Source organism: Phascolarctos cinereus, unplaced genomic scaffold (assembly GCF_003287225.1).
Source record: "Phascolarctos cinereus isolate Bilbo 61053 unplaced genomic scaffold, phaCin_HiC Scaffold_726;HRSCAF=1367, whole genome shotgun sequence".
Lineage (NCBI taxonomy): Eukaryota > Metazoa > Chordata > Mammalia > Diprotodontia > Phascolarctidae > Phascolarctos > Phascolarctos cinereus.
The window spans coordinates 384,316,993-384,383,787 of NW_027556098.1; the positions used below are offsets into that span (position 1 = coordinate 384,316,993).

At 45.0% G+C, this 66,795-nt stretch overlaps 1 protein-coding gene across 1 annotated transcript; it reads left to right on the forward strand.

The window, feature by feature from the left end:
• The first annotated feature begins 358 nt into the window (after positions 1–358).
• Positions 359–59,968, forward strand: LOC110198429 (protein-arginine deiminase type-2). Its single transcript, XM_020972704.2, has 16 exons — positions 359–582; positions 15,222–15,405; positions 15,664–15,736; positions 24,408–24,469; positions 29,487–29,604; positions 29,892–30,017; positions 35,697–35,875; positions 37,709–37,812; positions 38,716–38,827; positions 42,688–42,795; positions 47,729–47,880; positions 50,329–50,476; positions 51,786–51,879; positions 53,729–53,814; positions 55,283–55,411; positions 59,561–59,968. Exons 1-16 carry the CDS (start codon positions 491–493, stop codon positions 59,792–59,794), a joined length of 2,001 nt encoding a protein of 666 aa, XP_020828363.1. The 5' UTR covers positions 359–490; the 3' UTR covers positions 59,795–59,968.
• The last annotated feature ends 6,827 nt before the right edge of the window (positions 59,969–66,795 follow it).

The following is a 66,795-nucleotide window of genomic DNA, read 5'->3' on the forward strand; positions in this document are numbered from 1 at the left end:
ATAATGGGGAAAGGGAAGGAAGGTTTCGGGTGCGGATATGAAAATGAATTAGTGATGTGTAGGTGTGTGTGTTGGTGTCAGAGAGTGGAGGAACAAAGGGGAGAGCTCGGGAGATGAAAATAGTGGAGCTATGTGGAGAATGTGTGTGAGCAAATGCATAGCCCCACTCCAACGCGAACTCCCCCAAGAGAAGCTGCCCTGCTCCCCAAGCCGAACATGGCCTAATGGAAGGTAGCCAGAGCAATTGAGCCGCTGCAACTAGTGGGACTCTTCGAGTTCTCCCCCAGCACACACCCCCGCCCCCGCCCCGGGGCAGGGCCGGGTCTGATGACCAATGAGGCAGGAGCTGTGGTGGGCGTCCCGCCCCACGCCTGCCTAAGAATAAGATTGCGCGCGGTGGCCCTGTGGACAGCTGCTGGCTCTTGTTCACCTGAAGCAGGTGGACGACGCAGCACCCAGCACCCTATACTCGGGAGCGAGAGCGAGGAGGATGCCGCAGGAACGGACTGTGCGCCTGCAGTACGGGAACCGCATCGAGGCGGTGTGTGTGCTGGGCACTCGGCTCTGGGTCGATGTCTACAGGTGAGAGGGGTCTGCCCAGACTCCTGTGCCCGCATCGAGAGGGCCCCGGGCATGGGGACAGCCCGCATCCCGCCTCCCTGCTGCTGCTTAGTCACGGCCTCTCCCCGGCACTTCCCCTGCCCCGGGCTCCCTCTTCCCTCCCCAAGGAGACCTTCTCCGGTACTACTCACCTTTGGAAGCCCCCTCGTGTACAGCCTCTGCAGGGTCCGTGAGCCCCCTGAACCTACCCCTGCCCTATTCTATGGTCCCAGCTCCTTTTTTCTCTCGTTCCTATCTCCACTGCCTCAAATCCTCAAGCACCTCTTCTCTCTCTCCATCCCAGTTTCTCACATCCCTTCTTCTGCTGGTCCCAAGTCGGTCAATCAGGGACTCTCTTTTGCCTTTCTTTTATCCCCAGCGTTTAGCACAGTGCCTGGCACATAGAAGGTGCATAATAAATGTTTATTAACTGCCACCTCTTCTCTCTACTGCCGTCCCTGGGTCCCCAACACTGTCTCCCTCCTCTCTGTCTTCATCCCAATCTCCTCCAGTTTCCTCTGTCCCAATCCCAGCTTTTCCCCTACCCCAGCCCCCTGCTTTGTTCCCACACCCTTCCTGCTCCTATCCCAGTTCTTCCCAACTCTCCTCTGCTCCTCTCTGCCCCTGCACGGTTCTTTCTCTGCCCCCATACAGACTTCAGTCTGTGCTCCCAAACCCCATCTTCCTCTTTCTGCTCTGGTCCATTTCCTTTTCACCCCTTACTTCTCCATACCACTGAGCTTCTTGTCCTATATATAGTTCTTATCTCTGTACCACCCCCCTCCTACTTTTCCCTCCTTCCTCTGCCTTTCTCATTCTCCTTAGAGCACCCTAGTTTCTTCTCTGCTTTTTTCCTCCCTTCTTGTTCATCTCCTATTCCCACACTATTCCTTTCTTCCTTTCCCCACTTTTCCCATCTCTTTCCTCCTATTTCCTGCCCCTTGCCTGCCAACAACGTCCCTCACAGCTGCCTCAACTTCATCTCTTTCCCTTAAGCCATTCACCCCAACTTTCCAACTCACCGGCTCTCTTTCAGCCACCTCCTCTTTGCGTCCTCCTTGGCCCCAGCTTGGCCTTCCCCGACTTCCTCTGCTCCCAATCCTTCTCTCCCTATCCCCACTCTAGTTTCTCTTTCTCCTTGTATCTCAGCTGAGCTCTCTTGAAAGGGTTAGCTCAGACCCAGACCTTACCCCTTAGAGAGGACAGGAGAGAGATGTGATCCTGGGAATCTTGGCCCCCTGGGGCTGCTCTGCAGCTAATGTTTCAAAGCCCCACAGGGATGACCTTAATGATCTTTCCTGACTCTGCCCAAGTGCCTCTATCCCAGAATCCTTCCCCAGACTTCACCCCTCTGAGCCCTGGAAGAGTCTGTGGCACACCCAACGGGTTGTTTCCCACTGAGCTGAACCCCAGGTTGAAAGATTGTCGTTTGTTGTTGTTCAGTCCCGTCCGTCTCTTCATGACCCTATTTGGGATGTTCTTGGCAGAGATACTGGGGTGGTTTGCCATTTCCTTCTCCAGTCCATTTTACAGATGAGGAAACTGAGGCAAACAAGGTTAAGTGATTTGTCCAGGGTCACACAGCTAGGAAGTGTCTGAGGCCAGATTTGAACTCAGGAAGATTCATCCGACTTCAGGCCCAGTGCTCTGTGCACTATGGTGTCACCTTGCTGTTGTTTAGATACTCCCTATTGATCCATTTCCCCTTTTTTCTTTGGGTGTGAAGGTATATGAAAGGCAGAAAAGGGACCCCAGCCACCAGGGGCAGGGCTAGAGACGGCAGTAACTAGAATAAGACTCGTAGAGATAGAGGGAGGTATCTCCTGCTCTGCCTCACCCTTCTCCTTGTCTCCTGCTGACTATAAGATGGAAGAAGGGTTTTCCAATTCCCCTGGCAGTATTGCCCATGACATATGTATAAACACACACCAGCCAGAGGAGAACTTCACCAGGCACCTTCTCAGGGGTAAATGATGAAGGCCCCAGAAACACACTGTTGAACTGTATCTTAGCACAGTATCTGGCACAAAGTCCTTCGTAATTCCTTGTTGCCTGACTAACTGGCCAGACCAATATGTCAGAAGCCCAGATTTGAAAGGGAGCCCAGACAGTATCTAATCCAACCTGCTTCTGAATAGGAATCCGCTCTAGAACGAATAGTGTCCCGGTGAGGCCAGGCTATAAGGAAGAGCATCTGGGTGTTCCAGGCTCTATTGCTCCTTCTCACACACAGAAGACAGCCCCAGGGCAAGGTTCCTCTAACTGGGGTCTTTGGGTATTAGAAAGAGCCCTTTCACTGTCATCAGTTCCATTCAACCAATACTTATTAAGCCCATCTTAAGTGTGAAAGGCACAATACTAGGCACTAGAGATATAAAGACAAAAGAAAACAATACCTGCCCTCAAGAAGCTTACATTCTGTTGGAGATCATAATATTGACACAGACAAATAAATGCAAAGTATACGTAAAGTCATTTCCAGAGAAAGAGAAGGCTAATAACTAGGGGAATAAGGAAGAGTCTTGTGAAGAAAGTGGTACCTGAGCTATGCTTGAAAGGAAGGTACGGACTCTCTGAAGAGGAAATGAGCAGAGCCCGCTTCAGTTGTGAAGGACAACCTGGTTGAAGGCGCTGACATTGGAAGAGGAAATGCTGTCTGTGGGAAACACTTTGCAGACCAGTCTGACAGGGACAGAGAGTGAATGTCAAAGAATATGAAATGAGACTAGAAAGATGGGTGGAAGCCAGAGCGTGGAAAGCATTAAATGCCAACATGAGTCTGAATTTTAGTCTGGAAGCAACAAGGAGCTTTTGAAAAGAATTTCTTTTTGAGCAGGAGAGTGACCTGATCAGATATATCCGAGGAATATCCATCTGTTAGGTGGGTGGAAGATGGGTTGGAGATGGTAATGACTAGAGGCAGGGAGGCCAGTGAGGAGGCTCCCGCCAGGACTTAGACAAGAAGTAATGGGTCCCTGAAAAAGGGCGCTTTGGTGGGAGAGGAAGAAAGGGGAAGAGACAGAAGAGATGATGGGAAGGTAGAGTTGAGAAGATTTGGCAACTAATCAGATATGGGTGTGCTGGAGCCAGCTGCTCATTGTTCAATTTTCAGTGTGAGCATTTACACCTCATAAATTTCAATTGCTGCAATTTGGGACTTGATTTATTGCTTTATTGGTTGTCTAAATTTAAGAAAGTGTTATTAACACATGTTAAACTTATAAATGTATGTGTACTCCCCCCCCCTTCTGGAGAGCCTGGTTGTTAAACATTTACCAGCACACTCCTATATTGCTCAAGCTCAACAAAAGTTCAAAAGAAGGCTCAGCGAATCAAATCATCCCGGATTAGGTGATTGTAGGCTAAAAACAACAACAATAATAACGGGCATTTATTTGGCACTTTGAGATTTGCAAAGTGCTTTCTATCCACTATCTCACTTGAACCTCACAATGGTGAGGGACAGCAAGAATGGGGCTCACAGCGCTGGGCTGATTTGCTCCGTACCCCTGGGTTGAGGGAAAGGAACCGATCCAGGCTAACTCTGAGGCTGCAACCATGGATGACTGGAAGGACGGTGGTGCCCTCAATAGAAAAGGGGAAGTTTAGGGTGGGCTAGGAGGGAGATATGATGAGTTCTGGTTTTAGATATGTTGAGTCTGAAGTACTTTTGGGACATCCAGGTGAAGCTTGTGGTTAAAGACATGCCACTGGAATTTAGAGACACTAAGGAGTCATTAGCACAGAGATAATAATTGAACTCAATAGGAGCTGATGAGAGAGAGTAGTGAAGTGGAGAGAGACAGAGAGAAAGAGAGTGAGACAGAGTGAGAAGCAAAGAAGGGAAGGACAGAGCCCTTGGGAACACTGAATATTTAAGGGATGGGAGAAATATGATAATCTATGGAAGGATATTGAGGAGGAACAGTCAGAGGAGTAGGAAAAGAACCAAGAGAGAAGAGTTATGGAAGCCAAAGGAGCTTCCACAGTCAAGGGAGAAAGAGTAGTTGACAATGTCATAGAATGTCAGATGTGAACTGGAACTGACTTCTAGACCATCTAAACAAACTCCCTTATCATATAGGGGGAAAAGCCCTGGGAGATAAAACTCCTTCCCCATGGTCAGGTAGCCAGCAAGTAATAGAGCTGAGATATGAACCTGCATCCTCAGACTTGAGAGCTTACCACTGGACCACACTTCCTGCTTGTCAGCAAGCTTCTCTTAATTGTCAGCCTCTATTACCCAAATGCAGAGGCTGCATTTGGGGTGAGCTGTCTGTCACCAGGCCTCCTAATCCCCTAAGCCAGGGTTGTCACTATACATGCCTGTTTATTTACAGTTGGGCATTCTTGGTAATGCCATGCCAAGTTCCCAGCTGGAGGCAAGGAGGGTGAAGAGGGGCCGTGAAAAGAACCAGGGAGGAGGAAGGGATGAGAAAGAAAAGATCCAATGGGTGCTCTCATTGCCCCCTCTCTGGTCATATGGATGAGACAAGACAGTGAAGGGAGGGAGGTGTAGAGGTGATACGATAAAGCGAGAAGAGGAAGAAGAAAGTTGAGTTTTAGTGGTTGGGAAAACTCTAGTAATTTAATAGTGACCCAGGGCTTAAGCCCTCCCCCCACTCCACCCTTCTCTTCCCTCTCCATGTCCCCGTGCCAACAAGGCAAAGGTCCTCCAAGATCATCATCCCTTCACTCCCTCAAGGTAAGAAGCCCTGCTGTTCTCTAGGTGTTAGAGAAAACACAGTCATAGAACCCTATTAGAGCTGGAATGGGACCCTATGATAGAAAATGTTACAACCAAGATGCTTAAACTAAAGGAATTGGGGGCAGCTAGGTGGCCTTGAAGTCAGGAGGACCTGAGTTCAAATCTGGCATCAGACCAAACACTTGACACTTAACTAGCTGTGTGACCCTGGGCAAGTCACTTAACCCCAATTGCCAAAAACAAAAAAAGAACTAAAGGAGCCATAGAACAGGGACCCTCAAAACTGGAAAGGCCTTAGAATAGAAAATATTGAAACATAGAGGGAGGGGCTTTAGAACAGAAAATGTTAGAAGATCCTTAGAAATGGGAGGGACCTTAGAACCTTAGAATGTTAGAACATAGAACGTCAGAGCAAGAAGAAGTTTCAGAATACCCTTGGAGCTGGAAGGGATTTGAGAATAGATTGGTGGAAAAGACCCTTAGATCCAGGAGAACAGAGGACCTCCAAACTAAAAAAAGCCTTACAACAGAGAACATTAGAACACAGGATGTCAGAGCGAGGTTGGGCTATTAAATATAGATCCATACAGCTGGTAAGGATCTTTCAGAGTCATTAGAAGAGAGTATTGTTACGTCTCTCAAAACTCCAGACCATGTGACTCCTCCTGGGGACAGAGAATGACCTACTGTAGGACCTCAGATTGCTGAGTGTTCTAGAGTCACCTGGGCTTACTTAACCCAGCTTTTGTGGTACTTCACAGTGGGAAGGGTGAGCCAGGTTAGGGAGCCAGGTTGAGGAGTCAATGGCCCAGCTTCCTGTCAATGGACCTTAGATACAAATGAATGACTCTTCTGCAGTGTGGATAGGCTCTTCATAGCAGCCTAGGGAGTGGCATCCCAGCCAGAGCCATACAACAGAGCTCTCCTGCATGGGACAGGGGCCAACAGCCTGGCCTTGCCCTTCTCTACAGCAGACCTTCAGCCTTGCAGCCTCTACAGGGCAATCTTTAGCTCCAGAATCCTCTGGGAGATCAATGGGTCCCACCTCTTATCTCCATTACAGATGGTACAAAACTGTCCAGTACAATGGCCTTTTAACTTTTGTCTATACATTTTCCCAACAGTTGACCCTAAATTCTTAACCGGATTCCCCCCTTCCCTCCTTTAGTAGCTAGAGCTTAGAGATCACTAAAGTTCAATCATTTAATTCTATAGATGATGAAACTGAGTCCCAAGAGGTCATAGAATTTAGAGCTGGGAGGGACCTTAGAGGTTTAATACATTTAATACAATCCCATCTCCAGGCCTTTTCCCTGACTGTCCCACATGCCTGGAATGCCCTGTCTCCTTTTTGGAACCCCTCAATTCCTTCAAAAGTCAGCTCAAATTCGACCTCCTAACACTTCAGTCAGTCAAAAGCCATTCATTAAGTGCCTGCTGGGCTAATCGGTGGAGATACAAAGAAAGGCAGAAGACAGTCCCTGCCCTCAAGGAGCTCACAGTCTCTTCTGGGAGACTGCTATTGTACAGACAAGCTATAGACAGGATGAATGAGGGCCAATCAACAGAGGGAGAGCACTAGAATTAAGAGACTGGAAAAGGTTTCTCGTCCTGGAAGGGGGGATCAGAGCTGGGACTTGAAGGAAGCCAGGGAAGACGGAAGCCAGGGGCACAGATGAAGCCTTGCCCTTGCCAACTGTTAGGAATTCCCATCCAAAATTACCTGGAATTTATTTTGCATATAATTGGCATATACTAAATGTGCACATGTTGTCTGCCTGCATGGATTGTAAACTTCTAGAAGGTAGGGGTTATTTTGTTTTTTGTCTTTGGGTCCCCAGTGCCTACTACAGTACCCACCATATAGAATATGCACTTGCTAACTGAAAATGCACAAAACACTTTCCATTTCACATTTGATCTTCGCAAACACCCTGTAAGGTAGGGAGTGTTAGTATTGTAATCCCTATTTTACATATGTGAAGACTGAGGTGTAGAGAAGCTTAATCACTTGCCCAAGGTTATGCAGCTAAGTTGCTGAGCTAGGATTCAAACCCAGGTCTTCAGGTCTTCATGTTCAATGTTATTCCCACCATACAGTATCCCTAACTGCCCGTCCCAGGTGCTATTTTAGGATTACTCATCAGTTTGGGATTATCTGTGCTGTCTTTGCCCTGCAGTATGTGGTTGGTGTCATGAGCTGAGAAATAGCTGTATTTGGAGTTGTCCGTCCTCCTCAGCCCCCATCCTCATTCCCCCCACCCCACCAAGCTGGGCACACACACAGCCTGGCCACTGCAGGGGCTCAGAGAGGATTGTTCTGACCTGGAGCCAAGCCCAGCCACCCCACCCTTCCCGGAGCCTGTCAGAGCTCATGGAGAGCTTGGTCCCAAGGCGTGATCAAATGGCCTCCATAAATCAGGGTAACACCCCTTGCATGTCTAGCCCTAAAAAGGCTGGCTTCTGCCAGGAATGGCTGCAGGGACAGGTGTCCAGCTGCAGTGCCAAGGCCCTAAGGGAAGAGGCTACCTTTGAGAGACAGGAGATCAGGCTGGACCGCAGTCCGTGCTCCATACCCTTTGGGAGCCTTTTTTTCCCCTGGTGGCTAAGGTTGAGGGGGGGAAGGGACAAGCCAGCTAAAGAAGAGGCAACTTTGTTTAGGAGAGAGACGCCTGGCCTGAGGACCTGAGGCCCAGAGACAGGAAGGGCCCAGGTCACACAGAGAATTAAGGGACAAAGTTGGGAGCAGAACCCAAGCTAGAACACTGGGCTAGGGCTCTGGCTGCTCACCCTTTATCTTATTTCTGAGAATAAGGGAGGGGTAAGAATGACAAGTTCTCTACAGTACACAGAGATAAGAGAAGGGGTTAGTCAAGCTAGAAGGGACCTCAGATGCCAGTGATTTGCCCAAGGTCAGATAAGTACTGCTAAGCCAAAGAGTCAGGATTTGAACCCAGGTCCTCCGACTCCAAACCCAGTGTTCTTCCTATTAAACCATGCTGTCTCCCCGATGAAAACTCATTAGAGGTTGTTGTAACATCCTGGAAAGAGCCTTTCTCCTGGCCTGAAGGAAGGGATGGGATCAAATCTGAGCAGTGACCTTGGACAAGTCATTCCCTCTCTCTGATGCTTTAGTTCCCTCACCTCTAAAATGAATATAATAATGCTTGCATGCCTCACCAGAGTTGTTGCATGCATCATATCCCCAGACCCCAGAGGTGGTTAGATGACACAGTAGACGGAGCACTGAGCCTGGAGTCAGGAGGACCTGAGTTCAAATCCAGCCTCATACACTTAACTAGCTGTCTGACCTTGGGCAAGTTACTTCACTTCTGTCTGCCTCAGTTTCCTTATCTGTAAAATGGGGATAATAACAATGCCTACCTCACAGAATTGTTGTGAGGATCAAATGAAATCGTATTTGTAAAGCCCTTAGCACAGTGCCTGGAACACAGTAGGCACTTAATAAATGCTTGTTTTCTCCCTCCTTCCTCCCAGGGATTCCCCTCTTACTCTATCATGTGGGTGCTCCCTTGAACTTGAATAGTGAGAGTCAAATGAGACAGTGTAAGCAAAGTGCTTTGTAAGCCAAAAAATCTATCATTTCTGTCATTTTTGTCCCGTGGGGTGGAGAAGTAGACAGAAGGTGAGCCTTGGAGGCAAAAAGCCCTGCCTTGGACATATGGTAGTTGTGACTATGGGAAAGTCATTTAATCTCTCCGTGTGGATGGTAAGTTGATCCCATACCAGGAGTTCCCTATCTTCATGAAATCACAGATTCAGAACTTATATTACATATTTGTGTGTGTGTGTGTGTGTGTGTGTGTGTGTGTGTGTGTGTATACACATGTATAGTTCCACTGGGCTGTAAACAGAGCAGGAGAATTTGGCAGAACATCATAGTAGACAATCCTGGATTTGGAGCCCAAGGGCCAGAGTTCAAATCCTGCCTCAGACACATACTAGCCATGTAAGTCATCTAACCTGTATGTGCCTCGATTTCTTCATCTCTAAAATGAGGCAGTTGGATTCATCCTCTAAGATTCCTACGATCTCTAAGTCTCTGACCCACTGATCCAGGTTCTCCCATTTAGTACCTTGGGCAAATATTTTGGTAAAGACACTGATAAACTGGGGATGACCTTAGACAAGTTAGTTTCCTTCTCTGGGCCTCAACTAAAGTGCTTTATAAAATAAATTAATGGTTACAGAGGAATCATGATGATCAGACCAACTTCCAAGGAAGCAGGATTACTGAGAGGTGATGGACTTGGAGTTCAGAATAAGGCACATAGGTGTGGATGTGGCCAGTGCAGGAATCTGTTTTACTTGACTCCTCTTATTCGTTACAAAAGGTCTGTCTTTTCTCTTCTTTCTCCAATGGGAGGAGTGAAAAGATGGTGAGGCACAAGATACTAGTCCTGGTTGTCGTAGGACCCCCTGGAAGGAAGGGGGTGAAGAGGGAATAGGGATAGGGTAGCAAAAAAAAAAAATAAATGGAGACTTTTATTAACTTAGAAAAGGGAATAGGAGGGAGCTCAGAAAGAAGCACAGACTAACCAGATAGCTTTGAAAGTTACAGGTTGACTTAAAGACTTCAAAGAAAAGTAAGCCACACATCATAGAGATATGCGATATCATGGACAATTATCTTTTCTTCCGTTCTACTATATATAAAGAAGCGCTTTCTTTATTTTGTGAGTGGCACAGGGCCCTGCCCACTGCAGCTCTCTGAGGTTACTATGACCCTGGCCAGGCTCTTGTCCATGGGCTCCAGAGACAAGTACAAAGCAAGGGCTGTCACCTTGTAAACACCAGCAGCTCCTGCCCCCTCCAAGGATGCCAGTGGGGCCCCTTTGCCCTCACACTAGGCACATGATCAAGGAGCACTTTCCTCCACCTCCCCTTCCCTCCCCAAGCTGCCAGGAAAGGTTGGCATTAATGAGACCCAAGGCAGATGGTATGATTGAAGTGGGCTCCATGCCAACCAGAGCTGGTACCTCGTGCCCCAATCTGCCACCCCCAATCCTGCCTATTTGGGAGGGTGTTAGGAAGTTAGGCTCTATGGTTCTCAGGTGAGAAGGAACCTAAAAAGGCTGAGGAGGACTGCAAGCAGTTGTATGGGACTTTGTATAGCTCATTGCTGTGTCCCAACTGGAGCCCCAAGACTCTTAGTCTATAGCCTAGCAAGCGGAACCAGGGTTGCATTCTCCCCTGTTGATCTTTTCCTTTTAAAACCTATTCAAAACTCCCTCTGGGAAACCTTCTTTGATTCCTCCTGACTCAGGCCATCCAAGGAATTCTCTTAACACTTATCAAATTATGTCAGCTGCCTAACTTAGAAACAGGTTAGGAGTTCCCAGGCATTAGAGGCTCCCTAACTCTGTCTGGCAAGAGGTTCCCTGAGAGCAAACACTGTGTCTCCATTGGATTGGGAGATCCATGAGAACAGAGACTGGGCCTCCTTCTTCTCCCCTATGCCCCCACAGTGACTGGTCTGGATGCCTCATACACCGCCTAGTCTTCCTCTGCTCTCTTACACCAAGGGTCTGTGAACTTGTGTGTGTTTTAATGTTTCAATAACTAGGTTTGAATATCATTGGATTCCTTTGCCATCTTACATATTTTATTTGATGCCTTTAAAAATATGAGAGTGAATGGGACAACTAGGTGGTGCAGTGGATGGAGCACCAGCCCTGGAGTCAGGAGGACCTGAGTTCACATCCACTCTCAGGCCAGACACTTGACACTTACCAGCTGTGTGACCTTGGGCAAGTCACTTAACCCCATTGCCTAGCCAAAAAAAAAAATACATATTTCATATATATATATATATATATACATATATATGTATATATATATACTATATATATGTATATATATATACTATATATATATACTATATATATATATACTATATATATGTATATATATACATATACATATGTATATATATACATATATATATACATACGCACGCGCACACACACACACACATATATGCAGGGGTAACCAAAAAAATATGTAGGGACAGCTAGGTAGCATGGTGGATAGAGCACTGGCCCTGGATTCAAGAGGACCTGAGTTCAAATCCAGCCTCAGACTCTAACACTTCTTAGCTGTGTGACCCCGGGCAAGTCATTTAACCCCATTGCCTAGCCAAAAAAAAAAAGAGTGATGAGAGGGTCACCAGATTACCAAAGGTGGAGGGGAGGTTACGAATTCCTGTTTTATGCTCTATTTTTTAATTTTATTTTTAATTTATGGAATAAAACAAGCATTTCTATAACAATACAATAAAAAATGATGATTGCATATGAAATTGCAAATCTACTATTCACAACTTGCTATTCCTTTCAAATATACAAAATTATCATGTAAATTTCTTTTTTGTTCCCTCCCCTCTCCCCACCCTAGAGATGGCTATCATTAGACCCAAATAGGTGTGTGTGTGTGTGTGTGTGTGTATATACACACACACACATACATACACACACATATATGTATGTATGTGTATGTATATGTATAGATATACATGTAAAATTATTCTATATATACTTCTACTTATCAGTTCTTTTTCTGGGCATAGATAGCATCTCTCTTCATATGTTTATATTTAAACTGGGAATTTATTATAGTCAAAATAATTTATTTGCTCAAAGTCATTCTTAAAACAATGTTGCTGTTACTGCATGCAATGTTTTCCTGGTTCTGCTCATTTCACTCTTCATTATTTCATGAGCTATTTTTTAAAGTCACAAGTCTCCTCCTTCCCCCCACCCCCAGTCCCTTCACCTCTCCACCCCCCCATCCATGACATCCTTTGGTCCTTCCATACCTGCTTTGCAAAAGGAGCTTTGCAACATGACTAGACTTTTAGCCTGTGACCCCTAAAGACAGCCCCTCGGTAAGGGCATCTGTCCTTGGCACAGATGGTACCAACTGGGAACCCTCTAGGCTAGGGAGAATGGCTCCTTTGTTGTTAGGATTTGGAGCCTGCTCCTAGAATAGCTGTTTGCTCAAACGTGGTGCCTGGGAAGATGGGGGTGGGGAGTGGGCCTCTGTTGTGGGGCTTAGACATTAACCCTCAAAGCCCTATCTGGGTAGAGGGACAGTGAATAAATGATGAGGATAATGGTATCATTTATTCTTAATAATAATGATGATAACTGAAATTTCTATACTTCAAAGTTTACAAAGCACATGAACAGACAAACCTTATAATGACCCCGTGAGGAAGGCATTATAGGCATTATCATCCCCATTTTACAGATAGGGAAACTGAGACTCAGAAGTGAAGCGACTTGCCCATGGACACAGGGGTCAAATGTCAAAGAAATGATTGACACCCAGAGCTCCCTGATTCCAAATTCTTCTTTCTATCTATTAGACTAGGTGAGGGAAGGAGAAAGAGAGGAAAGAGGGAAAAAATGAACAGGAACCTAGTGGATTTCTTCCAGGGTGTTAGTACTTTGGGGTCACCTGAAGTCCAGGATCTGGTCCTTATCCTTATGTGTCCAGAATCTTGGATTTTATCATATTTGCCCAAAGGAAATGACTTTGAAAAATCAGTCTTATGCAAACCAAACTCATAGGCAACCTGAGTCAGCAGTTGGAAAATCTGAGTTTTACTTAGAATCTGCCACTGACTGGACCTCGGTTTCCTCATTGGTAAAAATGAGGAGACTGGGGTAAGTGATCTCTGAGGCTCCTTCCATCTCTGACACTCTCTGTTCTTCCAATCTGCAGCATTCTCTGATGTAAAATACCTCCCAGCTCTGACAGTCCAGGATTCTATCAGACTTATTCATGAACATGATTGCCAATTTATTAAATTGCGATAGGAGCCATAAGTTTTCAGTAATGAGGATGCTAGACTTTCTCACATATAATGTTTCTCTCCCCATAGAGCACCAGATAAACACTGACTCGTTCTTCCCTGTATTTCCTTTTCCTAGACTTTTCCTTAGCCCCCCCTCCTATTAAAATGCTTAATAAATGTTTATTGACTGACTAGATTCCCTGCAGACTCCACTTCCCCTTCCTTTTCCTCAGACTATGTTACAGCCTTCCTATTAAATACAACTTAGTATTATACATCTTTCTTTAAAATAGATATATTTTAAATTGTGATCTTTCTAAAGGACTTTCAGGAAAAACTCTAGTCCCTAGCAGATACCCTGGCCTCCAGGAATTGAATTTCAAAGACACCCTGGTCTCCCTGGCAACTCATTCAGGAATCTCTAGGAACAATTGAGCCTATAGATGACTGATCTTACCCAGTTTCAGAGGGTCATTCTTTTCTAAACTCCTCCTTAAATTCTGGGGGCATTTCCTATTAGTAATATGCCAACTATAGTAATATAACAAAATCCTAGAACATCAGAGCTGGCAGACCCCTTAGACCACAGAATGTCAGAGCTGGGAGGGACCTCAGAATACAGAATATCAAAGCTGGGAGAGGTCTTACAACAGAGAACATCAGAGTTGGGAAGGGTCTTAGAACATAAGAGTATAAGAGCTGGGTTGTTGTCTGTCCTTTGTTCTCAAAGAGGACCATGACATCAGAGAGGTGATGCCATGACTGCCAAGACAATTGGATTTAGTGTGGCAGGGCTATGCAGTGTCATCAGCTTCACTCCCTCCTCTGGAGCCATCTGGGTCCAGTGGCAAGATACAGATCAGGATGATTGAAGATGGCCCCAGATGCAGTGGAAGACCTTGGCTTTTTAAGCTAAGGTCTTTCCCAGGTCTCAGTTTGACTGAGGCAATGTGAATTCAGTGATTAAGGCTAGGTAAGAAATGAGGCAAAAAATGGCCTCTTTTACCTAATAAAAAAAAAAGTCAATCTAGGAGAGGAAGAGGTTTCAGAGATGACCTAGTTCAGTCCTTATGTCACAAAGGAAGAAATGAACCTCTAGGAGGGAATGTTACCCACCCAAGGTCACCCAGTGAATTAGCAGTGATCCCCTTTGTTTCACACTCAGCCTTACCTCCGCCTTTAAAGCTAGTGGATCAGTGCCCTTTCCGCAGACCCCTGGATGGTATGTTGGTGTTTTGCTAACAAAGCCCAAGTAAAGCCCAAGTGAAGCCCACATAATCCCCCTGTGATCTCGTGTCCAAATTTAGCCTCATGAGGCACACAAAAAACCCAAACCCCAGCCCCAGGGCTTGGCCTCCTGCAAGCCTATAAAATCAATGGAGTTTGTCTTTGGGGGCTACTGCCCACCTTCTCTCCTTCCTTCCTCCCCTGCAGGGCCCTCCCTTCCCTAGACACTCTCCCCAGCTTTGGTTCTTCCAGATCCCTCAGTAAGCTGTCATCTGAGAAGGATAGATGAACCAAGTCACACCAAGGTGTTAGTGACACAGTGGGACACCCCCTCCCTGGTGCCCGTGTACTCACTGGAGCTGAGACAGCCTAAAAGAAATGGATTGTAAGTGGTGGTGTTTCAAGCAGTGGAGATAGGCCAGTGTGGAGACAGTCTGACTCAGGGGTGCCTTCTGGATATTGGTCCGTATTGTTCTCAACGACCTCATGCAATGACCTTATTGGCAGTGTGACTTTTGTCAAGCCAGTTCCATTTCCTGGACTTCAGATTCCTCATCTATAAAATAAGTACATTTGACTCAGTGATTTCTAAGCGCCCTCCTAGCTCTGACATTCTGTATTCTAAGGGTCCTCCCAACTCTGACATTTCATGTTCTAAGGACCTTTCCACCTTTGGCATTTTGTATTCTAAGATACCTATCAGTCCTGACGTTCTCTATTCTCAAGGCCCTCCCACCTCTGACCTTACATAGTGCAAGGCTTATTCTAGTTCTAAGATTCTAGATTTTTTAAATAGTCTAAGATTTCACCCCCCTGGAACCATGTGGAAGCCTCTCCATGACCCAACCCTTTTCCCTTTCACAGTGCGGCCCCCGCTGATGCCAAGACCTTCAGCCTGAAATACACAGATGGTGTACAGGTAGAGGCAGTGATTGATGGGCAGGCCAAGGAGGCCACAGCCAATGGCAAGCAGAGATGGGCCCTCTCACCCAGCACCATCCTACGTCTCAGCATGAGCCAGCCTAGCACAGAAATCAGCAGTGACAAGGTACAGGAGCCTGGAGGGTTGGGTTTGAGGCAGTGGGAAGGGGAATCTTAAGGTTGAAGGGACTTTATCTTGAGCATGGGCCTTTACCAAGAGCCTAAAAGTAAGTGAAAAAAATCTGTCCTCAGATTAACCCATAGAGTTTCACAGAACGGGTAAATGGGGTGGGCTACGAAGTGGGAGGTGGGAGGTTTGCATAAAGTTCGAGATTGTCATCAGCTCTCTTCCTCATTTTTTCCTTCTCCCACTGTGGATCCCCAGGTCACCGTCAACTATTATGCAGAGGAAAACAAAACGCCCATTGACCAAGCTGGACTTTTCCTCACGGCTATTGGTAAGTGACTACCAATATTACAGAAATCCTGCCTCTTCTAAGGGCTGATATCACCCATTTAGCATCACGGAATCTTTGACTTTCAGTGCTAGAAGGGCTCTTAAAACATGGAACAATAGAGCATAGAATGTTATAGTTGGCAGGGGCCATAAATATAAACCTTAGAACAGAGAACATTAGAGCTGGGAGGACCCTTAGAACAGAGAATGTCAGAACTGGAAAGGGACCTTAGAACAGAGAATGTCAGAACTGGAAAGGGACCTTAGAACAGAGAATGTCAGAACTGGAAAGGGACCTTAGAACAGAGAATGTCAGAACTGGAAAGGGACCTTAGAACAGAGAATGTCAGAACTAGAAAGGGACCTTAGAACAGAGAATGTCAGAACTGGAAAGGCACCTTAGAACAGAGAATGTCGGAATGGGAAAGAGACCTTAAGAACAGAGAATGTCAGAGCTGGAAAGAGACCTTAGAACAGAGAACATCAGAACTAGAAAGGGACCTTAGGACAGAGAATGTCAGAGCTGGGAGGATCCTCAGAAAATGAATTGTTTGAATGTAGAATGTCACAATGGAATGGTACCATCTACTCCAACACACCCCCCCACTCCTGCATTCTATAAATGAGCAAACAGAGGCCCTGAGATTATTCAAGGTCACTCATCGAGTTAACGACAGCCGACACCATTTTCAATCAGATTTGGCATAGGCAGCTTTTTGGTTCTACAGACTTCTCCTGAATAATTCAGACTCAGCAAGGGATACAAGTAGTGCCCAGTGCTCCTTGGCTCAGGGCTCTGGTGCCCAGGGCATTCTGCCAGGGCGCCACCAGTGACTTCCCTGAACTAACCACCCTAGATTTCTAGTTCTTCATGCTGGTCACTGTGGGAAGACAGAAAGAAAAGAGGGACGTAGGTGAGGACAGGAACAGAGGTAGCCAGACCAGGGATGTGAGGGAGTGTAACCAGAGCTCCCAGGGTTGTAGCCATCAGAGTTGCAGTGAACAACTCGATGGGCATAGGGACTGAGCTGTCTCAGGTAACAGCCCTAACTCACCCTTTCAGAAACATAATCTCCCTGTGACCCTCTTCTGAACAGGGCTGCAAAGAGCTCTTTTGTGGGGTGCAGGGAACAGACTTGGGCTGTGTGGTCTGTGGAGAAAGACTCCAGCAGGTTGGGAAAGGAGGTACAGGACACAAATTTCAGCCTGATATCAGGAAAAACAGTCCAGTCATGGCACGGTCCACGCCCTGAGGTGACATTAATAACAGCTCACATTTTGAGAACACTTTTAAAGTTTTCTAAACCACTTTCCTCAAATGACTCTATGGCAAAGATTACATATGGATTATTATGCCCACCTTACAGATGTACAAACTGAGTCTCAGAGAAGTCACTTGGATCATGGATCTGAAATTGGAAAGGACCTCAGAGCCATTTAGTCCATTCCTGTAATTTTTACATTTAGGGAAACTGAGGCCCAAGAAGACTAAATCTCTTGCCCAAGGTCACACAGGCAGTGATAGAGGTTAAATTTGTACCTAGTTCTTCTGAAACACTTAGTAGCTGTGAGACCCTGGCCAAGTCACTTAACCCTGTTTGCTTCAGTTTCCTCATCTGTAAAAATGATCCAGAAAAGGAAATGGCAAACCACTCCAGTATCTCTGTCAATAAAACCCCAAATGGGGTCACAAAGAGTCAGACACAGCTGAAACAACTGAACAACAAACCTCTGAGACCAGAGGCCCTGCTGCTTCCACTGGACCGTCCTGCAGTTATCCAGGCAGCAAGGTTCAGAGGCAGGATTGGAACCCAAACTCTCTGGCTCCAGGCTACTGTTTCTTCCACTACCACACGCCTCCTATTGTGAAGTGTTCCAGCAGCTTATCTGACCCCTTATGAAGGGAAACTATGGCCAGGAAAATGGTCCTTGCCCTGGACAGGTGGCTAGATGATCTCCCGAGACCATCATCCCCTCCAGCTGTGAGAATCTATGGGTTCTAACGTCTCCCAGGATGTGTTCCTAGGGAGGCAGTTTGGGACTCCACCCCCATCACGCAGGTAATAGCAAGAAGGCAGGAGACATTGAATCCACTAGGATACACAGGAAAAAGTGGCATTCAGAGTCAGAGGCTCTGCATTCAGATCCCTACCCTGATACCACCTGCATGCCTGGGACAAGTGCTCCTCTCTAAAGGGAAGGGGTTAGACCAGACGGTCTTGAAGCTCCTTCTAAATCTATGACCCTAGGATCCCAAATCCCACACAACTCTCCCCTCCTTCCTGCTGTTCCACAAAGAGGCTTGAGTCTTTCTTTGGGGGAAGGGCTTGGGGAAAGGGTGAGGAGGTAGAGAGAATATAACTGTGAAGAAGGGACGACCCTGCTGCCTGAATGGTACTCAAGTCAACTTGAAAAGAGCCAGGAATGAGAATCCAATAAATGGGCCCAATAAATAGCACACACTACCCTCACAAAAGTTCATAGGCCCCAGTCTCCCTCTGGAATGTGACCAGGAAGCTGGTATAGTGGAAAATCCCTGAATTTAGAGGCAAGAGGCCTGGGACTTCTAATGCCTCAAATCCCAGCTCTGTTCCTTTTTACCGTGTGTCTTCAAGTACATTATCTCACCTTTCTTGGTCTCATATGCTTCATCCACAAAATGGGTATAATATTTGTACAATATTTGTAATATTGTATAATAATATCTGAAAGGCTCTTGAGAAGATCAGATGGGATCATTAAGGTTTCCCAGGTGCTCTTGGAAGGCAGGAATGCTGAATTTTTTTCTGGATGCCCCTAATACCTACCACAGTGCCAGGATACAGCAGATCTTTAACGAATGCTGATTGGTTGATCAGTTCTTTCTGGATTTCACAGGTCTAAAGAACCCCCTCCCCCAACGCAGGCTGGCAACTTGGCTAAAACTTGAGGCCTTTACCTTTCTTTGTATCCCTGGTACTTAGCATGGTGCCTGACACTGGCAAGAGCTTAATAAAATGTTTGTTGACTTCCTAAAGAATTGCCTTAAAAATAAATAAATGAACATTTAAAAAACAAAAAGAAATTAATTGCCTAGGGCAGTGAGAAGTGAAGGTAATAAGGAAGCTATCCCTTATAATAAAATTTTTAGAGGAAAAAGTTCCCTAAAAGCAACCAATATAGGGACAGTGCCTCAGAGTATGTATAATACTCTGTACCCATGGTCCTCCACCTCTGCAATTAAGGGAGGTGGGTTTTAAACACATTCACATTATGATAGCACATATTTGAGGCTTTGTAAATACAAAGCACTTGTTTTGCAACAGCCATGGGAGGAGGGAGTACAAATATTATATTTTTCTTTCCCTATTTTGGATCAAACATGATTTCATAAGTGAAGGGACCTCCCAGTGAGAAATTTCCGTTACCAATGTAGACCAGCATATAACCGGTATATGTATGTGTATATATGTACATATACACACACATGTGTATATGTATATATATATGTATATATGTGTGTATATAATAAGTATAATACTATATAACATGCTACATATAGCACGTAGACCAGCTATAACTGATAGAGTTGGGCAACTTCACAGTCAATGAACGTTTATGAAGCAAATACTATATGCCAGGCACTGCGCTAAGGGCTGCAGTACAAAAAGAGGCAAAAGACAGTCCCTGCCCTCAGGGAGGTTACAGTCTAACAGAGGAAACAATGAGCAAACAAATATATCCAAACAAGCTATAGACAGGGTAAACTGGTCTTGGATAATTGTCTGCAGATACTGAGTTCAATTAACTGCCCAAAGTACCCAGCCATTACCTCTCAGCGAAGGGATGTGAAACCAGGTCTTCCTTGACTCCAAGGCCAGCTCTGCCCACTCTCCTACACCATCTTGCCCCTCATTCCCATTTTACAGCTGAGAAAACTGAGGCTCAGAGAGGTCAGTATTGGGATTTATGCCCTGACTTTCCTACTATTTAACATGTTCCTGTTAGGAGGAGGACAGAGGGCAGGGTTATCTCTATGGAGGCCTCAGTCTTGGGGCAAAAGTATGTTGAGTACCAACCTTCCCCCATAGCATTCCCCCAACTTAGTTGTCCCAATGAAGGCAATCCTAGAATACGTAGAGGGTGACATGTAGCCTGTATGAAAACAGGGAAGATCGTGGGGTCATAGATTTAGAGTGGAAAGGAACCCCAGGAGTCCTCTAGCCTAACTGCCTCATTGTAAAGATGGGGAAACTGAGGCCCAGAGTGGTTGTGGCTTGCTGAAGATCACACAATTAATTAATAAGCAGCAAAATGGGTTGGAGTTGAAGTCTTCTGCCTCCAGAGCCAAGTTGCCACTTACCTTGCCTTGGTCATGGAGAGGGGACTTCTAGGCTACTAGTATGTCCATGCCCTCTGCCCACGAAGTCCAGGGCCAGCCCAGCACGATCGCCCTAATTTGCCAGCATTGAACTGCCCCCCACCACTTAGCACAGTACAGTCGCCAGGCCTTCTTTCTGCCCCAGGAAGCTAGAGAGCTGGGCACCTAGCCATGGTGGGGAGGGGGAAGGGCAGATCTGTGGTAGGGTATTAGCACCTTGAGTTCTGAGGCTGAGGAGGGAAGAGAAGGAAACAAGGCAGGCAGGCAGCAGCCTCTCGTGCCATCCCCATCCCCCACATTACCGTGAACCCAATCCCTTTGACATTTCCCTTTAATCTGCCCATCGCTGGTGGGTGTACCACCTGACACCTTGGGACTATTTTGGGGAGCTGACCTAGGAGCCAGAGCCTTTGGAAAATCTCTCCCTGGGCTGGGAGGCCCCAAAGCCAAGTTCCCCCAGGCTCATCCTACCACCGCCTCCAACACAAACACACACACACACACACACACACACACACACACACACACACACACGAACGCACATACACACGAATGTAGAAGCAGAAGAAGGGGGGGGCCAGGGGCAGCTTCCAAGGAGGTGGGACTGGTGTGCCTCCCCCTCCCTACCTCTTCTATATTTTATAGTCAATCCATAATGAGGAGGGCCACAGAAGTCACAAAAATAGGATTGGAGGCTACAAGAATAGTGGATAGAATTAAATTCCACCTCAGATATTTAACTGTGGGGCACTGGGAAAGTTGCTTACCTACTCTGAGCCTCAGTTTCTTCATCTGTAAAATGGGGGGGTGAAGTTGATGGCCTCTAACCTCCCTTCTAGCTCTGAATCTATGACCCTATGATTGTGCACAGTGGTAGGGTGGTCCACCAAGACCAGACCAGTAGGGCAAGGGGTTGTAAGGGGTTGACTGAAGTGGGATGGGAAGGGAAGTAAGTACATAAACTAATATGATGGTATTAGGGAAACATACAAAACAAACACAATAATAATCATAATAATAACAACTCATATTTCCATAATGATTTGGTCCCAAACAGTCCAGTGGCTGGGGCAGGAGGGTTATAAACAATCATTATCCCCATTTTACAGATGAGGAAACTGAGGCTAAGGAGGAGAGGAATGACTTGGCCAAGATCACACTGCTAAAGGAAGATTTCAACTCAAATCCCCTGACTTTGAAAACAGTGCCCAAACCATTACTCCATAATTGGGCTTTGTGCCTTTAAGGAAGACACAGAGGCTCAGCATTGGTAGGGCTGGGGCAGGGGAGGGGGATGGCTGCCTAACCCACCCCTGAATTCAAATTTCCCCGACAACATAATATCCCGATCCACTGTGGTCATCTAGGCATTCCTTGAAAGTCTTCAGGGAAGGAATCTCCCGGTGCCCGGCCTGGCTGGTTCTGCTCTTGGATAGATCTAAAAACAAGTGAGGAAGTTTTTCCTTAAGCTAAGGCTAGATCGCCCCTTGTGCACTTCCCTCCTCACCCGCCCCACGATGGCTCTCAGTACTGCTCTCTGGGGCCAAGCAAAATAAGCCTAATTCCCCTTTCACATGCGATAGCCCGGGAAACCTTGAAAACAGCTAGCCGTGAGGCGCTGGAGCTCTGGACAGTAGGTTTCTCTTAGTGCAGTAAGAAGAACCGTCAGGAAGCTGCACAGGTGGGTGTACAGACCAGACCAGTGGCTTGGGGCTCCCCAGGCCTGGGTTTGATTCTTGGCCCAGCCACATCCTATTTGATCTTAACTAAGTGACTTCAGTCAACCCAGCAAAAAGCATTTATTAAGCACTTACTATGTGCCAGGCTCTAGGCTAAGGTTCTAGGGAGAGAAAGACAAAAGTGAAACAATGCCTGCCCTCAAGGAGTTTACAATCTAGCTGGACAAGACAGCCTGTAGCTATAGAGGTTAGATCCAAAACTGGCAGAAAATATTTTGTGAGGAAGGCACTAGCAGCTTCCTGGAGACAGTGTAATGAAGAAAATTTTTCTTGTAGAAGAAGGCATTGGATCTAAGTCTTGAAGAAAACTATGTCTAAGAGGCAAAGGTAAGGAGGGATGGTGTTCTAGGCAATAGGGGTGGCCAGCAAGCAGACTGGGGACCACCATTTGAAGTCAAAACCTAATCATGAATGTAAATCCATCATAGAATGTTCTGAGACTCTCCCATTTTCCAGATGGGGAAAGCTGAGGCCCAAGGTCACATACCTACCAACTGGCAGAGCTAGAATTTTAAACCATGCCCTCTGACTCCTAATCTAGTACTCCTAACATATCGCAAATAAGAGAAGCTCTCTTATGTGGCTGATAAGCTTGGCTCTGAAGAGTATTCCCAAAGGTCCCACAGAAACCACTTTGAAGGGCACAATGCTCAGTGCACTAGGCAGATATTCTGAACCAACTGTGGGAGAAATCCATCTCTTTGAGAGAGCCCTCCTTGGCTGGCAGCCACCTCATTTCCCTCCTGTGCCAGGACCCTCCTCCTCTCCCTCACCCCTAGAGATGGGAGCCTCTGCCAAGAGGACCGACCCAGAAATACTCCCATCTCCAGGGAGTAAGATGCTCCAGGTCATGCCCAGTTGAAGGGCAAGTCTCCTGGGCAGGAGCCCATGACCAGCTTCTTTTCCGCCATGTTCCCTTCTAAGAATCATTGACAATCAGAATCAGAAGGGAACTTGGAGATATGTAGTCTATTTCATACCTGAGCAGGAATCTCTTCCTCAGCATTTGCATAGCTGCAAAGATTTCCATTAAACTTTCTGGGCCTTAGTTTTCTCATCTGTTAAATGGGGCTATCTACTTCAGTGGGGTTTTATAAGGAAAAATGTTTTGTAGACCTTAAAGTGCTAAGGTGACAGATTTCAGTCAGGGTGGAGGGGTAGTGAGGTCTGGTGAGGAGGACACTGGACTCAAAAGTCCTGAGATCCCAGTTCTAGTCATGATTCTGATACTAGCTAGGTGACCTTAGAGGATTCAATAATATTAATTACTCGATTTTCCCTAGTTCCTTAATGGGCATTCCCACTTTCATGGATTCCCATCTCTGCACAATCCATTCAGTCAATCAACAGGCATATATATGTATAATTTTATATTACATAGCTTATTATAATTTATATTAATTTCATTATAATTGACTTCAATTATTTACCACATTACCATATAATTACTGTTATGATTATATAATAATTATATTATATGTAATATAATTATGATTATATAATAATTATATTATATGTAATATAATTAATTATAATTATAAATAACATTATTTGTTTCATTATTATAATTTAATTATTTGTTTTATTAAATTAATTTGTTTATAATATTAATTTTATTATAAGATTATATATTTATTTTCCCCCAATTACATGTTAAAACAATTTTTAAACATTTGATTTTTTTAAGTTTTGAGTTCCAAATTCTATTTCTCTATCTCCACTCCCCCCTCCCTGAGATGGTAAGCAATCAGATAAAGGTTATACATGTGCAATCAGTAAAACATTCCCATATTAGTCATTTTGTACAAGAAGACTCAAATAAAAGAGAACAAAAGAGAGGAATGAAGGAAGGAAGGAAGGAAGGAAGGAAGGAAGGAAGGAAGGAAGGAAGGAAGGAAGGAAGGAAGGAAGGAAGAGAAAGAGAGAGAGAGAGAGAGAAGAAGAAGAAAGAAAGAAAGAAAGAAAGAAAGAAAGAAAGAAAGAAAGAAAGAAAGAAAGAAAGAAAGAAAGAAAGAAAGAAAGAAAGAAAGCACACTTCAATCTATATTCAAGCAATCAGTTCTTTCTCTGGAGACAGTATGCTTTATCATTAGTCCTTTGGGATTGTCTTGGATCATTGCATGGCTGAGAACAGCTAAGTCATTCACAGTTCTTCACCTAACAATATTGCTTCAACAAGCATTTATTAAACACCTACTATGTGCCAGCCACTATTGGTCACTGGGGATACAAGGACTTGGTTTCCTCATCTGTAAAATGGGAATAAAAATGTTTGCACTCTCTGTATCCCAGGGTTGTTATAAGGAAAGCCCTTTTAGATCACAGTCGATACTCAGATCAGATCAAGGCTCATTTAGATGACTCCAACAAAGGCCCTCCTAGCACTAGCATGGGAAATAGCAGAGGCAAGGGGAAGAGAGTGAAAACCATTCTGGTGAGATGCAGCTGCCTCTCCTCCTAGTCCTAATGGAGAAATGAGGGCCCTCCCATTGCCAGGTAGCCCAGTCTGTCAGCCCAGGGACAGCCCCTGACAGGCCAGAGCAGTAAACCCGATGTCTGTGTCTTCTTCCCAGAGATCTCCCTGGATGTGGATGCAGATCGAGATGGAATCGTGGAAAAGAACAATCCTAAGAAGGTAAGTCAGTACTCTAGTTACCTCCATTCCCTGTGGGGCTTAGTGCCCCAGGCTAGTGGGTCTAGTGACTAGTGGGTCAGTCCACCTCAAGGACCAAACTGAGTTCCTGGTTGTGGGCAAGTCACCTCCCTTCTGTTTGCCTCAGTTTCCTGATCTGTAAACTAGGTACAAAAATAGCACCTACCTCCCAGGACTGTTATGAGGATCAAATGAGATAATATTTGTAAGTTTTAACACACTGCCTAGCATATAGTAGGCACTTAATAAATGCTTATTTCCCCTTTACTTCTCTGAATAAGCCCAATGAGCAGAGTCTTAGTCTAGAGGTAGAGTTCTTGCCTTTACTGTGTTGCCAGTCTGGGACAGATCGGGGAGCAAAGTTCCTGCCCTCAGGAAGCTCCCAAACTGAAAGGAGAGAAATGAATGCATGAATGTATGCATGAATGGATGAATGTTTTTTTCCTTCAAGTATAGTAACTATTCCTGGCACTGTCCTTGGTGCTAGGATACATATTTTTTAAAAAACTGGTCTCTGCCCTCAAGAAGCATATATTCTAAAAGAGCAAATGAGGTACCATGTACAGTGTTTTGCAAACCTTAAAGTGCTGTATAAATGCCAGCTATCATTTTTATTTCTAGACATTACTTCTAAATTAAGAAGGGGAAGGGCTGTCCTATGTATGGGGAGGCCTGGCATGAAGATGGCCAGAGAGCAGAATGCTGGGTCTGGGTCGGGGAAGATATGGAATGTCCTCACCAATGAAGAGCCCTGGGCCCCAGGGTGGGTGCAAGGGGGCTGAGTCAGAGACATAGTCTAGATGGGAGGTATAGACTAAAGATGGTCAGTCCCTGACCTCAGGGAGCTCCCAGATTGAAGAAGGAAAATATAATCCCTGTCTTCAGGGAGCTCCCATTTTACAGAGGCAGAAACCAGACCCAGAAGATGTTAAGTAAAGATCCCAAGGTAAATCAGTAGTAGAAGTAGAATTAGACCCCAGATCTCCAGAACACCAGGTCCAGTGCTCTCCCGGCCATCTCTCTATCTTCCCACCCCACCTAAACACCAAGGAGTGAAAAGGTCACAAGACTGTTAGGAATGAAAGAAAGCACAGACCCCAGGGACAGTGCTGCCCTTTCCAATTTAGCACCCAATAAATCGTGCTTCCCAGAGTCAGCCAAAATAGAAACTTGCCCTGTAAAAAGCCTCATTGTCTAGGTCTCGAGCCAGAACACATTAAAAGAAAGCCTGTCTATGTAACCCTAAAGCACGGTGGATTGCTGAGTGGGGAGTGGGAGGCAAGGGCCTATGTCCAAGTCTTTCATAAATGGGCTATGTGACCTTGGGTGTATCACGCCCCCTCTCCTGGACTCCATTTCTCCATATAGACAAGTGGTTGATGAACTTTTTCATCTCATGATCTCCCCCTGACAGCTTCTGTGCCTTCCCTGTTCCCAATAAAAGAAAACCATCTGACAGGCCTGCCTTCCTGAGGCAGGAGGGGGACATCTGCACTATACCAGGCAGGGCCAGTCCCCTGGGGTTGGTCCCTACTACTATAAAATTGCTGGGGGCTCACACCCCTAATACTCCCTCCCCTCTAGGCTAGGAACCACAGGCCCCACTGACTTATATAGGATCTAGATTCAAAATTCCACCTACTTATACTACCTTGGACTCTCTGAGCTCCAGTTTTGTCTTCTATAAAATGAAAAGATTGGAACACGATTGTACTATAAGAAATGATGAAGGGGCAGGTTTTGAGAAGCCTAGGAAGATTTGTAGGAATGATACAGAGTGAAGGGAACAGAACCAGGAGAACAATGTATACAATAACAGCAACATTGTAAAGATAGGTAACTTTGAAAGACACAAGAACTCTGATCAGCTCAATGAGCAACCATGATGCCAAAGGAATCATAATAAAACATGCTGTCTAGCTCTTGACAGAGAGGTGATGAACCCAGGGTGTAGATGGAGACATTTTTTGGACATGGCCAATATGGGAATTTGTTTTTCTTTACTTAACTTCTTATGTTTGTTACAAGATTACTGTTTTTTTCTTTCTTTTTCGATGGAGGTGGGGGAGTAGGGGTGGGAGTGGTAGAAAGGGAGAATGTGAATTTTTCTTAATTGAAAAACAACTAAAAAAAATAATAAAATGAAAGTGTTGGAGGACTTCCAAGGTACCATTCAGTGCTGAATCTATGAACCTGTGGTGCCTGGACAGAAGTTTCCCCTTTTAGTTCAGCTCCCTGTCTTTTCTTGAACCAAATCTCCTTCTCCAAGAGGAGGTATTAGAAAAGCTTGCCTAAGCCCCTTGCTCCCATGAGGCAATGAGGTAACACAGTGATGTCGGGGGAAAGGGGAAGGGAATCATTAGTTTTACAGTCAGAAGAGACCTAACTTCAAATCCCTCCTCTGACACTAGCTATGTAAATCACAGGTGAATCACTAATGGCAAGTCAATGGGCCTCAGTTTCCTCATCTATAAAAAGCACATAATACCTGTAATACCTGCTACATAGGGTTGTTCAGTGAACCACTGAGACTTCATTAAGCACCTAGTATGTGCTAGGTACCATGCTAAACCCTGGGAATGCAAAGACAAAAGAGAAAGAGTTTCTGACATTCAGGAGGGCTTACATTCTAATGATTATGAGAATCAAGTGAAATGAAATGCATAAAATGTTTTTCAAAATGTGAAAACTATTTGTCAGCCACTTTAGGGGTCCAATTCTGTAATTTCATTGCTGTAGGAAGCTAATTCCCTCCACAGATGCCTGGGAATTGAGCCCAGTAGATCTCCTTTAAGGGTTCAAGATAACAGCCCAGGGAGTTCAAGCTAAAAATTCTTCAATGGCGCTTTAAGCAGTAAATAATTGCCCAGTTGTGTTGTACCTTTATTTTTACTAAAAAGTGTTATTTACATCCAACAAAATTTGTGAAATACAGTAATTTAATGAAGTGAGCATATGGGGTCTTGCTGGGATTGCTTCTTTTTAATTCTTGCAGAATATCCCAAATAAAATATTTGTAATTATTTTCTAATTAGAGCATTATAATTTTATAGTTAGAGTTTTCATAATTATAAGTAGGATGAAATTTTCTATTTTATAATCATACGGATATAATGTAAATTTTATTTTTTCACTTTGGGGGCAAAAGCAACTATTGCAGTTATTGTAAGCACCTAATGAATAAAACTAAAAGAATATCATAAGTAGTATGCTAAATTACCCTGAGAGTTAACAACACATTTTGTGGCTGTTCTTGAAATGGGATCCAAGAATAAAAACCTTGGGCATCACTGCCAACAGCTAGTTTAGTTTAGATTACAGATTATCAGGTGGGGTTTGAACTGGGGTCTTCTGAATTCCAAATCCTGCCCTCTATCTACCATGTTCCAAATGAAGTCCCCAAAGAGTACTATTATTTATTAATAATAAGGGAGAAAACTTGGCATAGTGGAAAGAATAGTAGATAGTCAGAAGATCTGAATTCAAGTTTAGGCATGACACCAGCTGGCTGCGTATATTGACCAAGTCATTTAACGTCTCTGATCCTCCATTTTCTCACTTGTAGAGAGGCTGTTGTTTTTGTTCAGTCATTTCAGTTGTGTCTGATTCTTCGTGACCCCATTTACAGTTTTTTTGGCAGAGATACTAGAGTGGTGTACTGTCTCCTTCTCCAGCTCATTTTACAGATGAGGAAACTGAGGCAAACAGGATGAAGTGACTTGCCCAGGGTCACATAGCCAGTAAAAGTCTGAGGCCAGATTTGAACTCGGGTCTTCCTGACTCCAGGCCTGGTGCTCTATCCACTGCAGTGCCACCTGACTGCCCATAGAATGAAGGGTTTGAGTTAAAAGAATTCCAAAGCCCCTAAGTCTGACATTCTGTGTCTATGGTGCTGTAAGGACAGCTGCTAATTATAGTTGACAGTTTATGAAGGTCTTTCCCATGTATGAGCCTTACATTAGCCCTGGGAGGTAAAGTTATCTTAAAATCCCCATTTGACAGATGGGAAAACTAACTTGACAGTGGATAAGTTGTTTTTTTCTGAGATTATACAGTACACAGCAGAACTAGATTTGAACCCAGGACCTTGAACTTCTGTGTATTATTGCTTGTCTCTGTGGCCCTTCTTCCCCTCCCCCACAGCTGTTCCCCATGCCTGGCATGAACTCTCTTCTCTTCTACCTTTTGGAAGGCTTAGTAGTCTTCAAAGCTCAGCTCAGATGCCACCTCCTTTCCTAATCCCCCAGCTACTAATGCCTCCAAAATACCCTATATCCTATTATCCTGTACATACTTAAATGTGTACATGTTATCTTCCCCGATAAAAAGTAAGGTCCTTGAGGTCAAAGACTTTCATTTTGTCTTGGCATCCCCATGGCCTAGTACAATGTCACATACAGTGTAGGAGTTTTCCAAATGCTTTTGGACTGAATGATTAGGGTAGGTATTATTAGTTCCATTTTATAGATGGGTAAACTGAGGCCCAGAGCTTTGGTCACTCGGCTACCTCCAGAACCAGGATTTGATCTCGAGTCTCCTGGTTCATTCATCACACTGCTGCTAGGATGCCCTTCGTCTCTAGCTTAGTCTATGCTACCTCTCAGTGCCTAGGGTGGTAAAATAGAGCTGGAGCTGACCCACTGACCCTACCTCTGCCCTTCATACTCCAGCCAACCTGGGACCTGGGACCCACAGAGATGACTCTTCTCAAAAGCAGTATGTGTTATGGAAAGAGCACTGGGTTGAAAATCAGAGCTTAGGTTCAAATCACAATCACTTTTCCTGCTCTGTGCCTCAGTTTCCTCCATTGTAAAATTAAAGAATTGATCTAGATGACTCTAAGGTCCTTCTGGCTCTAAATCCTATGAAATCTCCCTATTCATGGGTATCACAAGACATGTGTTGTAGGTCTGGGGGAGTCAGCTGGTATTGGCCTTCCAGGGGGCAAGAGGAACAGAGTTTGCTACTCACATGTTGGCCTGGCTTCCTTCATCTACAGGCATCCTGGACCTGGGGCCCTGATGGCCAGGGGGCCATCCTCCTGGTGAACTGTGACAGGGAGGTCCCCTGGTTGCCCAAGGAAGATTGCTCTGATAACAAGATCTACACCAGAGAAGGTATTAGGGATGGCTCCAAGGGGTCCTTTGGGCGGGGTGAGTAACATGTTCACTGGGGATAGGAGAAGGGAAAGATGCCATCTTTTTTTCCCCTTTTTCTTGGGAGCCAAAAGGGAACAGAAGGGCAGCGTGAGATAGCTGTGCCTGGTTACCCTGCTCTGAACAGATATGGCATCGACCTCCAACTTGTAATTCCTGAGGAACGAGAAGGGTGGAGGGCACAGGGCCAAGGGACCCTGACAACATCCCCATTTCACTGATCCTCTGTCCTCCTTGTCACTCTGCAGACCTAAAGGACATGTCTCGGATGATCCTGAGGACCAATGGCCCCAGTCAGCTCCCAGCAGGCTATGAGATGGTTCTCTACATTTCCATCAGCGACTCAGACAAAGTGGGCGTATTCTATGTGGACAGTGAGTGTGACCCCAGCCTCCTAGTCCACACCAGTTCCCACACTCACAGCCCCAGATCTCCCTCTAGACAACTACTCAAGTCAACTTAAATTTACTGAGCAGCTCCCTTAGGCCCAGCCCTGTGCTGGCCATATGCCCTGACCTCAAGGAATTCAATCTATTGTAGCTAGCAAAATCCAACTTACCTGTATGAAAGAGCTAAATAGGAAAGGGATGGCAGGATATAAACCAAGGGCTGATCCTTAGAACACAGGATGTCGGGGCTGGGAGGGTCCTTAGAACACAGGATGTCAGGGCTGGGAAGGCCCCTAGAACACAGGATGTCAGAACTGGGAGAGCTCTTAGAGCCCAGAATGTCAGGTCTGGGAGGGCCCTTAGAACACAGGATGTCAGGGCTGGGAGGGCCCTTAGAACACAGGATGTCAGGGCTGGGAGGGCCCTTAGAACACAGGATGTCAGGGCTAGGAGGGCTCTTAGAGCCCAGAATGTCAGGTCTGGGAGGGCCCTTAGAACACAGGATGTCAGGGCTAGGAGGGCTCTTAGAGCCCAGAATGTCAGGGCTGGGAGGGACCTTAGAACACAGGATGTCAGAGCCGGGAGTCCTTAGAACACAGAATGTCAGGGCTGGGAGGGCCCTTAGATCACAGGATGTCAGAGCTGGGAGGGCTCTTAGAGCACACAATGTCAGGGCTGGGAGGGTTCTTAGAACACAGGATGTCAGGACCCTTAGAACAGAGAGCCAGAAATCTGCCTCTGATAATTTACAAGTCAGTTCATCTCCTTTGAACAAGATGAGTATGTAGAGAAACATCCAAGTACTCAATTATGTTAATGAAATGAAAGCGCAAGCATAGGGGAAAGACTTTCTCTGTCACCACTGGGGCCAGACTATACTTGTCAAAGGGTGTGTTGGGCAGGACTCCTGAAGCTACAAAGGCCTAAAGGAAGTTAGGTGGCACAGTTGCTATGGCACTAGACCTGGAGTCAGAAAGGTCTGAGTTCAAATCCAGCCTCAAACACTTACTATGTGACCTTGAGCAAGTCATGTTACTTTTGTCTGCCTCCGTTTGCTCAACTTTAAAATGAGAATAATAATAGCATTCGACAGAATTGTCTTGGTAAAGAGCTTAGCATAATAGGAGCTTAATAAATGCTTGTTTTCTTCCTTCCTTTCACCCTAAGCCCCCTCCTCTGGTAAGTTCCACTAATTCACTGAAGGCTAATACCGAGAACATTCTCAGAACCTTCCAAGAACCAGAGGTACCAGCCAGCCCTGTGATCACAGACAAGGCCCTTCCCCCCTCTGGCTCTTAGTTTCCTCCTCTATAAAATGAGGAGGGTTAGAATGCGTATTTTCTGAGGTCCAGCTTGCACATTCTGTGATTCTATAGCCAGGGCTAAAGACCTACCTGGGCAAGCCCAGGCTTACTGGGGGGCATGCAGAGGGCAATGCCAAGTGTCTGCCGCCGTCCTGATTCACCCTCCACTCCAGCCAGCTCCCAGGGTGGTGACCCTAGAGGTTGTCAGAATTCCTCTGGGGGCTAAGCTGACCCTACTGTCCACCCTGGGCCAGAGCTGTTGATGTTTATCCTGTTCTGGGCCAAGTTGCCATGAGGATACGGCAATTCTTGGGTACAAGAGGGGATGCCTGTAGACCCTGGGCTCAACTGCCCCCTGCTGCACAGAGGATTGGGAAGATGGAGGGAATCTGCTCTCCTAACCCTTGGGGGTAGGGTAATACTGGGCTGATTGCCTGAACTAGACGGCCTTGCTTCCCAGAGGGTTCAGGGGTGGTTCCCTACCATTTCCAGCCTTCGCCTAACCAAGGCAGGGAGCTTTAGTGGAGAGGTCACTGGTCTTAGAATCAAGATCTGTGTTTGTATCTTACCTCTAACCCTCAGTAGCCGTGTGACCCTGGGCAAAGCCTTTAACCTCCCTTCCTCTATTTTCTCATCTATGAAGTGAGGGGCTAGACCCCATAGCCTCCAAAGGTCTTCCCAGCTCAAAATCTGACATTGTGAGCACAACTCCATCTACTCAGGTCAGGTCCAAGGTTATTGGCAGGTGGTCTTCTGCGTTAGAATGTGAGCTCCTTGAGGGCAGGAATCATATTTTTGCCTTTCTTTGTATCTTCAGCATTTAGCACAGGGCCTTGCAAATCCAGTCCAGTCCACCAGTGTTTATTAAGTGCTTACTATGTGCCAAGGTGCAGCAGATAGAGGGCCTAGCCTGGGGTCAGGAAGACCTGAGTTCAAATCCAGACTCAAAGTTACTAAGTTACTTACCAACATGGCAAAGCTTAGATGGGAAGCCAGGTCCTCTGATGCCAGATTCAGCCTTCTGTGCTAAAGGCACACACTGAGGCAAATAGGGTGAAGTGACTTGTCCAGGGTCCTACAGCTAGTAAGTGTATGCGGAGGGATTTGAACTCAAGTCTTCCTGACTCTAGGCCTGGCATTCTAGCCACTGTGCCACCTTGCTGCCTAATGTAGCACCTACTAGGTGCTAAGCCTTTACAATTATTATCTCACTTGATCCCTACCACAACCCTGGGAGATAAGTGCTATTATTATCCTCATTTTACAGGTGAGGAAACTGAGGCAGATTGAGATTTAAGCGACTTGCCCATTTGCTAGTAAGTGACTGAGGCTACATTTGAACTCAGGGCTTCCTGACTCCAGGCACTCTATCCATTGCACCATTCAGCTGTCCCCATGGAGGACTTGGATTACTAAGAAGTTCGCTTTTTACCCTATGGAGAGTAGGGAGTTACTATCAACATTGAGCTTCAAGTATTTAGAATGTGTTTATCACGCTTGCTTAGAAAGTAGAAGATGGACATCAAAAACATACTTTGCATTAAATTAGTCGCAGTCAGAGTGCAAGGTTGTTTCCTCAATCATATACACCCTTGTCACACACAGACTCAAAAGCTGGGATCCATCTTCATTTTCTTAGATGTTTGCAGAGCTGACCTCTCCAGGCTGCTTAGCATCTACCCAGAAATAGGAGACATAACATCCAATAGGAAGAGCATTGGCTTTGGAGTCAGAAGGCCTGAGTCCAAATCCAGGCTCTTGTGTGACCTTGGACAAGTCATTCCCAGCTGTGAAATTGGAGGGCTGACTTGAGTAATCCCCAAGGTATAACCTCCATCCCTCCACGCTGTGATCCTGGGACCAGAGCCAGCTGATGGAGAACAAGGCAGGCGACTCAGGTTGACCTCCAACTCTGGCTCCAGGCCAGAGGCCCCGTGATATGGGGCAGCTCCACAGAAGGGCACTGTTGGTCTCTGCTGGGAAAGAGAGCCAGCAGGGAATAAGTAGGAGGGTTCTGGTGGAGAGGTGGGGGCTGGGCTGCTCCGGACAGTACGGAGAGATTGTCCCCAGCGGTGTACATCTGCCTGCACAGTGGCCAAGGGCCCTGAAAGAAAAACAATATTAAGATTCAAAGGCTCAGGTTCTGGCCCCGGCCACTTAGGGAGGGAGCAAGGGCCACAGATGGATTAAAACCCAACGGCTGTGGCCCTACCTTGCCTGCCCAGCCCAATGCCTGGCTTTCTTCTCTAGGCATCCTTGGCCTCTCCCAGGGAAAGCAGCCATTCATCTGAGGATCTGGTGTCTACAGTGGACATGACTCAGCTTTCTTTCCCCCCTCCCCGCCCTCTGACCTTTGGAGTTGGAGGTTTCCCCAGAGTATCACTGGAAACGTCGCTGAGAGCATGAGTACGAAGTCTGGCAGCACCATTGTGCCTATGGTAGGATTGGTAATTGCCAGGATTAGCCAGGCCTTAGCACCTTTGGCCAAAATAATTCAGTGGGTGGCCAAGGTGGAAAGGATGATGGAACATAGAAAGTTGAAACCCAGATTGTCACCACTGAGAGAGGCCTTAGAGCATCACCAGGCATCAGAGCAGGAAGAGGCCTTCAGGCACAAAAGGCCAAAGTAGAATCAGGGAGTCCGGAAAGCCCTCTGTCCTCACCTCCTTCTCCTGGGATTTCCTGGCTCTCTGGAACTTTCACCTCAAGCGGCAACTCCTCCCAGAGACCTTTCCTGATCCTCCCAAGCCATGGGCTCGTAAGCTTTTAAATCTACAGCTAGAAGGGTCCCTAGAGGTCACTGAGTCCTGACCACTCATTTTAGGCAGCTGGTGGTACAGTGGACCTGGAATCAGGAAGACCTGAGCTCAAATCTGACCCCTGACACTTACTAGTTGTGTGAACTTGAGCAAGTCATTTAACCTCTATCTTCCTCAGTTTCCTCAACTGTAAAATGTAAATAATAATAGCACCTACTTCCCAGGATTGTTGTGAGGCTCACATGAGATATTTATAAAGTGCTTAGCACAATGTCCAAAACACAGTAGGCACTTAATAAATGTTTGCTTCATTTCATTTTTTCAAATGAGGCACAGAGAGGTTAAATGATTTGTTCACTTAACTTGAAAGTGTCTGAGGCAGAATTTGAACTCAGGTCCAAGTACATTGGCTCTATTCACTACTCATCAACTAGCTGCCCTAGTTGTTGGTAGTGCCAAGAACCCCACCTCCAATAACAGTGTGTTTATGTTGTATCTTTCCCTATCTGTGAACAGGATGTGCCACCCTCACCCCACCCCCCAGTAGAATGTAAACTCCTAGAGGGCAGGTATTGTTTCACTTTGGTGTCTGTATCCCTAGTGCCCAGCACAGTGCTTGGCATGTTTTGTTTTGTTTTTTTTGCTGAACCATATTCATAAAGACATGAATGAATGAATTTATATATATATATATATACACATACATGCACACATATGTAGAGATAGATGGATAAATAGGGAAACAGAGAGGGAAAGAGAGACAGAAAGAGAGAGGAGAGAGAAGAATGGGTAGAAAAATATAGGTAGATAGGCAGGTGGATAGACAGACAGATAGATAGACAGATATAGATAGATAGATAGATAGATAGATAGATAGATAGATAGATAGATAGATAGATAAACAGATGTTCATGGGCATAAAAAACTCCTACTAAGGGTACTCCCTCTACCAATGCCCAGAATACTTCCTTTGCAACTAAGAGAATTATATGGAGTATTGTATAGAGCACATAGTAGGACCTTAATGAATGCTTGCCAATTGGTTGATTAAAAAGACTTTATAATAGTAAATGTCAGAGTTGAGAGACCTTCAAGGTAGGATGGTCTAGTGGAAACAGCACAGGATTCAGAATCAGGGGACTAGAGTTTAAAGCTTAGCTCTCTTGTTACCAGCTGGGTGATCTTGGTCCAATTACATAATTTCTCTGGGGCTCCGTTTCTTCCTCTGCAAAATGAGAAATTGAAATAAACAATCCCTAAGGTCCCTGCCAGCTCCCAACCCTGGAATCTTCTAGCCCACTCCCCTTCATTCACCAAGGAGGAAACTGAGGCTCACAGAGGTGCCAGGACTTGCCCAAGGTCACGTGGCTGGTTAGAGACAGCTGGCCCTTGAACCCAAGCCTCTGGATTGTTCCAGGAAGTATCTTGTGTTGGCAAAGATACGTTTCATATCCTGACTCTAGGATAAGTCCCTATTCTCTTTCATATTCTCTCTCCTTCCCTACTCAGTCATCCCAGGTCCATGCAGAATTCTCTTCCCACCTTGGTACAGGCCCCTCCAAGGAGTCCTTTCTCTTGCTAATAGTCCATATCCCTTCCAGACCCATTCTTTGGCCAGCGTTACATGCACATTCTCGGCCGGCAGAAGCTCTTTCACGTGGTAAAGTACACAGGCGGCAAAGCCGAGCTGGAATTCTTTGTGGAAGGCCTTCGATTCCCTGACGAGAGTTTCTCAGGCCTGGTCTCCATCCATGTCAGCCTGTTGGAACTTCTGATGGAGGTGAGAGGGCATGAGCCTTGGGAAGGGATGGAAGGTGAGGGAGAGCAGAGGAGAGCTTCCCAGGAGGTGGAAGAAGAAAGGAGAAGGAGGGGGGGAAAAAGGAGAGAGATGGCCAAGGTTAGAAGGTATTCCCAAGGCCAGCTGGGTCATTCCCCAAGATGGCGGAGTCAGGACACTATTGTCCCCATCATTCCCAGGAAAGTGCCAATAGGGGCAGGCTCTTGGGCATGAACTCCCCACCAACTATACCCCAGGCCTCAAATGTGCCATCAATCTCATACTCCAATTCAACTGGGCCTCAAGGCCTTTAGAATCATGCCTAATAACACATTTCATACCTTTAAAGCTTGAAGAGTATCTAGTCCAATCCATCTTACAGATGAGAAAACAGAGGTGAATTAATTTGCCCAAAATCATTTCAGAGAGTAAGTTGGCAGAGTCAGGATTTGAACTCAGGGCCTCTTTTTCTTTTATACCATTGAGGAAAATGGTTGGCCAGAAAGGTTGCCTCTCTGGTCTTCCCGTTTCCATAGCATTTTAAAGCTTACAAAGCCCTTAGCCTCATGTACTTAGAGTTATTATCCTCATTTTAGAGACGAGGCAGTAGATGTGACTTGCCCAGGGTCACACAGCCTAAGAAGTAGCAGAGCCAAGTGTTCTGACTTCAAATCCAGCCCCTTTTCCCACTATCCCATGTCTGCCTACAATACTAGGAAAGCTCAGGTGGGCCAGGTTTTCTGAGCTCTGATACTGGCTAATTTCTAAGGCACCAGCCTAATTCCTGCCCATATGCTCCTAAGTCAGAGTATGTCTAGCTCTCCAACAATACACTCAGTTGTTTGGTGAGCAGCTAACTCTAATAAAACAATGTGTATGTCAAATGTCTACTATGTGCCTTAATGAAAGTGCTCTTGTTTCCATTGGACTTCATAGAATTTTAAAAAATTTTTTATTAATGCCTTTTTTTTCAAATGTCACCTTCCTTTCCCAACATGTTCCTCTGCCCTCTCCAATCCAGATAGCCATCCCTTGTAACAAAGAGTTAAAAAGAAGGGGGGGGGAATTCAAAATTAACCAATATATCAACTATGTACACAATGTTGCACACCCACGGTCCCCCACCTCAGCAAAGAAGAGAGGAAGAACACTTTGTAGTTTGCAAAGCTTGCTGGTTTCCAATAATCCTGGGATGTTGGTAGTATAAGGATTGTTGTCCCCTGTTTTACACTTGAGAAAACTTGGTTACACAGAGTAGAGCTCTGTAGACTGTGTAGAGACTTGAACCCAGGATTGTTCCCTCCTCTTGATCACACTGATTAATGTCATACCCTGTCCACATGGGCTAGTTTACTCTGCATGGAGGAAAACTATTCCCTGACCCCAGATTTCACCCTTAAATGTGGACATGGACTACTCACTGGTTGTGGCCTCTCACCCTGGGTCCCCTCCCCTAACCCTGGCCACCTCAGTTAAGAAGGATTTGGATTGAGGGGAGATAAGGGAGTATAAATAACTCAGAACAGCCTACCTTTACTGCTGGACAACCTGCAATCCAAAGTGAAGACCCTCAACACATTTGGAGGCTCAGGAGAAGAGCCTTAGCCAGAAATTTTTGTACATGGAGCAATCAGTATGCTCTTAGTTGAAGTGGAGAGATTGGACACTGACCCATTGAGGGACAGCCAACGACCCTTGCAATACCATCAAGAAAGTGGAAAGAAGGGGGAAGACTCATTGATTAAGAACTAATGGGTCCCCCCTCAGATCTTTGATTTTAGGTGATTTACCAGAGGGCATGTTAGTTACCACTTTCTCTACTATTCTCTCTCCTAGGGACTTCCCCAGACTCCAATCTACACAGACACAGTGACTTTCCACGTGGCCCCATGGATCATGACCCCAAACACATTGCCTCCAGTGTCTGTTTTAGTATGCAGGTAAGGGACAGACTAGTGTACCTAGCCAGGGCTTGGCTACCTATTAGAATTGTCACAGGTATTCTCTGGATCCACTGAGACCCTCCAAGTCTACCCATAGATGAGAATCAAAAAGGCTTTGAGAGGTCCAGGGGGGAAGCTTTGGTTATCCCTTAGCCTTTGAGAAATAAGCAAAGTCTCCATCTTAATGAAATATCTAAGTACAGCCATGTTGGGGACCTCAACTAAGCTGCTCCTCTTTCCCCACTACAGGAAAGATGGAGATTCCATTCTAATCAACCACACGGTGTTCCTTGAAGGTGGAGAGGTTGACAGGATTGCCCCTTACAGTATTAGTTTACTGCCTCCCAAGGAAGGAGCCATTTCAAACCCATCTTGGCCAAGCCATAGAAAGTATGCTAGAAGAAGATGAATGAAAAATAACAGAATTTATACTCAGAGAAGACAGGAACCACCTCCCTTTATTAGTATTCTCAGTTCCTAGCCCAGTGCCTGGCACATCATAGGAACTTAATGCTTATGGATTGATAATGGATGCCTTGGGCTGAAAAAGATACTTCTGGATGTTGTTGGGTCCATCACCCTCACTCTAGAATGGTCCCAGTAAACAGATCTTAGTCTTCAAAATCTGACTGCACTTGGAGGTGATGAGGTCACCCCTTCAGGGGGTATTTTTCCCATTCTTTTAGTTGCTCATTATGCTAACACCAAGTGTGTGTCTGGGTTTAAGAGACTGCTTGAGTTATACCCTTGAATGTCTCTCCCCTAAAGACCTACTAGAGGGAGCTGTGAGCACCCACGCTGATCCAGCTCTTTCTCCCCCCCTGCCCCCCACCTCAAGTGAGCCTTGGTCCCTCATTGCTCTTCTCTCTCCCCCTCTCCCTGCTCTCTTGCACTGCTCAGCATGAAGGACAATTACCTGTTCCTCAAGGAGATAAAGAACCTGATAGAGAAAACTGACTGCAAGCTTAAGATCTGTTTCCAGTACATGAACCGTGGGGATCGTTGGATCCAGGTGAGAAGGCTCCAGTGGGGACAGAGTCAGAAACATAGGGGGCATTCTTAATGACTAACTAGCATTGATATAGCAAAGAGCTCTAAGACTGGCAAAGCACTTTACATATGTTACCTTATCTGATCCTCACAACAACCTTGGTAAGATAGACTATATTCTTTTTTGGGGGGAGGGGTGTTAGATGGGGTTTTTTTATATTCATTTTTTTTAAAGTTCCAAGTTCTCTCCCCCCAGCCCCTCCCCAAACTATTGAGAAAAATAAAACAGGTAGATGCTATTCTTATCCTGATTTTTCAAATGGATAAACTGAGGCAAAAAGAAGTTAAGTGACTTGCCCAAGGTCATACAGCTTGTAAGTGTCAGAGGTAGGATTCAAATCCAGGTCTTTCTGACTCTCCATTCACTACGACACTTGGTTGGATATGGGTGGGATTGGATGTCCACTAAAGTCCTTTTCAACTCTAACATTCTTTAAGTCTGTGAAATGACCACCAGAGTCTGACTGATGATAACTGACCCAGTGCCCACACCTCAATTTAATAATTTTTCAATACTTCCTTGGACCTGTGACCTCATTGATCCATATCCTCCTTCCAATGGAAACAGATCACAACCTTTCCAGGCTTCTCAACTCATGCCTTTTCATGCATCTTGGTCATTTTTCCCCTGAATCAGAAGTGATGTCATTGATAGAGGGAGTCTTTGGTGAAGTCTTCTCTATGTATAGAGATTGGCACTTGCTCTGTGGCATGCAGTCTTTGAGAGACATCCGTATCTTACCCAAACCCTCCCATGCATCCTTCATAGGAGATTGGGTCTGCCCAACACCCTGGAGGTTTTCTCTAGTTCTTTTCATATTACACAGGTCTCAGTGAAGCTCAAAGGCTGTCCATCTGTTAGGTCTAACCACAGGACCAGCCCACCTCCTTGGCCACTCCTACATTTCTTAGACACTAGTGTCTTTTACACCAGCGGGGTCAAACTCAAATGGAAGGGGATCCCAACGGGCCGCACATTGACCAAGAAAATGACCCATGACCATTATCTATATTGTACTGTATTTTTATTTATTTTGTGAAACACGTCCCAATGACATTTTAATCTGATTCATCCTGCACTTGGGAGTTTTGCCCATGAGTTTTACATGTTTTTAAATAGCGCTCCTTGTTAATCAGTCAGCCAATCAACGAGTATCTGTTAAATACATAGACTATGTGCCAGACCCATCCTTGAACCCCTGGCAGACTCCCAGGACACCACTGGAGGAGTAGGAGACCTTCGCAAAGTACAGATCAATTCAACAAATGTGGAATAAGATGGAGATGGGGGTGGGAAGGAGGAATCCATTCTAGGCATGGGGCCTAACTTCATATTACAAGTTTTTACAGCTCTAGGCTCCAAAGTTTGCACAATGCTAGAAAAGTCTTTGAGAGTCAGGGCCCCAGTGAGACACTGGAGGAGGGGTTCAGAAGAGGCTGTGGGTGTAAAAAAATACCAACACAGATGGTAGAACCAAGTGCCATGGAGTTATTACAGAAGCATCACACACACACACACACATACATACACATACACACACATACACCACACAGTCACACACACTCACACACACACACACACACATACACCATACATACACACACACACTCATATACACCACATACACACACACATATACACATACACACACATACACCACACAGTCACACACACATACACATACACACACATACAGCACACAGTCACACACACTCACACATACATACACCATACATACACACATACACACTCATATACACCACATACACACACACACATTCATATACACCACATACACACACACATATACACACACACACATATACACCACACATACACACACACACTCATATACACCACATACACACATACGCACACACACACTTCCCCCCAGGGAAATTCGGCAGTCAACTAACATTTAATAAGTGGTTACTATGTGCCAGCCACTGTGATGAACGCTGAGGATACAGAGTAGTAACTATAATAACGAGTAGCAGTCTTTATCTAGAACCAGTTTTATATCTAGCACTTTAAGTTTTGCAAAGCGCTTTACAAATATTATCTTATCTGATCCTCACAACAACCCTGGGAGGTAGGCATTATTATTATCTCTATTTTACAGATGGGGAAATTGAGGCCCACAGAGGTTGAGTGACTTGCCCTGGGTCACACAGCTAGTAAGCATCTGAGGCTGGCTGTGAAATCTTCTTGACTACATACGCAGAACTGTGCCTAGCTACAAAAGCACAGTACCTGCCCTCAGGGATCTCACAGTCTAACAGAGGAGACAATGTACAAACGGCTATGTGCATACAAGTTACGTGCACAGCAGATAGAGAGTAATCTCAGCAAGGAGCACTAGCAGGAGACCTGGGAGATTAGGAAAGGCTTCTTGCAGAAGGTGAAATTTGAGCCAAATCTTGAAGGAAGCCAGGGGGGTCAGTAGCCGGCCAAGGGGAGAAGGAAGAACATTGCAGGTGTGAGGATACTGTCTGTATTAAAGTCAGTCTCGGTAAGGTCAGACAACCCCAGCAAAACAGACAAATACCCAAGATATTTCTATGGGCATAGAGGAGTTCCTAAGAGTTCAATTCAACTGAATAATCTTTTCCCAAAAAATTTTTGTTTTGACATCCCCTCCATTTCCTAGTACATCCTCCTACCCAGGGATTGCTCCTTGTAAGAAAGGATTTTTTTAAAAGAGGGGAAGAAATCAGTTCCACAAAAATAACCGCTGTACCATATCAACTGAGTCTGATAGTGTTTGCATTGTTGCCCATAGCACTACTCCCAGCCCCTCAATTCTCTGCAAAGAAGGGGAAGACATCTTTTCTTAGCCCTTCTTCAGAGCCAAGCTTGGTCACAATCACTCAGCTATACAAACCTTTCTTACACATTTATGATATTCAAGTCCTAAGCTCAGTGGTTAGATCGATAGACATAACACAGACCCTGTTCTCAAGGAGCTTACAACTCTAAGGGATTGTAAAGAGGTGGAGGGAAAAGGCAACAGAAATAGTAAACACAAAATGGAGTAATGGCTAGGGTGCTTAGGTTGGTATTAGGAAGACCTGAGTTCAAATCCTGCTTCAGGTACTTGCTCATTGTGTAACCTTGGGCAAGTCACATAATCTCTCTCAGCCTCAATTTCTTCATCTATAAAATGGGACTAATAGATGGCACCTACTTCCCAGGGTTATCGTGTGGCTCAAATAAGATAATATATGTGATATACTTTAGAAACCCTAAAGTGCCATAGACACATTTGCAATCGTTGTTGTTAGTAAATAAATATGATACAGGAGAGAAAGAGAGCAGGAAAGGTCTAAGCAAAAAATGAATGAATATTTGGGGAAGGAGAAAATCACTTCCCAGGGGTTGAGGAGGAAAGGGTGATATCAGGGGGCTTCCTGTAGGGAATGGCATCTTAGCTGGGTCCATTCCAGGTATGAGAAAAATGCCTTGAGCAGACACAGAGATGAGAGAGATTAAGAGTTAAAGAAAGGTGCTGGAGGGTGAGGGGGGGCGTCATATGGTATGAGTTTGGACCAGGAGGAGGTATGTTACTGAACAAAGGTTTGCTGACAATCTGATGGATGGACGGACGGGTGGATGAATGGGTAGATGGATGGATGGGTGGGTGGGTGAGCCAAGGTGGCCCTTGCCTCTAGCCTCAAGAGCAGGGTAGCCCAGGCTGAGGTCCGGCTGCCCCCTAGCGGTGGCTGCCCTGGCACGGGCAAACCCAGACGGGCAGAATCCGCACGGACCAGCGCCCCTTCTCCCCAGGCTTTTCTGATCGCTCACTTTGCTTCCTCAACTAGGATGAAGTTGAGTTTGGCTACATCGATGCTCCCCACAAAGGCTTTCCTGTGGTCCTAGATTCCCCTCGAGACGGGAACCTGAAAGACTTCCCAGTGAAGGAACTCCTGGTAAGACTCCCTGGGGCTTCTGCCCTGTGTTTAAAGCTAGGAGGCTCACCATTCAACCACAAAGCCAAGGGGAAGGCATTGATGGCAAAGAACAAATGCACTGGGAGACAGAAGACCTGGATGAGAAGCGGCCAGGTGAGGGAGGCAGCTTAGTGGAAAAGGCCCTGGAAGATGCGGTGTGAATTCCAACCTGCTACCTAGCTACTGTATGGCCTTGGTCAAGTCTGGGTCTCCTTATCTGTCAAACAAAGTAATGCAACTAGATGATGTCCAAAGTCCTTCCCAGCTCTGAGACCTCACGTGATCTCTCAGTCTCCTTCCTTTTATGTGATCAACTGGTCAAGTAGAAGGAACACTCACCAGGCTTGGCATCAGGACATCTGGGCCACCACTAACTTACTGTGTGACCCTAGGAAATTATTTGACCTCCCTGGACGTCATCTGTGGCCTCTGTAAAATGAGGATTCCATGTTTTCTAGGGTGTCTTCCAGCTCTGACATTCTATGATCTCTACAGACTTGGTGTTGGAGACCTGAACACTGTAAGGTCGGGGAAGGACCCCCAGGAAATGGGACTTTGGGATTGATTGGACCAGAGCTGGCTTCCTTTCCGGCTCTAAATCTATAACCCTATGTCAGGTCTACATGTGAATCCTGTCTCATGCCAGCTGTTCCCCATGTGGCACTGGGCAAGTCACTCCATTTCTCTCAGCCTCAGTTTCCCCACTTGTAAAATGAATAAATGATATTTAGAGGCTCTTCTTTGGTCAGGTGGGTGGCACAGTGGATAGAGCTCTAGGACCAGAGTCAGGAAGACCTGAGTTTAAATCTGGCCTCAGGCCCTTACTGGCTGTGTGACCCTGGGCAAGCCATTTAACCCCTGTCTGCCTCGGTTTCCTCAACTGTAAAATGAAGATAATAATAGTGCATATCATGAGTGGCTGTTGCGCAGATCAAATGAGATAATATTTATAAAGCACTTTGCACATAGCAGGCTCTTAATAAGTGTTTGTTTCCTTCCTAGCTATGTGACTGTGGGCAAGTCACTTCCCTTCTCTACACTCATTTGCCTCTTCTGTAAAATGGGTACCACTCTCACAGGTAGATTGAAGTGACTTGCCTGAGTTATACTCCTAGTGAGTATCTGAGACAGGATTTGAACCCAGGCTTTCCTGCCTCGGCTCAGCACTGTCCACCACACCATCCCCCCTCAGGTGTGAGCACCAAGCGCCCAGTAGTGATGGAGCCCAGGGGACTTCGCAGTTCTCCTCCTCCATCTCCATTTGTTTCTAGCGTCCTTAGCACAGTCCAAGGCCAAGAGCTCAGGGCTGGCATCGTTGCCAGGCACTCGGGCCAGGTCGATTTTGTCAGCTTTATGCTTCGCGCCTGGTCCCCTCGTTGTAAAACTCCCCAGCTGCCCCAGACATGCGGGGCCCCACCTCATCCACTTGGCCAATGAGGATTTTCAAGGCGTGAACAAGCTAAGCTCTAGTTATTTGTCTGTGCCCCCGGGGAGTGACTCTTCATGGAGAATTACAACGTGACTGTGAGAGGCCAAATTCCTCCCCACCCCCTTCCCTGCCTTTTGTCACTGGGGTCCCACAATGGCAGAAGGACCTGGAACTTGGCCTCAGGCCCAATTACGGCTTTGTTTAAATGAGAGGTCCCAAGTGCAATCAACACTAGACGGGTAGAGTTACAATAGAGGCAACCTTAGAGATCATAGAATTAGAGCTTTCAAGGTCTTCTAGTCTAACCCCCTTCATTTTACAGATGAGGAGACCGAGTTCTTGATCAAGGGACTTGCCCGAGGTCACATAGGCAGCAAGGGGAAAGAGCTAGAATCCAAAACCAGATTCTTTGACTCCAGATCCAGCATTTAAAACTGAGGCCCAGAAAAGTGGCTCGTGGAATTGAGAGCTGGAGTGGACCATAGAGATTGTTTAGTGAAATATACCCATTTTACAGATGAAGAAATTAAGGCCCAGAGAGTTTAAGCCACTCACCCAAGAACATGCAAGTAGTAGGTAGCAGAGCTTGGATTTGCGCCCCGGTCTTAGCAGATTACACGCTCAGGTTGAGTCATCAGAGTGATTTGGCAGCCAAGAAAGAAAATGAAATCTTATATTTCATTAAGAGCAAAGTGTCCGGAAGACCAGAGTGGATGGTCCCAACGTTCTCTGCCAGGGTCAGACTACATCAGAATGACTGTATTCAATTCTGGACATCACATTTTAGCAAGGATGTTAATGAGCTGGAGAGTATTCATCACAATTAAATCAGGGTTGTCAAGGTCCTTGGGTTCATACTGTATTGTAATAATACCTTATTAGCCCATATAATATATGCTTATATAACATACCCAGTGGAAGGAACTGGGAATGTTTAATCTGAGAAGAGAAGGATTGGGATTCTGGATAGAAAACACTGACATTTGGGTGAGTCTCGTTCAATCGTTTTCGGTTGTGGCTGACCCTTCGTGACCCCATTTGGAATTTTATTGGCAGAGATACTGGAGTGGTTTACCATTTCCTTTTCTAGTCCATTTTACAGATGAGGAAACTGAGGCAAACAGGGTTAAGTGACTTGCTCAGGGTCACACAACCACATTTGAACTCAGGAAGATGAGTCTTCCTAACTCCAGGCGGGGCTCTCTGTGCACTATGGTGCCACCTCGCTGCCCAGGGTGAGTCTCACTCTGAGAGCTCGCACTCTCCAGAAAGGGAATCCATCAGTCAGCAAGCATATATTAAGCGCATAAGGCTGCTGGACCCACAGCGCCCCTCCCCCACCCATCCTTTTCCAGTAGATCCACTCAGTGGAATAACTCACAGTAGGAGCGGAGAGCAAAATCTAGACACTTTGCTCCCCCATCTTGTGGTCCTTTACTCCTCTTACTCCTTTGAGGACCACATGGATGATGCACTTCTCTCCCCAAGAGGCCTTCTCTGCCCATAAATTCCCCTTCTCTCAATGGAAGGTCAGATTCTGGGACTCTGGGACTTGGGGTTGCTAGAGATGCCCCTGCTATGGCAGGTACTGACCAGAAACTCCCCCTTCCTCTGGCACAAGACTGAGTTCTGGGAATCTCAAGATGCCTCCAGAAGCTCCTCCTATCATTAGATTATGAGCTCCTTGAGGGCAGGCAATTCTTGTGCCTCTTTTTATACTCCCAGCACTTAGCTGGAGGGAGCATAGTAGGTACTTAATAAATGTTTATTGTTTTTGATTGAAGTTCAGGACTTCTCACCACTCAGACCATGCAGTTCTCTCCCCTCACCCACATGCTTGAAAGCTCTCTTTCATAGGCCACGCAAAGGGGTAGCTCTTCAAACCTGCACACCCACACGAGTCCAAGCCAGTATTCAACCAGCAGGAGTAAAACTCATTCTGTAAGAGACACCAAGGGGCATATCTAGACCCTCCGGAGGAACATACAAAAACCTTGACAAAGACTTCCCATTCTATAAGGTCATCGAGATGATCAGGGAACTTCCTTGATCAAAGATCCCCCCACCCCAACCACCCCATATTGCTATTTGCAGAGCTCAGACAGGAAAGACAGCTTAGACTTTTTCTGCCTGGCCCCAAAGATCAGAACTGGAAGAAATGGATAGAAGTTTCAAAGAATCCGCCTTGGGCTCAAAGTAATCAATTAATTCATCAGCAAATATTTCTTAGAACTATGGAAGTCGAATCGCTATCACTTATTTTTACCTTCTGTTGAGTTTTGTTTCACCTTTCTGATGGTTCCTCCTATTGGTTTTAACTTTTACTTACAACTTCACTAATGAGAAAATAGGTTTCATGGGTATGTAAATGTAAAGCCTATATCAGATTGTGCGCTGTCTTGGGGAGGGTGGGGGAGGAAGGGGGAGAAAAATTTTCAACTCAAAAGCATATGGAAGTGATTGTTGATAAATCAAAATAAATTAATAAAATTTAAAAAAACCAAACATTTCTGAAATGCCTCATAGGCACTATACTAAGCATTGGAGATACAAAGACAAAAATGAAAATTTTCTGAACACTTAGAAGTACACAAAAATGGAAGGGGCCATCTTAAGAAGTAATGAGTTAAGTGAGGAGTGATAGGAGAATCGATTTTAAATTGGAAGGGACCTTAGAGACCAGTTCCCTAATTTTAGAAATGATGAAACTGAGGCAGACAGAGGTTAAATGACTTGTCCAGGGTCACACAGCTAGTAAGTGTCTAAGGCAGGATTCAAATTCATATTTTTCTGTCTCCAAGTCCAAGGACCCATCCACTACCCAAAGACTGATTGCCCACTTGTGAGCTGTGTTGTAAAGGGGATTCCTAGTCTGTTGGTGGTTGGCCTAGATGGTTCCTGAGTTCCCTTTCACATCTGGGATTCTATATCCCTTTTATCCTGACTCCAACTCTAGCGTTCTTTCCACCATTCTATGCTGCCTCGTGATTGTGCGTTTGACTTTAGAATATAGAACATTCAAGACCAGGAGTTGTTACACTCTTTTGTGTCCTAGACAGAGCCCTTTGGCAGTGTCTGGGGAAGCCCATGAACCCCTCCTCAGAAGAATGTTTTGAAATCTATAAAATAAAATACATAGGATACAAGAGAAATCAATTCTATTGAAATGGCCTTTAAACAGTCATTTAAAAATGTTTTTTTTAAAGTCCTCAGACCCCAGGTTAAGAACCCCTGTTATTAAGGACACACACTTAGCGTCACACTCATCTCATCTGTGCCCAAACCCCAAGTCCTGCCCTGCACATCTCTTCTATTAGTGGGCTGGGACTCAACTGGATGGTGGAGATGAGCAGATCTCCACAAATATATCCAGCACATAACTGAGAATTGAGTGTTGCACTGAATTGGGCAAACACGTGGCCAGGGGAATGATGGGTGTGCTCAGTAGAGGAGGAATGCTAACAAAGTATGCTGTCCATGCAGGGCCCAGATTACGGCTATGTCACCCGGGAGCCTCTCTTCGAGCAAGTCACCAGCCTGGATTCCTTCGGGAACCTGGAGGTCAGCCCTCCTGTGACGGTGAACGGCAAGGAGTACCCCCTGGGCAGGATCCTCATTGGCAGCAGCTTCCCCCTGTAAGAGAGCCTTTCCGCCAGCAAAGCTCCCAGCGGCGCCAGCTTTACACGTAGGCAAAGCGGGTTGTAGCCTACATGGCATGATTCAAGGATCACTGGGGAGGTTCCTCTGACCCACCCCCAAAATATCCACTGATGCTGCATGAAATTGCACCATCCATTGCATACGCTTTGCCTTCTCTTCCTGGGGGTCTACACTTTCAACCATTCAGCAAGCATTTATAAAGTACTTACTGTGGGCCAGGCATTGGGGATACAATGAAGAAGCAAAAACAGCCCCTGCTCTCATGGAGCTTATATTCTAAATGCAGATTTCCTAGGATAGGTGCTCCTTATTAGCCCATATGATATATGCTTATATAACATACCATATAATAACATTATTATCCTACATAAAATATGCTTATATAACACAATACAGGATTATCCCATATAATACATACATATATAATATACCATATAATAATATATTACTACCCCATATAATATATGCTTATCTATATACCATATAATAATATATTATTATTCTGTATAATATATGCTTATATAATATGCCATATAATAACATATTATTACCCCACATAAAATATGCTTATATAACACAATACAGGATTATCCCATATAATACATACATATATAATATACCATATAATAATATATTACTACCCCATATAATATATGCTTATCTATATACCATATAATAATATATTATTATTCTGTATAATATATGCTTATATAATATGCCATATAATAACATATTATTACCCCATTTAACGTATGCTTATATAATATACCACATCATAATATAGCATTATCCCATTTGTAATATATTATGTAACAATTATAATATGCAATATGATTCTGTAATCCATAATAATATGTTATTATCCTATATAGTATATGCTTATATAATATACCATATAATAATATATTATTATCCCAGAAAACAGTTAAAGTGACTTGCCTGTGAGGTATCAGCCTTCTTTTATAGTTGAGGAAACTGAGGCAGACAGAGGTTAAATGACTTGTCCAGGGTCACACAGCTAGTAACTGTCTCAGGCAGGATTCCTGATGCACTCCATTCACTGTGGCACCTAACTGCCTCTAACTCTCTTATTAAGATAATTATTAAATCTCTAAATACCTCGTCCTTCTCAAGGCAAAGAAAAGTCCTTAATCTTTGAAATGATATCTGACAAACTTAAGGAGAAAGACCATTCAATATGCCCAAATTGTTCCTGTAGGGCAGTAAAATCACTGGGAAAACACTATGCTGAGAGCTACCCAGCAAGTGTTCCCAAGAAACAATGGAACAAGAATTGATTAGTCTACAAGTATTTGGTGCCTGTGCCTACAGTCAGGAAGAAGTGTTCAGAATCTACCTGAGACATTTGCTAGCCATCTGATCTTAGGCAAGTCATTTTAATTGCTGTCTGCCTCAGTTTCCTCAACTGTAAAATGGGGATAATAATAGCACCCACCTCCCAGGATTATTGTGAAGATCAAAGGAGATAAAGCATCTTGCAAACCTTAAGTGCCACATAAATGCTGACTGTCATTATTAGGTGATTTTTCCATGCTCATACAAATGATAAATAACAGAGACAGGGTGTAAAATCAGGTCTTTCTGGCTTCAAATCCAGCCTTCGGTCCTCTACCTATATCAATGGTATCAAGCTCAAGGCCTGAACTAGATATTAAAATGTACTTGGGAAATGTTCAACATAATAAGTGAAAATACAACACAACATAGATAATGTTAAATTGTAGTTTTCTAAGTCAATATGTGGCTGCAGGTCTGCTAAAGGCCAGGGGCCAGAGCTAAGTATGATTCTGATTTTGACCCTAGCTATGTTAACAACACAGCTATTTACTAGTTTGTGTGACCCTGAGCAAGTCACTTGTCTCCTCTAGGCCTCAGTTTCTCCATCTGTAAAATGGGGGAGGGGCTATACACATATGACCTGCCTCATAGGATTATTGGGAATAAAGTACTTTATAAACTTTAAAAGTACTCCAGGGTGTCCCAAAAATCTTGTTAATTATTATTTAAACTATTGAAGATTAAAACTGAGACTTTTAGGAGGGCAGCTAGGTGGGGTAGTGGTGGGCATGGAGTCAGAAAAACAAGCATTCAAAGTTGGCCTCAGACATTTACTAGCTGTGTGATCCTGGGCAAGTCACTTCACCCTGTTTGCCTCAGTTTCCTCTTCTGTAAAATGAACTGGAGAAGGCCATGGCAAACCACTCCAGTATCTTTGCCAAGAAAACCCCAAATGGGGTCACGAAGAGTCAGACCAGACCAAGCAACAAGACTTTGGGGACACCTTGTATATACGTCTGAGCTGTTACCAGATGAGAATTTTCCAGGCTCACTGAAGGGGAAGGGGCAAGGAGGGAAGCCGTCCTGAAGCCTTTCTCCTCCTTTCTCGACCCTCCCACCCCCAGGTCTGGCGGGAGAAGGATGACAAAGGTCGTGAGAGATTTCCTGCAGGCTCAGGTAGTGCAGCCCCCTGTGGAGCTATATTCTGATTGGCTGATCGTTGGCCACGTGGATGAATTTATGACCTTCGTTCCCGTCCCGGGCAAAAAAAAGGTGAGCGGGGACTAGAGGGTTAGCGGAGCCCAGGGACCGCCCTGGTGGTCTTTGCCAGCATCTGACAGTGTCCCCAGGAAGGAAAGGGGAGGGGACGAAGCAGGAGGTGGTAGGCTGGGGTCCTGTGTGTGTTGCTGGTAGAAGCTTGGTGAAGGCCGGATGTCTCCGTGAACAGGGTCACACCAACCTGGGAGCAGCAGTGAGAGGCAGTGGGTTGCGGTAGACAGCGCACTGACCTTAAACCCACTAAATCTGCCACTTACGCCTGTGTGACCTTGAGCAGCTTCGCTCTTCAGGGTCTCAGTTTCTTAATCTGGTAAAAGGGGAGGGGAGGGACTATTCCAAGACCCCTTCCGGCTCTCGACCGATGATCCCTAGATTTTAAATTTGTACTCAAAAGACCTGGGTTCTCGGTCCCGGTTGTAACACTTCCTAAGTGCGTGATTATGGGTTAAACCTCTTAATCCTTTTAAGTCTCAGTTTCCTCATCTGCAACATGGGAATAATTATACACTGCGTACCTCAACAGAATCTTACAAGGAAAGCGTTTTATAGCCCTCAAAGCAATATCCATCATGTGAGCTCACATCTTAGATCTGAGGCTGAAAGAAACCTTGGCCACCCAGATGGTCCAACCCCTTCATTTTTATAAATGAAGAAACTAAGCCCCAGGAGGTGGGCACAAGCTCACAAGGGCCATATGCATCAAGGGTAGGATTTGAACTCAGGTCATCTGCTTCCAGAGCCAGTGTTCTTATCAATGTTATCATGAAATATTTGCTTAGTGACTTGAGTCAGGATCAATCCTATTGGACTTTTTTTGGAGACAGGGAGTAGCCAAGACCTAATGGTCTAAAAATTCCACCTGGCCTTCTGGGAATTGGCACACCAGTTTGAGGGAGGGTCTTCTACCCTGCCCACAAATGCTGTATAATCTGAGCCCAAACCCTGCATTGCTCTCATAGGAAAAAACGGTAACAAATACTCTTTCCCCAAAGGAGGCCTTTTGAAGAACTCAATCTTACCTTGCACTGGGAGGCAACAGAGTTAGGCTATATGCCAGCTACTTCAGCGCTCCCCCTAGAAAGGCTGATTCTCCTCTCTCTGCCTCACTTTTTCTTCTCTGTGAAAAGGGGAGAATCATCCCTGCTGGCTCCTACTACCTAGAGATATGTTGAGGACCGAGAGGGGATCTGGAGGTTGCTTTGAGATCCTTAGGGAAAGGCATCATATTATGATGTTCTTTGTAACCCTCATCCTTTGTCTCCTCTCCCCCTGCTCCATGGCACTCCTCGGGGGTCCTCTCCAGGAATTCCGGTTGCTCATGGCCAGTACCTCTGCCTGCTACAAGCTCTTCCGGGAAAAGCAGAAAGAAGGGCATGGAGAAGCTATCTTGTTCAAAGGTAAGTGACCTCGGAGCCCTGGAGGGAGGACGGGAGCCTATGCTAGGGGATGAGAGGGAGCATTTGGGTGGAATTTCTAAGTGTCTCCAGGCCTGGTGCTCTAGGCACTATGGCGCCCTCTAGCCATCAAGTCTCTTACAAAGGTAGGCATGTACACATTTATAAGCATAGCTATGCCGCCATATCAGCTTGTAGTACCATTGAGGGGGAAAAAAAAAAACATACTTTTGGGGGTCGAAGGGCCTGGATCCCAAAGCCATTAGGGGATCTCTCCTGTATTTGAGTGCACCAGAAAGGCTGCAGAAATGTGATGTAGAGGGACAGCTACATACCTCCAAGGGAAAGATCACCCCAACTCCCTCCCTCACTTCACAGGTGGGGGAACTGGGACCCAGGGAGGTGAATGCCTCTCAATGTAGTCAACAGCAGTGGTGATGATGATGATGATGATGATGATGGTGATGATGATGGTGAAGATGATGATGATGGTGATGATGGTGATGATGATGATGGTGATGATGGTGATGATAATGATGGTGATGATGGTGATGATGATGGTGATGATGATGATGGTGAAGATGATGATGATGGTGATGATGGTGATGATGATGATGGTGATGATGATGATGGTGATGATGATGATGATGATGATGATGGTGAAGATGATGATGATGGTGATGATGGTGATGATGATGATGGTGATGATGATGGTGATGATGATGGTGAAGATGATGATGATGGTGATGATGGTGATGATGATGATGGTGATGATGATGGTGATGATGATGGTGAAGATGATGATGATGGTGATGATGGTGATGATGATGATGGTGATGATGATGATGGTGATGATGATGATGGTGATGATGATGGTGAAGATGATGATGATGGTGATGATGGTGATGATGATGATGGTGATGGTGATGATGGTGATGATGATGGTGATGATGATGGTGATGATGATGATGGTGATGATGGTGATGATGATGGTGATGATGATGATGGTGATGATGATGGCGAAGATGATGATGATGGTGATGATGGTGATGATGATGGTGATGATGGTGATGATGGTGGTGATGATGGTGATGATGGTGGTGATGATGGTGATGATGGTGGTGATGATGGTGATGATGGTGGTGATGATGATGATGGTGATGATGATGATGGTGATGATAATGATGGTGATGATGGTGATGATAATGATGGTGATGATGGTGATGATGATGGTGATGATGATGATGGTGAAGATGATGATGATGGTGATGATGGTGATGATGATGATGGTGATGATGATGGTGATGATGATGGTGATGATGATGATGGTGATGATGATGATGATGGTGATGATGATGGTGAAGATGATGATGATGGTGATGATGGTGATGATGATGATGGTGATGATAGTGATGATGATGATGATGATGATGGTGATGATGGTGATGATGATGATGATGGTGATAATGATGATGGTGATGATGGTGATGATAATGATGGTGATGATGGTGATGATGATGGTGATGATGATTTTAATCTGGAATTTTTAAGTACTGTAAGCTATGTACTTTACATATGTTATCTCATTTACTCCTCAAAAGAACCCTGTGAGGTAGGAGCAATTATTGTTCCCATTTTATAGATCAGGGAACTGAGGCTAAAAGAGGCTACTGACTTGGCCAGGGCCACACAGCCTAGTAAGTCCTTGAGGCAGGATTCAAACTCAGGTCTTCCTGACTTTTAGTCTAGTACTCTACTCGCTTAGCTGTTAAGATCACAGGGAACAAGACAGGTATGCCAGATTGTGCCAGGAACCTCAGGCTGTGACTGTCCTGTCCTTTCCCCTCTGCAGGCTTGGGGGGCATGAGCAACAAAAGGATTACCATCAATAAGATCCTGTCCAATGAGAGTCTGGTGCAGCAGAACCTGTACGCCCAGGTAAGGGCAGAGCCTGGAGCCTGGCAGAGCAGGAGGGGCACTGCCCTGCTGGATGCCTCTCAGGGCCAGCCCCAGATCCTATCGCTTTATCCCTCAGGAATGGCATGGGGAATATTACATTATATTATATTATATTATATTATATTATATTATATTATATTATATTATATTATATTATATTATCATATCATATCATATCATATCATATTATATTATATCATATTATTATATATTATATTACATTAAATTTTTTTTTTAATTTGCACACATGAAGTCAGTAAAAATAGAATAAAAAGGGAAACCCAAATAGTGAGAGAGTGGGGCAGGGAATACCTACATCACTGATAAAAGTCTGAGATCCAGTGTATGTAGGGAATGAACACAAGTATAGCAGCCATTCCCCAATAGAGAGGTGCTCAAAAGATATGAATTGTTATCCAAAGGGGGGACTTAGGGACAAAGAAGCCCCTGTGGCCACAGAGACTGTAAGTGCTCAGAGCTTTGCCCAAATCATGCCAGCTTATCAGTAAAGTGAAAGTGAAGAGTGACACAGGCATGCCTTGGTCCATGGAGGTCTGGGAACATATTGGAAGCAGGCAGGGGTACCCTTGTAAGAGGCACCATATATCACAGGGGAGCCAAAGTCACTCTTAGGGCTGTGCCAGGGACCATATCCTGATGTGAGAAACAGTTAAAGGGAACCCTACTTAGTCAGGGTGTACCAAAAGTCTTAGTGCAGCTTCAGACTATCAGACCTCATGTTCATTTATATACCCTTGCATGGATGGTACAGAGTTTCCCAAGTTAACTTTGTTATGACTACCTTAAGACTCTCATTTCTTTTTTTAAAATTCGATTTTATTTTTATTCTCGTTTCTTTTAAGAATTTATTGATTCATTTTGATGTTGCATGATAAATACTTCCCAATAAACACAATCCCTCAAACAATCACAACAGTATATTCCCTGATGAAACAGTTAGCATATTGATTATTAACAGAGGAGGAGAGAAAGAGACAGAAACAAAGAGAGAGAGACACACACACAGACAGAGAGAGAGATGGAGACAGAAACAGACAGACAGAGACACAGAGGGAAACAGAGAGATTTAAAGCTGCCATTTCTCGGTTTGGTCTTCTCTCTTCCTTCTCATTCCCAGCTGAGAGTGAAGGCGAATCAGAAAGAAGAGAATCATTAAAGACAATACCAGGGGCCCAGTGGCCCTTAAACTATTATTCAGGGATGCTTGTTAGAGGTTATATCATGGAAAGGTTGTGATCACAGAATCCTAAATCCAAAGCCAGAAGGGGCCAATGAGTCCAACCCCTTCATTTTATAGATTAGGAAACTCAGTCCCAAAGAGGGGACATGGCTCTAGAAATACTCAGAGATGAGTACTGCCAGTACCCAACGTTGTCAAAGTATATTTTAACCCTGCTTTTGCCACCCCCCCCCAATTTCTCCTCAGCGCTGTCTGGATTGGAACCGGGACATCCTGAAAAAGGAACTAGGTTTGACAGAGAAAGATATCATTGACCTCCCAGCTCTGTTCAAGTTGAATGAGGAAGGCCAAGCTATGGCTTATTTCCCCAACATGGTAAGCAGCTCAATCCCCTTCCTCATCACCCCCTCCAAACCACTAGAAATGTGAAGACATCGATTGGAATTCATAGATTATATAGCCAGACAGAACTTCTGATGCCATCTAGCCCAAACCCCCTCATTTTACAGATGAAAAAACTGAGGCCAGAAATGTTAGATGACTTAGCCAAGGTCACACCTTTCATAAGTGGTGGAGCTGAGATTCAAACCCAGGTCTTCTAATTTCAGTGCAGGACTCCCACTCAGTCAACACAATGGGTCAGATGTGATCCCAAGACAGATGTATTCCTCCACCCCTATCTAGATCACAGCTTGGCTCCTTGGGTGATCCAAGTTTCTAGTTAGCCCAGCTTACTAATAAGTCGCTGTGTTATAGTAACTTACTAGTGGCTAGCAAGTCACTAGCTAGCCTTTACATAACATAGATACATACATATATATATATATATATATATATATATATACACATATATATATATATGTATATATATATTAAGGTTTGCAAAATTCTTTGCATATCTTAACTCATTTGCTGCTCCCAACCACCCTGTGGTTATTATTATTATTATTAACATCATTAGTAATAATAATACCCATTGATATAACAATCTTATTATAGTATTACTAATACTCATTGATATTATTAATGCCCATTTTACAAGTGAGGAAACTGAGGCTGAGAGAGGTTAAGCAACTTGCCCAAGGCCAGCTCGTAAGCATCTGAGGCAGGATTAAAACTCATGTCTTCCTAACTCCAGATCTAGTGTTATCCACTGTGCCCCTTAGCTGCTTCTCAACCTCTATTGGCCTTACCTTCCTCCCAGAGATGATAGCAACTGCATATCCTTCTGTGAGTATCTGAGAATAAGAGTAACTCCCCCTTTTAGAGAACTTTAATAAAAATAATATTTTATTAAAATAATTTAAATTATTTATTAAAATAATTTTTAAAAATAATAAACACTTTCCTCACAACCCTGTTAGCGAAGTGCCCAAATACTGTTCCATTTTACAGATGAAGACACTGAGGTTGAAAGACAAAGTCAATGTATTTTTTTATTTAAAAGCATCATGAAAAGAGGAGTTTAAGTACCTACTCTGTGCCAGGCACTGTGCTAAGGGCTGGAAACAGGCAAAAAGACACTCTGAAGGAACTCTTGAACTAATGAAAAATGAAAACAACTATGTACAAAAAAGATACAGATACAGATAGATTGTGTCATGTGTGTGTGTGTGTGTGTGTGTGTGTGTGTGTGTGTGTGTGTGTGTGTGTAGAGAGAGAGATACAGAGATACAAAGAGAGATTAGAAATATAGAGAGATACAGATAGATTGTGTCTATGTGTATATATAGAGAGAGAGAGATAGTGACACTATATAGTCATGTATATGTATAATATTTTGTATATATTATTACTATGTAATTATATATGATATATTATTACATATGCATATAATTGGAGAGCATAAAAAGAGATACAACACGAGCATTAAGGGGCTTCAGGAAAAGCTTCCAGTAAAAAGTGGGATTTTATCTGGGACTTGAAGCCAGGGAAGCAGGGAGCCAAAGATGAGGGGGAAGCATTCCAGGTATGAGGGGCAGCCAGAGAAAATGCCCAGAGACAGGAGATGGAGTGTTGATTGTGAGGAACAGCTAGGTGACCAGCATCACTGGTAGGGCAGAGAGGACGGTATAAACTATAAGATGCCTGGGAAGGTGGGCGTTGGAGGGAGAGGTTGTGAAGGGCTTTAAAAGCCAGAGAATTTCATGTGTGATAACAGAGGTGATCAGAAGCCACTAGATACAGGGGTAAGGAACCTGAGGCCTCGAGGCCCATGTGGCCTTCTAGGCCCTTGGGTGCGGCCTTTTGACTGAGTCCAGGTCTTACAGAAGTAATCTTTTATTAAGGGGATTTTATTCTTCGAAATTTGGATTCAGTCAAAGGACCACACTTGAGGACCTAGAGAGCCACATGTGGCCTTGCCTCAGGTTCCCCAGCCCTGTGATTGCACTGGGGAGTAGTGAGATGAACTGAGCTGCCTTTGAGCTAAAATATACCCATAACATCGAAATGCCCCTTTATTACTCCCCTGATCCCAGACCTCTCAGGCCCCTGTACCTGCATGGGAGATTCTGATACTTGAATCATGGTACTTGGCTAGGAAATGCTGGTTTTGTTAAATAGTCTCTTCTCTCCCCTTTTGAATCATGGCTTTCTAGTAATTTTTGTCACGGGTGATATGATCAGACCTGCACTTTAGGAAGATCAATAACAGTTCACATTCCTGTATTATTTTAGGCCTTCCTTTCCTCACAACCCTGTGATGTAGGTAGCATATTATCCTCAGATCACAGATGAACTTAAAAAAGGAGGCATTCTTGCAAAGATGTAAGTATAAGATGGGACGAGTGAATTTACTCATCACAGAGAGGTTAAGTAATTTGTCCAAGGTCACAAAGCCAGTTAATGGCAGAGTTCAGTACTGCACACCTTTATTGAAGATCCTGATCAATGGAGGCTCTAAAATACAGGGCAGGAGCTCAAGTCTACAAGCAACTTCAGAGGACATCCAAGCCCCCCTGTCCATGAAAGGAAGGGAGCCCCTTCCTCGGTGTCCCTAACAAATGGTCCTCCTGCCCACCTCTGAAGACCTCCCATCCTCTAGCCGTCCCTTCTATCCTACCTCAGCCCTATGCTCCTAGACCCCATTCCATCTCCCATGGCCCTGTGCCCTCACTGCTCAGCCCAGCATGGCACTCTGGTAGTGAAGTTGACCATGATGACAACTAACATTTATATGGTGCTTTAATCTTTGCAATACCCTTCATAAACATCATCTCATTTTCTCCTCACAACAACGCTGGGTGCTATTATTATCCATATTTTACAGATCAGGAAAGTGAGGCAGACACAGGTTAAGTGACTTGTTCAGGATCACACAAACAGTAAATGTCTAAATCTGTATTTGAACTCAGGTCTTCCTTTAGGCATAAGTCTATCTAGATTGGCCTCTTGAAGCAGTTGTCCACTGTAGAAGAAAGAAAGGGGAGGGATTTGTTTCTGCCCTCTCCTGTTCTGTGGTGCCAATTCTCACCCTTGCCATTCAATGTCTGATAGAGGACAAAGGGTTCATGCCCATGGCCTGGAATGGAACCTATTTCATTGATCAATGAGGCATTACAGTAGCAATGAAAAGGGAACTGCTTCTGGAGTCTGAGGAGCTGGGTTCTCTTTGTAGAATGAGGGGTTGGAGTAGGTGCCTCTGAGGTGCTGTCCAGTCCTGAAGCTATGATTCTGCAGTCGTTATCAAGGGGAAGATGAGGGGAAGGGAAGGCACAATGACCTGGCCTCCAGAGGAAGAGCCTCCACCTGTCTGGGGGACAAGCCTCCATCTTGTCCCCGCCGCCATATTCTCGACCTCTCAGATTGGCCCAGAAATCTCACCTATCCATTTGTCAAGTGCTTTGCCAAGCTTACAATGCCATAGAAATGCTAACTATCTTTATTATCATGCCCTCTGTTTTCTGGATCACCTGAGCAAACAACGATAACTCCACTTTCTTTGGTGCTTGGAGACTCATAAAGTGCTTGTCTCACAACGACCCTTTGAGAGAGATGATGGGCGTTGGATTTTTAGTCAGAAGGCCTGGATTCAAATCCTGACTTTTGCCACCTGTGTGACCTTAGGCAAGACATTGAACTTTTTCTGGATCACTGTGAAATCAGTGGTCTGGATTAGATGACCCCTCCTTATTCTAAAATCCCACTATTTCCTATTGCCAGCCTAGGCTTACAGATGAAGAAACTGAGGTTTAGAAAAAATTGACATCTCTGATCCCATATCTATTAAGTTTAAGACACAGTGGATAGAGCACCAGCCCCGGAGTTAGGAGGACCTGAGTTCAAATCTGGCCTCAGACACTTACTAGCTATATGATCCTGGGCAAGTCACTCAACCCCAATTGCCTTCCAAAAAAAAAAAATTAAGAATTGGAACTACTAGCCAGATCTCCAAGTCTAGCCCTTATTCCACTACTGACATCCACCTTTGCTCCTTCCCTACCCTGTCAGGGTACACCAGGGCCCTCAGACAAACCTTCTCCCCCTACATACAACAAACATGTGCCTCCCTCTCCCCTACAGGTGAACATGATTGTGCTTGACAAGGACCTGGGGGTCCCCAAGCCCTTTGGGCCCCTGATCGAGGAGCAGTGCTGCCTGGAAGCTCATGTGTGCTCACTTCTGCAGCCCTTGGGTTTCACCTGTACCTTCATCGATGACATTTCCTCCTATCACAAATTAATGGGCGAGGTCCACTGTGGTACCAATGTCTGTCGGAAGCCCTTTGCCTTCAAGTGGTGGCATGTGGTGCCTTGACCCCGTGGGCAGGCTTGGCATCCCCCTCCCTCATTCCCTCCACCTTCCCCATACATCCTCCCATAATCCCAGGTCCAACTCCTTCTTGGAAATTGCTTTTACTTCCTTCGGCCGGGTCCATTTTGATGTCTGCTTGGGGTTGGGGTGGAGTCTGGAAAAAAAAACTATATGTGACATGTGTTGCCCCTCATCCCTAAGGTTCTAGAGTACACTCAAATTCACATGCAACAGTCTCTAGGTCTCCCAAACCACGTTCTCTCCTTGGGCAAATGGCAAGGGGAGGTCAATTCCTTTGTGGGCCAGAGAAGGTCTGAGGGACACCAGACTCCATCTGACTGACCCACAAGCCCCATAGAGGATTCGCCTCTCAAAGGGATGACGCCTCTAGCTTCTCTGTGGATGTCCTGAGCCACTTCACTCCTCGCCAGCCCTCCTCATACTTGTCCCTGGCTTTTTCCTCAGAGGGTCCAGGCACATCCGTTAAAACCTATCCGTCCTGCCCCGCATCAGACATCAGCTGCAGTGGGTTACCTTCCCAGCCCCAGACTAACTCCAGGCCTAGGGGACTACATGGATTGGGAGGGAGGGGGATGGAATAGACACAAGACATCCTGTGCCCTGCTTGGGGATATCAACCCAAGAATCCATTGCCATTTCTAATTAGGCTGATTGCCCCTCTGTGCCTTTTTTCTGGAGTGAGGCCAAGGTTAGGACCAGGGGGTGGGGAAGGTCCTTCTCTATCCTCAAAGCTTCCATGGTTCCCACCATGTTGGGTCCAACCCCGGAGATGGGATCAAACAGCTAGTATATTTTTCAGTTTCTGGTAACAGCTTTCCAAGTCAAGAGGATTAAATGGCCAATAGCATTTCTCCCCAGAGAAGGAAAAGATCCAGCATTCTTATCACTACATTTAAGTAATAGAAATATCACTCAGAGTTTGTGACTGGGGCTCCAGAGGATGTGAGTTCAAATCCTACGTTTGACACCTACCATCTGGGTGACCTTGGGCACATCACTTAATGATCTCCCTGGATGAAGTGGTTGGAGCAGCTGGCGTCTGAAGGCTCTTCCAACTCGGCGTCTGAAGGCTCTTCCAACTCAGCGTCTAGCATCCTATGATCTCCAATGCTATCCTACTCCCCCACCCTTCTGGGAAGCTTATTAAGAGAGAGATCCTAGGCTGTTTCCCCAAGGGTCCAGGGATAGTACTTGGGACCTTTTCTTAAAACACTTCCTACAGGATGGTCCGCTTTCTCCAAGAGGTCTGCCTGGGGTGGGATTCCTGCCCCACTTTCTTACAGACACTGTTTTACAGAAATTCATTGGCATTCTTCCCCAGCTCCATACCCTGCTCCCACCCCATCAAGAAATGAAAAGTATTCAACTAAATGAGGCACTCACAACCTCGAAGTATAGATAGGACAACTTCCCATGCAACCCTGGCCTTTCCCTTCTCCCTTCTCTCCCTTTCCTATATTCCATTAGCTCCACCCAACAAGTATTTATTAAAGACCTACTATGTGCAAGGCAATGCATAGCATACAAAATGCAAAAACAAAAACAGTCCTGCCTTCAGGGAGCTTGCATTCTCCTGGAATGTAGCCTCCCTGGGGCTCTTTCTCTGAGGCTACAGAAACTAAGCGACTTTATTCACTTTGGTCATCCAGACCAGATCCTCCTATGGCATCTTGCACTGGAGGGAGCTTAAGCAATTCCCTGGAGTGAAATTAATTCCTAGGACTGAAGGAGCCACCATAGAAAGTGTGTTGATTGTCCACTGGCCCCGCATGACCCCACTTAGTTAAAAGCTGAACTGATTATAATGGCATTGATAGTTTGCTAAATGGAATTTCTCTGCCCTAAGGTGTTAGTGTTTCTTGGGCACTGGTTGAATAGGGTTTGGTAGAGTACTCATTCAGAAAAGTCCTTTCCCCCTTTTATTCTGTTTCCCCTTCTCCTTAAGAATAAATTGGCAGCCAAATCCCTCTTCACCAACAGAAGCATAACATGGGCTGGGTAATCAGAGCTCTGCTCAAGGGTGGAAAAACTTAGAGGGTGCCAACAACCCTCCAGAGTCCATCTCTGCCCACTCCATCCCCTTCATTGTGGTCTTGTCCCCAGGTGGGCTTCCTCTCCTTTGAGTAGCTTAGATGCATCTCGGTGGTCCAGGGCTCCACTCCTGAGAGCTCTCAAAAGAGCCTGCCGAGCCCCACTTTCCCCTGACTTTTACCACTTATCCCAGGTACAAATCACAGCTGCTGCTCCAGGCTTGGAACAAGCTAATCAGCCCATGTCTCACTGTTAGCCTGCAGAACCCAGCCCCAGACCAGTTTGATGGTACATAGCCATGCTTCATACCTCTGCACAATGACTGTTTGGAGCCACCTCTCAAAATTCCATTTTAAACAGCATTTCTATGAATAGAGGTGCCTTGGAGGGGTGAGTTGGTTTGCCACTGGGCTGAATATATCACTGCTCCATTTTGGAGATGGAAAAAACACCAACACAGTTCAAGAATGGTTACACATTTGAATGTCAAGGAGGAAGGGATATTTGATTGACTCATGTGGTCCTTATTCTCTGATTCATCACACACATTTCTGATTCCCAATAGCATCATTGAAAGTGTTACTGGGCAACACTTCAGGATGCCCAGTGCCTGCATGGTCCCCTGTGAGTCAAAGTGTTCAGTGGCCTGGAGTGGCCTGCAGGGGAATCCCTCATAAACTACCTTCCCTTGACAACATAATGTAATACAAGAAAAAAATCAGATCTGGAGCTCAGGGTTCCAATCCACCTTTGTTCCTTATCCCTGTGACTCTAGACAAATGTCAGCCTCTGGAGACAGCGTGGCACAAAGGGAATCAAAGGGCCTGGGTTCAAATGCTACTTGCCCCTTGCTACCTCTATGATCTAGGCTGAGTCAGTTCCCCCTTCTCTCTAAAATGAGGAAGTTTGACTCAATGACCTCCAATTTCCCTCTTAAAAATTAAGAAGCCAGACTAGTCACAGGGGCTCTTAACCTTTTTGCAGGTCCTGGACTCCTCTGGCAGTCAGTCTGGTGAAGCCTATGTGTCCCTTCTTAGAAGAGTATTTTAAGTGCATAAAATAAAATACAGAGGAATTACAAAGAACACCAATAAGATTGAAATATAGTTACCAAAGTACTTTTTTAAAATAGGTTCACAGACCCCAGATGAAGAGCCCCCCAGACTGAGTGGTCTCCAAGTTCCCAACTCCAGAAATAAATCCTACAATGTTTTGTGAAGTTTTTTGGCCTGGGCCAGCATCACCACACAGACAAAGCCCTGAGAGCTGTCAGAAATGATCATCTTTGCTATGGGGATGATGGGCCTGAATGCCTTTGGGATATTGAGATGTAAGCTCTCCCATGATGCCTCATCTATTTCTGTCCCCGCATGCCAAGTGCTTATTATAGGCTTTTCTTTTTTTTTTTTTTTTTTGGAGAGAGCTTCAAGATGCCACGCCATGTGTGTGGGTTTGTGTGTTTTTGTTTTGTGTGTTTTTGACTCCCAGCTTGATGAGATATTCACTCCTACGCATGGGATGGATTTTTCTAAGGCTTTTTTGCAACCTGTGAAACTCAAAGTCAGTCACATTACTGACCCAGTATCAGGGGGACCTCTTACCCATTTATCTGGGAGCAGTGACCCCCAGTGAATCCTGAGGCTACCAGGGTTAGACAGCCTAGGAGGTCAGTGAAACACCTGAGTGGCCCAGATAGGAGGCTGATCAGTGTCCAGATTTAGACCTACAAAGATATGTTGGTGGTGGGCCTTAAAAACACTTCCTGTTCCTGTGTTACCTTGGGAAGTTTTGTGTTTTATTGTAGTTGTGAGCAGGACAAAAAGCAATTTAACTCTTTTCAGGAAGCCTCTGGATGATGAAAAATATCTGGGGGGGAAGTCTACCGTGGCTCATGGTGCCTCTGACTAAACAAATAAAATCAAAGTAATGCAATGCAAGAAAACGTAATGAGTGAAATTCATTCTTTCTTTTTAGCTATCTTTACTAATGCCTTTTGTTTTTAGGTCACAGGTTTGGTTTGGGGGTTTTTTTGATTTTTTTTACACAGTTGGGGTAAGTGACTTGCTCAGGGTCACACAGCTAGTGTCAAGTGTTTGGTCTGAGGCCGGATTTGAACTCAGGTCCTCCTGACTTCAGGGCTGGTGCTCTATCCACTGTGCTAGCTAGCTGTCCATTAGGTCACGTTTCTGAATATACCATCCCACCCCTACATAACCCCTACTCCACCCCAAATTGAAATATCCCTTGTAACAAAGAAAAAGTTATGCAAAACTAATCAAAACAGTGACTGTGTCTGTGTATGCAGCATTCTATATCCATAGACCCCCACCTCTCTCCTGAGAAAAGATGACACTCATTCTTTGGAAGTTTCCTTTGTAGAGACAGAAATACCACAGACCAGGCAGCCCCAGGACCTAGGCAAGGGGGGGGGGGGCACGTGCTGGTATGATAAGAAGACCCCTTTGTAAAGTATGATTTAGGGGTCTAGAATTCAACAGTCCAAGAATTTACTATGTGCAAGACATTATGCTCGCAGCACAAAGATATAAAATGAAAAGCACTGTCTTCCCTCAAGGAACTTATATACTGGCTGGGAAAGGGATAGGGAAGGGGGTTGAAGGGATACAACATATATGTGGATAAGTATATGACAATTTGTGGAGAGAGACTTAGTAATTCAGGGATCAAGGAAAGATGTCAGAATATGTCGTGTGCATATGAAATCCCTGGCATCCCTCCCTCTGAGCTCACATGGATCAGATCAGATCTTGAGGGTAACTGACTCATAATATTCTGAGAAAATTTCTGAATACAGGTCTCAGTTTCCATAGATGTGAGTGAAAAAAGAAGGCCTTTAGATCCCATATAAGCACTCAAGGTAATATGCATTTATAGGGTACTGGACAGCTTTTATTTAACCCCACAAATTATGTGGAAACACCAGGGATTCCCAGTAGCCCATAAGCAACACAGAAACCATGTTAAGAGACTTACAACAAATTATATACCAACACATTTCTCATTTAATGACGTTTATCATTTTAATACAGGGTCCTAAAATCCTCTAGATTTTAGTATCGTCGTATGGTTTGAAATTCCCTCAGAAAACAACTGAGCTGGGGGATGCCAATGGAGCAAAGACATCACACCTGCTCCCACAGTCTAGCAAGTCCTTCTTTCCCAGAAGATAAAGTACCTTCCCACACCAAACATGTAATGCCCCCTACATACTTTGGACTCTTCACAAAAAAGAAATAAACATGCTTGTGGCTGCTAAAAGTCAGCTTCCTCATATCCAGTGAGTTTCTCTTTCACCCCACTCTCATCCTCTGAATGTGTGACCTCCTCCAGGAAAGATCTGAATTGAGAGGTCTTTTTTTTGAATATTTTTTTTTGTTAGGCAATTGGGGTTAAGTGACTTACCCAGAGTCATGCAGGAAGGGTTTCTTTTTTGACAAGAACTGCTGAGAAATCTGAAAAGCAAGTTGGCAGAATTTAGATTTAGATTAATATCTTATATCGTATGCCATAATAAATTCAGAATAGATAAGATACCTGAAAGGCCAGATCATTGAAAAATGACAGGAGAACGGAAGGAAGTACTTTTAACAACTGTGAACAAAGGGAAAATTCTTGATTAAACAAGGTCTAGATAGGGGAGATTATAAAAGACAAAATAGTTTTGATTACAAAAATTCAAAAAGCTTTTTTGTGCAAAAAATGATGAAGAGAGAGTGAGATGCAGGTGAAAGTAGCTGTGAAGTTCCACCTCCCACCTACCAGAGATGGTACCAAAGGCAAATGTTGGAGGGGCTACAGGAAAACGGGAAATTAATGCACAGCTGGTGACGCTCTGAAATGATACAACTGTTCCGCAGTTCCTACGATGCTTCTTAGGGGAGAAGACGCCCATGGCCAGGAGAATGAGCCTAAGCCATGCCCTGGCTTTCTGGAAGACCTGAACCTTGAAGAACATATTCACACAGAACCGAGCTTAGGTAAAGACCAAGTGACTGTTCAGCCTTCCCACAAAATGTTTCATGGTCTTTTAATATGTTTTTACATATCAACCTCCCAAGAGAAGAAAATAGTAGTTAGGGCTTACTGTTTCAGGTTTTGTCTTTGTCAATGTGCATTTCTGAGGTAGCCTGCTAGGTAGCTTGATAGATAATATAATGGCCTGAGTTCAAATCCTGCCCAAGACACTTATTAGCTATGTGACCCTGAGCAAATCCCTTGACCTCTCTCAACTTCAGTTTCTACACCTGTAGAGAGGTGGTGCAGTAGATAGAGCACTGGGCCTGGAGGTAGAAAGTAAGCAGGACATGAGTTCAAATCTGACCTCAGACACTTACTAGCTGTGTAGCTCTGGGCAAGTCACTTCACCCTGTTTGCCTCAGTTTCTTTATCTGTAAAAAGAGCCACAGAAGAAAATGACAAACCACTCCAGTATCTTTGCCAAGAAAGCCCCAAAGAGAGTCACAAAGAGGCAGACACAACTGAAACAGCACAACAAATAGATGTAATATTTGAGGTGTCTAGATATACACAGGGCAGCTGGGTGGCACAGTGGATAGAGCATCAGACTTGGAGTCAGGAACATGACTGAAAAACAATTCACACACAAAAAAAGCATATACATACATAAGATACAATATAGAGTAAGATCGAAGGTGTCTATATACAGATAAAAGATATAATATAGATGTAATATATATGGTATCTCTATATACAGATATAATATATAATACATAAGGTGTATCTACATACATACATAAAATATAAGATATAATATGGATGTAATATGTAAAGTGTCTATATGTAAGATACAGATAGATGTGCGATATAAGGGTCTCTAGATCCACATATGTATACTATACATCCATGGCTTGTTTGTACGCCATTGTCAACGTGCTTTCTGCCATCAGACTGTAAACTCCTGAGAGTCAGGA

Bases quoted from the DNA above. Each gene is read 5' to 3' on its own strand.
- LOC110198429 (XM_020972704.2), top strand. From the start codon at position 491: ATGCCGCAGGAACGGACTGTGCGCCTGCAGTACGGGAACCGCATCGAG. The intron at 583-15,221 runs GTGAGAGGGGTC...TCCCTTTCACAG, and splicing joins CTCTGGGTCGATGTCTACAG to TGCGGCCCCCGCTGATGCCA. The intron at 55,412-59,560 runs GTAAGCAGCTCA...TCTCCCCTACAG, and splicing joins TGGCTTATTTCCCCAACATG to GTGAACATGATTGTGCTTGA.